The sequence below is a fragment of the Hyposmocoma kahamanoa genome, unplaced genomic scaffold (genome assembly GCF_003589595.1).
Source record: "Hyposmocoma kahamanoa isolate Upper Pololo Valley unplaced genomic scaffold, ASM358959v1 97, whole genome shotgun sequence".
Classification (NCBI taxonomy): domain Eukaryota; kingdom Metazoa; phylum Arthropoda; class Insecta; order Lepidoptera; family Cosmopterigidae; genus Hyposmocoma; species Hyposmocoma kahamanoa.
The window spans coordinates 1836166-1908254 of NW_020655294.1; the positions used below are offsets into that span (position 1 = coordinate 1836166).

A 72089-nucleotide genomic window follows, 5' to 3' on the forward strand; every position below is an offset into this window, starting at 1 on the left:
TTCTAATTTAGTTAGATTGAAATCAATATTTAATTCCTGTTGAATCACTGTATCATTATTATTATAATCAGAAATATCAATAACATCAAATTTTGTAATATTCCCGTCATTATTTCCAAACAAGTTTTGCACGATATCACCAAAACATTTTAAAAAGTCGTCACAATCACTTTTCACACCAATAAAGTTTATAACAATAACACAAATACAAAATAACTGTTTCAAGTACATTTTGTAAACATCACACGTTATCTCTTCTCGTGTGTTAACAGTCAAGTGAGACGTTTTGGTTTACTTAGCTAAGTTAGCTAAGTTCAAGTTTCAACTTAACTCTTATTAACAAGGCTTTAAGATGCAACTTAAGTTATTTACAACGGCGAGAACTTATTTGAGGCTACGAAAATAGCGGCGTTGTTATTTTATTCAAATTTAACATAGTATGTTTCCAATAAAACACACATGTTTCGCAACAAGTTGATTGGGAGTGAATGTTGTTCAGACCAGATACACAACGCGTAAATGGGAGCAAACGTGAAATGGTAATTCAAAGTTTTAACAGAGAAAGTATTTATAAATAAATACAACATTTGTAAATGTATTAATAGAAGTTTAAGGGTCTCTCATGGAAGGGAAAACCTCCACATCATGTCTCCAAAGTTTTTTTAAGGTTCCGTGAGAACGTTGGTATTTAAATATATATATTAATGAAGTTGTAATAAAGGATCACAACACGAGTAAAAATACTAAGTCACTATTGTCGGATTGTTGAGAGAGAGATTGTTTAAGTGAAGTGTATCAGCTCAAAGTTCGCTCTTTGTGCTAAATAATAATTATTCCATAACGTACGTGAGTTTATGTGCAATCTTCAGACATTTATTTCTTAAGTTTCATATTACAATCGATTTAAATGCATTATATCAATGACCAGGCAAGGCATGTTGAGTCTCCTAACATTATTATTATTTTGTAAGTTTATCGGTATCTGATATACGTCGTCGGCCTGGACCGCCCGGACGCGCCCGTCTGTGGCGCGTTTAAAATCATGGGCCATAGCAGACATAGCTAAGGCAGTACTTCACTGAACCAAATCTTTCATAAAGTGCTTTACGTGGCAGTGCCACGTCTAGGCTTGCCAGATGACTGGGAAATCCGGGATTGTTGCAGTCGTGCGAAGGAATGTCGAAATATTGATTGCGAATGACGCAAAATTTTTATAAGTGCTCAATGATTATTAAAAACTCCCAGAAGATGGTAAAAAAACAACGTTACATCGACCGTTAGATTAGATTTTTCTTTATATATGACAGGCAGATGACTCCACCCCACCTGATGTTTATTTATTTATTTATTTAAGATTTACCAACGCTTGAGTTCATTGTTACAATTATAGGAACTTATGCTAGCAAAAAAAAAAATATTACAAACTAAATGCATCAAACAATTACAGGTAAATACCACTTGCAATTTTTACATGATGGACAATGCAATTGACAACTTGAAACTACATCAAGTTAATAACAACAACAGTAAATAAAAAAAATACAAGTAAAGACGCAATGAAACATTGGATTACAACAGGAACATCATAATTGTAGGAAATATTTGTTAAGTAAAAAAGTAACTACGGGGGTAAAAATGTATATTTAATTGTAATTAATTGGGAGTTATTATAATGGAGCGAATCTTGTTAGGTGAGTCATTGTGAATATCTAGTCGGTCACTATATTCATTTACCAATTTGCACAGTCTGGAGATGGGAGAATTTGAACCGAACACTGTTTTTCGAAGCGATGGAGATAGAGGAGTTACTTTATTCCGAGGGTATCTTACTGGGACACGTATGTTAAATTTACTTAGTAATTGAGGGCACTCGATTTTATGGGTAAATATTTTGGACACGAAAGATAAATCAATCGTTATCCTCCTTTCTTCTAGGGAACTCATTCGGAAATGTCTCAATTGCGTCCTATAAGATGGTAGTTTCTTCTTTGAGATCCCATTAGAGAATACTAGATGACGCATGAACCTTTTTTGAATACGCTCGAGTTGCAGAGAATGGGTTGCATAATGAGGTCTCCATACAACTGAACAATACTCCAAAATACTTCGCACTAGGGAATTATACAAAAGTATCTTAGTTTTGTTACTGCGCAAACCTTTAAATGTTTAAATGTTAAATGGAAAGTGGAATCCAAACGTGAAGGTACCTAGTGCAGTGTTGATACAATCGCTGCCCTAGTCACCTCCACCATGCATGATGGCACAAGATGCCTCTTCACGCCTCATTTGAAGAACCCCGTATCCCCATATCGTAAGACGGATGGAATACATGCCCTGGAAGGGAGTTCCATTTGTCGACTGTGCGACAGAGAAAGGTGCCACCAAACCTTTTAGTTCGCGATGGAATACGGCAAGTTGTAAAACGATCAGATAACGAAACAACGATAGATCCTAATCGAGGCTTTAATATAAATACCTATTTATTTTCATATATTTGTGTCGATGTGACCTCCTTACATCGTCATACCACCTTTTTATCGCCTTTTCTCCAGTACCCGGCCACTCGTTTTCAAATTTTGAATCGTTCTTTATTAATTCCTTTGCCTGGCCATTCTGTTTTTGTTTCGCTCCATCGTCTCTCCCTGCCCGATCGCGGCAGCGAACACGAAAACCGTTTACTAGTTACCAAAAATCTCTTGTGCGATAAACATTTTTAATATCACAAATATTAAACTGGATTCATCATCACTATTTCTTTACCCTTTTGAATTTTGAACTTTAAACTCGCTAAGCAAGATGTATGGAGGCTGCGGAAGCTGCGGAGGCTACTACTACACTCCTACCTACATTACAATCCACAGAACATACTAAGCGCTGCCACCAGCGCCAGCAGTTCACGTTTCACTGGCGCCGTTTCATATTTATTCCTACAGCCCGTCTCCCTTACCTTATTAGAATTGTCCCGGAAATGATAAGTCAGTATCTGGCAACCCTACGTCGGATACACTAATATGGCTTGTGAAATATGGATACACTGGTACGCTTTTTCTCTGGCCTCTCGTAATAATTGTTTGGCAATATAAAGTTCACCTTGGTGGCGCTGACTTTGATAGATGGCCGCTCACAATTAGCAAATGACGATCCCCCGACAAGAGCTTCGCGCAGGGCTGGCCAATTAAGGCCATTGATGAAAATTGTTGATCTTCACTATTGTTAACACAAAATCTACTTTTATCAGTCATCACCTTAGAATATATTGTCTATTTTGTAACTGACGTAAGTGGCATTAGGCAATTTGTTCAACGTAACGTATTTTGTTTAGAGCTAATAGCTGGTGACAATCTTGTTCCGTCAATTATAACGATGCCACGCGATGCGTTGCGTCGACGTTGCTACGCCAGAGCGGTGATGCTGCGTTGTACTATATATTAGAACTACATGTCACATGGTGCCGAGTTGTATAAAAACGATGCCAAATAATCTCAGTACAGAGTACTAAAAAAACCGACCTCAAAAGTACATGGAATTACGTCTATTTGCTAAGTTTTATTGAAATATCCCCTAATTCGCTATATACAGGACTTGACACTGGAGATAATAAAAACCGGTTCTCACTACTCAAAGTATATTGAGAGAAAAATTCCTTGAATTGGAGATATAGCAAATCACCCATTAAAGTAATTGCTCCTAAATTAAAGTTAGGCGCTATTTATAAAAATGAATCTTCATGCGAGAACAGCCACCCTTCGCGGTGGATGATTTTCTTCAAAATGAAATGGGACCACTTTGGAAGTGGATACTTTCCAAAGAGGGTCCTTTCCAACAAAAAAAGAATCATGAAGATCGGTTCACAAATACCGGAGTTATCGCGTAACATACATACAAAAAAAAGAACATACAGTCAAATTGAGAACCTCCTCCTTTTTTGAAGTCGGTTAAAAAGAAAGACGGACTCTGCGGGTGCGTTGCGTCGCGTCGTCGCAACGCTATGAGTATATCTCGAGTATGCACGAGAATTCTGCGAAATACACGCGACGTGATATGTGGCTCGTATCTAGTTTGTACGTTACACGATGGACCATAAAGTCCATTACGCTATGTACAATATCGTTTCAAAAATCCGCTTCCATTCCGTTCCGCCGCAATATAAATTGAGCCTTACGATCGATGTCGCAACGCTGACTGGACTCGAACCAGCATCTATTGCCACACCGGGGCACACTCCTACCAACTGAGCTTTACTAACATGCAGGTTTCTTTAAAACTTTTACTGCTATAACGTTAAAAATTTCATGGATTTGGCAAGTTTTATTCATATCGGTTACCGGAAAATGCACGAAACCCGATTCATCCCCTAGTTTGCCACCCTTAGAGGTGGAATATTTTCTTCAAATTTAAATAATACCAATACTGAGGTATCTTCTTTCCATTAAAAAAAGAAATATCGAAATCGGATCACAAAGGCCGGATTAATCGGTGACATACACTACCAACCGAGATTTTTCTTTAAAAGACCAGGTGCCATTTCTAATTTAACATTCTAAAAGCCGAAGGAATGAGATACATAGTTTGATAAATAAATAATTCAAAAACTAAATGTTGGCCACACCTGCATTGGAGAAAAAAGCCATTGGACAAGTTAAGCAACTTAATATCACGAAGTCGGCAGAACGAATTTAATCTCTTCGAATCGTCTTTTGTACAGATGGCGTACCTTTTGTCCACACTATTACGTACGGACTTGCCTATGCAATACAATACAATACAATACAATACATAGGTACTTATTCCAAGTATTGAAGAAGATATTGCGCACTTGACTAATTTGTGTCAACATAATTTATTAACGATAAAAGATGCAGAAAAAAAATTGTTATGGAATGGAAGTATGTGGAATAATAATAATAACGTACACACTCATATCCCCGTACTAGGGAAACCCTATATCGCGGGTGCCTTGGATACCCACATAGACAACCACAAATTACACCCACACTCACGAGAGAAATAAATGTAGCCCAGCAGAGTGATTTTGATTGCCTCTCCCGATCGAAAACTTTTGATATTTCTGATCGGAACAAACTATTGGTTTGCAAACTATTGATTTAACTCACAAATTAGAAGATATAGTAGGAATCAGGTTCATCTTCTCGCTCAAAAACCCATCTGATTCCGATTTCAATCAAAATCACGCCTCAGATCCGGAACTCGGGACCTCTGCGTGGCAACTGGCATAGTAACCGTTCGGCCACTGAAGCAGTTGTGTTGAATGCACAGGAATTTTGACATTTTCCTACTTCTGCTATCAAGCAGTAATGTCAGCATTACTGTGTTCCGGTTTTGAAGTTTGCTGGTGAAATTACAGGCACATGGGACTTGTCAACTTATGTCTCAGGGTGACGGGCGCAGTAGCAATTTCCCTCAGATCTTTGCGATATAAAGCTCTGAGTGGCACATCAACTGTTTGTGGACAGGTTTGTCGCTTACTACCAGGCGCACGACTTTTTCATTCCGTCACGTAATGATAGGAAACAGTCTGAAAGCGTTAAACGGATTAATCCTATGGGTTTCTGTAATCCGTCTTGTAATTGTTAGTGTAAAGTTTTTGTTTTCTTATAGTTTTAAACTTTGGACAACAAGGATCTTATTGAAAGGGCATTGGGCCAGTGTCACCGTAGATACAGAAAACTTAACTCTATACCTCTTAGAATATGAATAATTGTAACTCCAAAGTGTCTAGTCCAGTTTTTTTGCTATACCGGAATTGTCAGCAAAAAGAATATGGTGTTATAACATATTGGGACTCCATTGGGACAAAATTCCACTGGATACGCCCCACAATCCCGATGATAAGCCTCAGTCAAAGTCAAAGTCATTGTCAAGTCGAAACCATTTATTCCATTGGTAAAATTTTTACACTTGAAAACGTCCTTTTTTAAGCTACTGCTCGTTCACTACGCTGACCTCCCTGAGAAGAACGAGCAAGAAACTCTAGGGATTGCTCTTTTCAAATAAACTTAAATGCTATGGAATACACTTTGAATCAAACTTGTGTGGATTCTGGTGCCATGTCGTCTTTCCATACATCTTTATCTAACACATTTAAAATACTTTTAATGTAAGGTTTAAACTTAGGAAATGATAATCTTAATATATACTCCGAAATCTTATTGTAGAAACGTATACAGTTACCCATAAAAGAATCGTTAACTTAGTTAAACGAAATTTGACTGAGACTTAGTTCTAAGGTTAATATTATGGATATCTTCTTTCTTAATTAAATTATGTGTATTTTACGATCATTCAAAATATTTGAGTAAATGTACTGCGTTGCCACAGTCATGATACCAGTCTCCTTAAAGTTTTCTCTAAGAGAAACCCGAGAGCCTAAACGGTGCACAGAACGATTCGCTCGTTTTTGCAACACAAATATAGTTTGTATATCTGCCGCGTTAATCGCATTACCCCACATTAGAATCCCGTAGGACTTATACTATGGAAGTAACAAGTGAAACCTTGTCAACTTATCTCATCTTAAAAAATATATATAAAAAACACACACACAAACACATCGGTATCACATTAATTTCTCATAAAAATTACACAGAATTTGGTCATGATATAAATTCATCTAATAAAAGTTCTCAATAATGTTTACATCAGAAAATAATAAAAACATCAGAAAACTGAGATGACGAGTGATGTCTCCCTTGAAAGCGTCCTGGCACTGTGAATTAGTTCTTTATAAAGATAGTTTAATATAATAATTATAGCGTTAGTTTTAGTAAATAAATTGTCATGACATCCATCCATCTATAGAACCATGGATCGTATAAGCAGTTAACAAACATCCAACTGAATCAAGTAGCAAAACTAAACAGCAACAATTATAATAACCTGAGATGATAATCTCGCAACGTGCAATTAACATGTCATTATGCGAGGCCACGGCAAGCTCACGACCAACGACGCTCGTTTAGTCCACCGGGAAATGATAAACGCGCTCTTCATTTTAATTTTAAACTTTGTGCCTAAGAGTTTGGTTGGTATTAAATGTAACCGAATGTGTCAAGTGAAAAGTCGATGTCTTTATTTGCGAAAAATAATTAGTAATTTTTGACAGCCAAAGCGAACCCGGAACGCTTCAGCGGTATCAGGGACCACTTCAAAAGTTTATACCCTTTCAAACAAAAAATCGGTCCACAATTGGTGGAGAAATCGGTGGGGACACTGCCATGCCTATAAAATTTGAGGACTTTTCTTGATTTCCATGGGATCCTCTCAACAGATTCTGTCTTGGTAACAATGAGACCACCACGAGAGTGCACCCTTTGAAACAAAAAAAAAGAATTTTCAAAATCAGTCCACAATTGACGGAGAAATCGAAAAACATACATACAGCCGAACGTATAACCTCCACCTTTTTTTCAATTCGACTAAAAAATAACCCAATCGGTCTGCTAAATCCCATTTTTGGGTTAATTAAAACTATTCGTGCACCATGTTTCAGGGTACGTAATACGAATTTTGCAGGGAAAGTTTAGCAACCCGTTTATCCCTCTTTTTAGTGGTAGTTTTTAAAATCCGAAACGATAAAGTTATTCACACACAATTCTGGTTTTATGTGGGAATATGATTTTAAGTTGCATATATTTAGAATCAAGCCTTTATTTGTCTATCCCAAAAAATTTGTTATTAACGAGTGTTGGCGACCAGGTGCGACGCAGCCTCCTTCATAATTATTCCTTTTATGAAATACTTTTCGGCTGTCTTTGTTTTACTAAATTTTGTTAGTTGCCTGGCTCAGTTTAGATTCAATATTGTATTCTGTAAACATCTCTAATTAAACGCGTTTTATCTGCCAAGGCATTTCCATCATAGTGCACATATTTATATACGGTCCACTCGCTAATACCGAGGATTGTTGCCAGCTGAATAGGTTGCGGTTACATGTGAACTCTCATTGGGCCAGCGTCTCGCCAGAGAGGAGACTCGTGTCCATCGATGGATGCAGCTATATTCTGGAGGTTCATTGAGTTGCACGTTCTACGTGTGTGGCAGTTAGCCGCCTAGGTGGCAGGGTCCTGATATTAGCATAGTTATAAGGTGTGTCATGTTACTAACTTACTCACTTGTATGGACATTGTTGACTGAGAATAAATGATTTTTTATTATTTAATACACTAAGAAATAAATCTTCGATCCGGCTGGATTCACACCAATGTCTTCCAGCAGTAATAATAATAATTGTATATTTTCTCAACACAAGTAAAATAATGTACACTTATTTTATAATAGACTAACAATTTTTAATGTCGTGTCACTTGTGAGAGACTGGAGGCAGTACTAGGCAAGTAAACCTGTATTACAGCTCACCAGGCCCTCACCCTCTCATAGTAGTCTTAAGTAAAGTCAATAATCTTAAAAGAAAAAACCAATATACTGTTTATTATGCTAAAAGTACGTGTTAATGTGTGTAAGTTGACTGTACGTACGAGTTTTTCTATGTAACAAGCACATAGATCTTCGTTTTTGGTTTTTAACGACTTTTTTGCCGTACCGCCATCAGTGATAAATCTGTGAAAGCTTTTCTTCACTCAGCCAGGTACCTTTACAGCTACCAGGAGCTGACAAGAGACGTCGCTTTAAATATTGTAATTTTTAAGTTTACTGAAGGTCACGATTTTTTACCACCATGATATTCAATTAATTTTTGTGAAATGAATCCATTAGTATGTAAAAATTATTAGGTAATTCCTTCGATCAGGCTGGATTCGAACCAACGTCTTCGAGCAAACCGTGCAAGACGCGTTGCCAACTAAGCCACGGAACGAACTAGCGGACCTTACGAGTTTTTCTATGTAACAAGCACATAGACCTTTGTTTTCGGTTTTTGACGACATTTTTACCGTAGCGCCAAATGATTATTATTTTTTTATTTAATTTCTTGTTATTGTTGATGAGAATGATGGCGGCTGGCATGAAAGTGTTTACATGAGAGGAGGGATTCACCTACTTACCACTGAGGTTCCTCAATTTCAAGTGGAAATAGAGGGAGTATTTCGAGTCCCGCTCCCCTTCAAATTGAAGCAACTATTTTGTAGTCTGGATATTTTCAATAAGGCGACGTAACAAGTCAGCATATAATCCGTTTTCGCTGTGTTTTATTTTCGTTGGAATTACATCTATATGCTAAGTTTTATTGAAACCGGTTAACAGAAAGTGGGTGGAATTCAAAAAATTTAATTTGCCACTCTTAAAGGCGGAATATGTTCTTCAATTTAATGAGACTACTGCTGAGGTACCCCCTTTTGTAACAAAACAGAATCATCGAAATCAATACAGTACATACATACACACTTAAAAAAAATACAGACGAATTGAGAACCTCCTCCTTTTTTTAAGTCGGTTAAGAATCAGAGTAAATGCTTGTATAATGACATTTCCAAAATTGCCTATAAAATAAACCGCCTTTGGTTGGCAGAGCTCAACTGAGCCACTAAAGAACAATGGTACAAGAACCACAATTACCTTGTAATTTAAAAAAAAACGCCAATCCCTTTAGATGTTTTAAACCTGCTTTTACGTTACTTGTGGTTTAAAATTGACTTCCAAATAGAGATGAAAAAATTGCTTATAAATTTTAAACGTTAAACCGTACTTTTTTTAAAACAAATAAAGAAAAATAAAAAAAAATAATGTTGAAACTTACGACATCGCTGAGAAAAAAGCGTTGAAGCTTTTTTAGGACTTTATGTTAAAAAAAGCTTGCACAACATTCTTTTGGCAGTAAAAAGTGAGAGTAGTAAAGGTTAAAGTCAAATAATTATTTATTCCATAGGTAAAAATTTTGCACTTGCAAAGTCATTTTTTAAGCTACTGCTCGTTCATTATATCGCTGGCTTCCATGAGAAGAACGAGCAAGAAACTCTAGGGATTGCTCTTTTCAAATAAACTTAAAAGCTATGGCTATAATACACTTTCAAACATAATTGTGTGGAATCATGTTGTTTTTTCATACATCTTTATCTAACACAATATATACTCTCAATTTTGTAATATGACTTTTCAATTAAAATACTTTTAATGTAAGTTTTAAACTTAGGAAATGATATATCGAGTTCTTAGGTTATCGCGATTGTTACACATAGGAAATGAAGCTATTTTTCCGGATTTAAATCGCGTATATTTGTTTTTTCAAACAAACCGACGTTTCGGGCCCTTTACAGGTCCCATGGTCACGGTTGACTTGAGTCCAAGGAATTTCTTAGGAAATGATAGTCTTAATATATGCTCCGGAATCTTATTGTAAAAAGGTTTTCAGGTTAGTAAGTTTATTTGTGAAACACGAGTTTTAATTCGTTTAGGAAGCATAGATGGCGGGACTTTACACTTGAAATTGTTGTTTACAATTAATATTATAAGCGTGCTTGTGTGTTTATATTAAAAAACAAACTTTTTAAAGTGCTTTTCGTTTAAACGCGCACCTCTACTTCCAAGGTTTAAACTAAACCACAGATTACTACAATCATGTGCAATTGAATATTGTAAAAATATGTCCAGCAATCATCGACTCACGATCGTCACAATAGTCATCTACCCACGTCTGAGAGGCTGTTTTGCCTATTATGCCCCATCCTGGCACAAAGATTCCATGGTACTGGCGTTCCATGGTTTCTATATTGCTTATATAAGTTTTTATATCGAGTCTGCTGAATGAGGACGTGGCAAGAAATAGAGAAAAGTACACAGATCTGACAAATAATAATAGAGTAGCGATAGAGAGAACGTGGAAAGCAAAGTTGGAAGTAGACAGATATGAAAGACATTCTAAAAAGGTTTAAGTGATTAGCGAAAAGAATGGGGGGCTTTTTGTAAAGCATCTGCTTAGTCCAATGGGAATCATAAGTCTGCCGGATGTAATTGAGTTTCATTGGAACACGCTCTCATGACAGCTAGGCAGTGCAATACCGGGATACGGGGATCTCGAAATACCAGAATTTGTAGTCAGGAGCCGTTTAGCGGATGAAATTATTAATACTTTGTCGTTTTGTGCAGTTACTTCCAAAATAATTCTTAAATTTACCATATTATGATATGCTTTCTTTCTTTGAATCTTAACCCCGCGTAAACTTATACTTTGCTGATATGGCCTTTTTTCTTAAACTCCATCCAAGGATCCAGCAAATACTAGGATCCCGTGGGATCAGAAACTTTCAATTCCGCAAATACCGTGACTGAGATTATTCTGCGGAATTGCATTCCCTAATGACGACTGTATAAAGTGTCAAGAGTTATATATTACTTACCATTTTCTCCGAATGGGAAGGTTTCATGTCAGATATCATTTCAACATCACCCATGTGCCTTGTCGTCAATTCGCTTTCGTCAACAAGATCTTTAACGATTTTAGTCGTAACATCTTCAAACACATAATGTATTATCACGTTTTTAGGTACTTCTCCATAATCATTATTCATACGCTCAATTTTAACCCCTCTCTTCCTTCGATCGGGGATGAATTCTTCAAAGTTGATGGTGTATTCTTCAAATTCTTCTGTTGTGTCGGTGGTATCGGTTGTAGAATATAAATTCTCTGTTGTATATTCTCCATCGATTCTGTTTATAATAGTTATATTTAATTCTGATATCGTTGGAATTCTTTTTATGGTTATATTCGCGTTCACGTAAGTATATACATCAGGCCAATATTTCGCTGAATATAGGAACGCTGATATCATGAACAGCATAACGAATAATATTAATAATACCAACAATCTTGTTATTATTTTAAGTAATTCCAAGTTTACTTTCATTTTTATTTTGTTTTTATTTATTATTTGTATTATTTAAAAATCTCCTTAAACAATGAGTGATTTAAGTTTAGTTTTTTTTTAAATTTGAAGTTTAAGTTACTTTCGGTTTATTGTTATTTTTATTTGTTGACTGCCTTGTAGCAAACAATATCAAAGCACTACTGTGGTATCTAACTACCTAAGCACCAAACAAACAAACTCGTCAGGAGGTTTCAATGGGCACATTACTTTCCCATATAAGTAGCACCTACGTGGATTACCCAATGTTATATAAGACAATAGGCAATGATGATTCCATTTATGCTTACATGTAATATTGGTGGACATTATGGATTTCTCATAAATGAAATGAATACGTGGCTTCTTATGGCGATGATATATACATCATTCAGAACCTGTCCACTTGTGCAGCCACTTATCACTGTGACTAGTAATTGGTCGCTAATGATCACAGAACAATAAAAATCGTAGAAGTGCTTACTTGGGTAGCACGTGTGCCAACAGTACACAAAGTTCCACATACTTGAGCTCAATCCGCCCGTCCGTATCCGTCATGTCAACTATCTCACACAAAACCTTGAAAACCGTAAAAAATGCTTTATTTTGTTACTTTAGAGTGTAGAAATGTTAATTTTGTCTAAGGCGATGTGTCATATCATTCTTCAATTTTCAATTTTCTGTTCATCGTAATATTTTTTTATTACAACACACGAAAGTAAACCATATACCGCTGCAATATGGTCGCTTCTTTTTTAAAGAACTAAGTAAATATCTCGTCGTCGTTCAGCTATTAATGACTAGATGGCAGCACATTGATCAAACATTTGAATATAAAATGAAAACGTCGTAACTTGCCATACAAGGTAAAGTAAAAGATAAATATAGTCTGTGCGTGTGTGTGTGTGTGTGTTTTTTTGTATGTATATTACGCGATTACTCCGGCGGCATATATTAATTATATTAGCAAAATAAGTTATTTTTAAGTTATTTATAAGTTTGATGGCAAGAAAATGAAAGCTACAAAGTAGTTGAAGAATTATTTAATAGTGCTTAATTAAATAGATTAAAATAACAACGCAACAGGTACATAACACGCGCTCATTCACGCAACAACAGACAACATAACGCTTAAAACAAACAACAGCTTACAAACAAAATAACAACAATGTTAAAAACAAGATAACAATTAGAATAAGGGTGACAAACAGATTTTGAAGAAATCTTTGAAGGAAGTTTCTATTTTAGAGCACACAAGTTCTTTTGGAAATATAACTTAAATGCCCATATTCAGTCATGAATTACGGTATACCACACACGAAATTTACTTTTGAAATATCACTATTATAAACTAAACGTTCCGTAACGTTCAATTTTCAAAAATGTTGACAGCTTTTTTGTAAGTATCATCGTGTGGCTCACCGTACTAAACAAAAACAGTAAACACATAACCCTTAGGTCTCAGGACAGAAAAGACCGGCTTTGTGATTTACAAAATACAAATTTAGATCTTGTGTGATCCTTTCTTTGTATGGATAATAGTTTCATAAACTGGCACCTTGAAAGGTACAGGTTTTTCGACTGCAACAATCACGTGCTTGTAGACCTTGAAAGGCACATCCTTGAATCTAGGGACATGAACAGTCTTCTCTACAGGGTAAGGTACAGATTTTTCGACAGGAATAGACACTTCTTTTATAATAGGAATTACTACAGCTTTAGGTACTGGAACTTGAATAGGTACGGGATGTGGTACAGGAATCAAAACAGGCTGGTGGACTTTGAACTCGACGTTCTTAGGTATGGGTACGACTATTTCTTTGTAGTGCTTGACTGGTTCCGGACTTTCTTCGTGAATGTGTTGATGGACGGGGTAAGAGTGGACTTTGAGGTCCTGTCCGCCGAAACCATGGCCGGAATCACCGCCAAATCCATGGCCAGAGTCACCAGAATCGAAGCCACTTGAACCTCCGTGGCTGCCGTAGTCAAAACCTCCAGAATAGTCGCTCGCTTGGAACTGTAGAAAGAGAAAAAAAAGTTATATATAAAAAAGGTCATTCTTATGGCTTGTTCTTTACCCTATTTAGGACATGTATTCATACTTTACAGAAATATCGTTGGTCGAAATTTCATAACCTCGAAAGTCATTTTGAGAGCTAACCTAACCGAACCAAATCGTGACTTCGCGATAAACATTCAACATATCCTGAAAGAACAACTGTTTCGTTTTCGGTGTAATGAAAATTCGAAACGTTAAACGTTAACGTGAAACGTTATTTCGGACAACGAAATTTTCGAGTATGTGATTAAGTTACTCTTTATGCGTGGTTAATTGGAAATTGGAATCTCTACAAAAATATCTATTTATAAAGAGCGATTCCAAAAGTTTCTTACTCATTCTTTTCTAGAGAGTGTGCTTCACGTCATTTGTTATCCTATGAAAAAAATCATTATAACTTTTTTATTAAAAAAAAAACGACCCCAAGTTTTATTGAAATCAGTCTGCTGAACGTGGGTGAAATCCAAAAAACCGGATTCATCTCCTAATCTGCCACTCTTAGAGGTGGAATTCTCTAATTTTAATGGGACCACTGCTGAGATTTCCCCTTTCCAACAAAAAAAGAATCATCGAAATTGCTTCACAAATGTTGCGTAACATATGCACAAAAAAAAAATACAGTCGAAATTGAGAACCTCCTCATTTGTAACAATGTACATTTGTAAATTGCAGATTGTAACAATTTTACACTCGAGATGTAATCAGCGAGACGCCTTTCTATTATAAAATACCAAAGGTAGTGTGAACGATAAAGGTGTTATATAAGCCGTCAGAGAACAAAAGATCCACAATTTCCATACGAAATCGATTACAACCTCAGCCAACGCCGTGTAATAGTGGTAAATGAGCATGAACACCATCTAAAAACGCGTTGGAGCATTTATTCCTTTCATCGTCACTTTCGCGGTCGACTTGCAGTCTATTCTGCTTTTCAAATCACCGCGCACCGATGTATAGTCGAGGTGAATATTACTTATAATACTTTTACATAACTTCCGGACCGGTTACATTGTTTGAGGTCAATTTTAACGTTCAGGAATTAGTCACATTGACTGGAGACATCACAGAGCTAAATTCCCGACAGGACCGATTCGGGAATTGTGCTTTTAAATAAGTATAGAAATATGTAAGTAATACTCGACCATATTAAAAGATGCCTGATGCGAATGGAGCTTCATACTTGACATTGGCATTTGATTTATTGGGTATTACTTATTTGATAGTAAAGCTCAAATCACAATGGGGCAGTTTTTCGCCTATAGCATATTCATCTCTATTTTCGCATTATTAAAGACAAATATGTGTTATGCAAATACGGAATCGTGCGTCAACGCGCGCCTTCGCCACCGTTGTCTTTTTGTCGTTGAATAATTTCAGTACAGAGTACTAAAAAACCGACCTCAAAAGTACGTGGAATACATATACATACATATAATTACCAAGATTTTTTGAAATCGGTTACCGGAAAGTGCTCAAACCCGGATTCATCCTCTAGCTCGCCATTATACGGTACTTGAAACAGGAGATAATAAAAATCGGTTCTCACTACTCAAAGTATATTGAGAGAGAAAGCGCCTAGGATTGGAGAGTAGCAAAATCAACCATTAAAATAATTGCTCCTAATAATAAAATTTAGGCGCTATTTATAAAAATGAATCTTCATGCGTGAACAGCCACCCTTCGAAGAGGATGATTTTCTTCAAAATTAAATGGGACCACTATTACCCTCTTTCCACCAAAAAAGAATCATGAAAATCGGTTCACAAATACCGGAGTTATCACGTAACATACATACAAAAAAACATACAGTCGAATTGAGAACCTCCTCCTTTTTTGAAGTCGGTTAAAAACAGTACGCGACGCGACGCTTCGACTCTGCGCCAGTGTGAGTTTAGCATTATTATTACGAACGGAGAACGGAAGTACATAAGTTGTGGTCTGAGTGTTCTGGGTAGCGATCCGAAGTTTCCGTTGTTCCGTTTACCGTTGTAACTGATGTCGCATAACTATCCACTACTTGAGAAGTCTTTTAGACCATAGTTCGCCACACTTAATGTAAAGTTTTTTTAACAGCAACAACGCACATACTCATCATAACCGCGGTCTAGGGAAACCCTGAGTCGCGGATGCCATGGACACACACATAGACAACAACAAATTACACCCAAACTCACGAGAGAAATAAATGTAGGCCATACAAGTATTTCTACTGGCTCGGAATTCGAACCTGGTAGCTGTTCGGCCGCGGAGGCAGTTTTCATCAGGATATTACCCATTGCGACTAAACATTTCAAGTCAAGACTCTCCCTCACTCTAACTATAAAGTCCTACGTCGTCGTCTTTCTCAGCCACGACAAAAATGTCAAATACAAAAGCAAATGCGAAAAGGGACGAAGGAAGGTGTAACTTTAATACCTCAATCAATCTTATTCCGACTTAACTCTCAGAAAATTATTCCAATATTTCTCAGGCTAAGCATTTTAAATCCAACTAAACGTAATTCTAGCAAAAGAAAATCCTTTTTTCAAACAGTCAAGCCAATTTATTAACGGTAGAAAAGAGGTTAGGTAAAAAGAAAGGTCAGTTGAGCGCGAATCGAAGTTACGCTTTGAAGGTTCTTTTACATTAAGACAAGTACGATAACTCTATACAGACGTAGCAGCGAGGCTTATGTGTGTGCACGTTCGCTGCGCGCCGTGTACGGACGCACACTTTCGCATAAACTTGCGGTGCACTCGCGTTGCTTACGAGTCATGCTTGTAGAACTTGTGAAAAAATTCGTCCAGGGAAGTACTGTCACTTTAACTATTTCTGCCGCTAAGAGGTAATGCAATTACTACTGTGTTCCGGTTTTAGAGGGTAAGGATGTTGGTGAAATTACAGGCACATAGGACTTGTTAATTCATATCACAGGGTGATGGGCGCAGTGGCAGTGCCACCAGTGGCACTTCAACGGTTATGGAGAGGCGTGTCGCTTACCAGTAGGCGCACGACTTGCTCGTCCCGTCACTTGATAACATAATAATCTCAGTACAGAGGACTACAAAAACCGACCTCAAAATTCATTCACACCCTAGTTTGCTACCCTTAGAAGTGGACTGTTTTCTTCAAATTTCAATGAGACCACTTCTGTGGTACCCTCTTTCCAACATAAAAAGAATCGTCAAAATCGGTTCACAAATTCCGGAGTTATAGCGTAACATATATATAAAAAACGTATTCCAATTGAGAATCTAAAAAAAAGAGTTTTTTGAAGTCGGCTAAAAAAGCCACGTTGCTACGTTTCTATACACTTGTTTCATTGTACTATGTAAATATACTACGTAAATAGTTTAATTATTACTTTATTAATTTTAAGACCGAAGTAACAATATTGAATAAATTATATGAATAGGTTCTGATTACTATGCAAGTAAAAAGATTTTAATAACATAGGGTAAACTATGTAAAGGTACCGATGCTCTGTTTCTCATTGTAAATAAATTTCCCTTAAGAAGAATGAGCAAGAAACTCGTTGGTCTTTGCAAAAAAACATATAAGCACATTTCTTATTTATAATATTTATTTATAATATCATCGAGACAATCTGACAGAGCTAATCGGGTCACTACTATAGGTTTTTAACAAAAAATAAAACACTCATATAACGCACTGTTAAGAAAGAGAGAGAAACCCTGTATCGCGGATGCCATGGGCATAAACATAGACAACCACAAATTTCACCCAAATTCACGACAGAATCGAACCCGGGACTTCAGCATGGTAACTGTTCGGCCACGGAAACAACCTGTGTTTCTAGATGTAATATGAATTTATGAATAACTAAAGGTTACTTAAGAAACCGGTTGGATTTACTATTTAAATATATTCAGGTGACGAAAGTGAATTTCCGAAGGTCTCTAGAACTTATGGTAAGTCAGGGCTATTTCAGCCCAAAACCGATCTATTTATACAATAATAATGTGCCTGACAACCACACCAACTACCTGGTCTTAAAGGTGGAAATTCCCAACGAAATAAAAATATAAATAAAAAATACATAATTTCGTTGAGAAAGAAGATACCCATAATATTAACCTTTGAACTAAGTCCAAACTCATGGTACCACTAATTCGTTTAACTATTGTAAACGATTATTTTATGGGGAACTGTATACGTTTTTACAATAAGATTCCGGAGCGTATGTTAAAAATACTATTTTCTAAGTTTAAAACTTACATTAAAAGTATTTTTATTGAAAAGTCATATTACAAAATTGTAGACTACGTGTTAGATAAAGATGTATGGAAAGACAACATGAGTCTAGATGCCACACAAATGTATTCTATAGCATTTAAGTTTATTTGAAAAGAGCAATCCCTAGAGTTTCTTTCTCGTTCTTCTAAAGGAAGTCAGCGTAGTGAACGAGCAGTAGCTTAAAAAATGACGTTTTCAAATGTAAATATTTCACCTATGGAATAAATGATTATTTTTGACTTTGACTTTGATCCTGTTATAGTCTCATGTTAGTTATCTATTAAAAAATTAATCTTTTGTCTATTTATCTGTCATGCCCTTCACACACTTTCCGAGGGTTGTGAATCTCAGATGTGCAAGTTTTGTCACGACGTTGTCTTTCACCGAAACTGTCCTATCAAATTTCAAATTAAAGGTGAGAACAGACGAGTGTAGTTTTGTGAGTCACATAATTGAAACGTATTTTATTTAGTTGCTTTTAAGCGTTTGTACGGGGTGTTTGAGTCGTATAGTGTACAATACCATTTATATACAATACACAATAGTGACCGCTTCTCTCACCCCTTCCTCCACCCACAACGGCAATTCAATCGCAATTACGCGCGTGAGTCGGCAGACAACTCATTATGCGTCGTCGTGTGGCATAAACCGGACTTTTATACGAAACCGAATGCAGTATATATTACCCAAATAACGTAACTAACTAAGGAACTGCCTCCGTGGCCGAACGGTTACCAATCCTGGAACTGCTTTTTCGTATTTACGTGTGACAGTGAACGTCAACGAGTCCAATTTTAAAGTCGTTCGATCCAAATGTCGTTAAAGCGTATTTCTGTATATGAATCGAACTTAAATTGAGTCTAAACGACAAGTCATACGTACTCTGCTAATTTTTTGACAGTTCTTTCAATAGATTTTCGACGATTAAATGTCAAATTTCACAATCCAAGATGGCGTTCATTGGTCGTTACGTTTCGATTCTACGCTTATTAACGTTCGTTCAAGTGATACGTGAATAAGCATTTTGGATAGGACTTCGATCGAACGACTACGTAACTTCAAAGATATGAACTTACGTGAATCGCACTACTGGATTGGCACGCAGAGGTCTCGAGTTCGGTTCCCGGGCCGGGCCTACATTTATTTCTCTCATGAGTTTGGATGTAATTTGTGGTTGTCTACGTGTGTGTCCATGGCACCCGTGACACAGGATTTCCCTGAAGCGAGTCTTAAAAAAAAGCAACTCACGACTCACTGCAAACGAAAACTGAGAGTACGTCAAACCATTAGACTACCGCGACTATTTATTATTAGGTATATTACGTAAGTGTATCTAAAGCTGGAATTTAAAAAAACGTCATTTCTGCATTACATACCGAACTCTAAAAAAAAAGAAAAAATACGCCGCCATTTCCGCTTGGTTTTGCAGTTTTATTTTAACTTTCAATGTCTAGGCGTTACTCAACATAGTCGTTATTCAACTGATGTTACCACAGCCCTGTCACTGTGTGTGACATGCTTTATATAACTTGATTGAATTTTGTTTATAAAAGGAATTCAATGTTACTTATTTTGTTCTAGTTACTAATCACAGAACGAAAACGGTAAACGTTATAGACGATATAGCGAGTGGAGAATTTAACACAAGGGGCATGCAGATAAGGTATAATTTACAACGTAAAGGAAAATTCAATGGTCGTTAAATAACAGAAACACACATTGTAAATTCAATCGTATTCCCATACACGTTGTTGTCAATTCTGTACGCACCAAAACGATTACATATTTTAGTCCCTGGTTTGTAATATTTAGTGTGTTATGATATACTTTCACGGGCGATAATATCGGGTTGCTAACAGAATGGAGGCAAGGCATGAAGAGTCGATAATACCTCTGCTCGAATTAAATTTTTTCCCGTACTAATACGGTTAATTTTAACTCGTAAGTCGAAAATACTCGTAAGGCCATTTGATAAATGTGTATAGTATACTAGTTATACGTGTACTATTTAGTTCAGTTGATATAAAAAAAAATCACTGGCATATGTAGCACCTGGGTAATTTTGAGGTAAGTTTTTTGTAGTCAATTTTGGTGACAATTTCTTTTCATTTAAATATTTATAGAATATCATCACGAAGTATTATTTAATATTCGAGTGTGGTTACCTGAAATATTCTTTAATATTTGACGATGATATTTTATATTCGCATAATTAAAAAATAAAAATTGTAACCAAAATTGAGTACAAAAAACTTACCTGAAAATTACTGACCTATTGAATATAGCGGTTTTCTTGTAATATTTCGAAGTAAATTTGTGTTTATTTCTATCGTGAAACATTTTAGATATCGTGTTTTCATTTTTTTTTTATTATACATATCCAAAGTGATTAATTCAACTCTTTCACTAACTAAAGCCATTAAAGGTTGTATAGAATCTAAAGTATTTCTTTTAATAGTACTAGTGTGCTTGTTCAGCGGCTGTATAACCTTTAACGGCTAGCAGAACCTTCGATTTTTAAATTTAATCCCACCCTCACCGTTCCGTCTTCGGTCAACCAGAAAGACCGGAACGATTTTCGGAGTCATTGACTTGCCACCCAAGCCTGACAAGTCCGCTTCTTTTGTTGAAACCCAGGTCATTATTATAATTCTTTTTATTCTGCTAAAATCTAGTTGCAATGGCAGTTGAGTCTTACATACGTTGCTCCGTTCAGAAAGTAAGTAACCAAAGCATGTGTGTGATCGAAACAGGAAACAACGACAATCCCCCAGACCCGAGATAATATAGAAAAATTAGTTTGCTACATTGACCTTGTGACGATGTGACCCGTTTCATCGTCGTCCTACCTTTTTATCACCTCTGGTTCCTGGCCACTTGCTTTTGAAATGTTGTATTGTTCTCAAATTCTTTCATCATTATCACTTTCTGCTAAATGTCTGAAGCGAGCGCTCCTACGCCTCTTCCACTGGATTCTTCAGTTTTCAATAAAATAATGTAACCTATCTATAACATTATTAAAATCAAGTAACCCAACTGCAAGTTCTTTTTACGGTTTAACGTATGGTTTAAGAAGGGAGTGTTTTGATAATGTTGTATCTGTGTTTCATACTGTTATTTCTATTGTTACAGCCTTCTTTTTCGCCTTGTTTACCTTTTCTTCTGCATCATTATACTATAAATGTATGTGGACCGAGTCGTCTATTTTATTAACCCGATCAGAGATCGGACCCGGGAGCTCAGAGGTGATGAAAACCGGTGTGCCAGCCACTCGATCACTGTGGCCGTCAATCGTCGTCGGCATTAATTCTTTCATTCAAAGTGACAAAAATAGAAAAGCATATATTGAGAAGGCTTGGCACACGGAGCGAGTGAATGAATGCAGATTAGCGAAATAAATCGAGAATGATCTTTTAACGTTGGAGTGCGTAGTGAGAAGAATGGTAGAGCTTTAATGAAAATTTAGATGAGTGTGCGTGAAGCAATTGCAGTACATTTACTCAAATACTTTGTATACCCGAAAAGATATACATAATGTCATTAAGAAAAAAGATTATCCATAATATTAACCTTAGAACTATGTCCAAACTCATCACGATTTCTTTTAACTAAAGTTTACGTTTTATGGGAAACGGTATAAGTTTTTACAACAAGATTCAGGAACATATATAAAAAATTATCATTTCCTAAGTTTAAAAAGTATTTTAATTAAAAAGTCATATTACAGAATTGAAGACTACGTGTTAGATAAAGATGTATGGAAAAACGACATGTGTCTAGTTTCTTCTCAGCATAGTGAACGAGCAGTAGCTTAAATGTGACGTTTTCAGGTGTAAATTTATTTTACCTCTGGAATAAATGATTCTTCGACTTTGACTTTGCAAGAGAGGTTTGCCAGGAGGTAGAATCCAAGGACATGACTATAATTATGTCACTTTAAAGCAAAAACAAAGTAATGATAGTAAATGTGCCACACCAATTGCCTGATCTCAAATTAGGGAATTATCTGTACCATGAGTACCAGAGCAATGGAATTCCCTGCAAGGCACTACTCACGTCAAGAAAAGTTCATCTCTCAAATTGATCCTACCGGGAATCGAACCCAGGATCTACGCATCCAGCGCCCACAGCTCAAACCGTTGGGCCACCGAGGTCATCGTCAAATAAGTTGAAAATATACATATTTTTCATTGTTTAGCTGATTATGTAACTTGTAATAAAGAAAGCCTAAACATAGTCCCTCTATCTTTTCTTTTCATTCAATGTAACGTTTTTTTTACTCGGACTTGTTAACTATGACTGGCCGGTGACGGACTGGCGGACGCTGAGTGACAGATGGTTTGTTCGTGTTCTTTTATTTTCATCATTACTAAGACGAGATGGTTAATTTTACTTGATGCCAACCGTTTGACTAAAGTAACCACAGCAGGTAACTTACTCATCTTTTGGTTTTTATAAAGCGTGATGTATCTGTTACATAATAACTATTAAGCAATCTATACCCAAACTCACGAGAGAAATGTAGACCATACAAATATTTCTCTCAGGCCGAGAATCGAACTCTGGACCTCTGCATGCAGATCAGCATGGTAACCGTTCGGCCACGGAGGCAGTTACTGCTACTGTCAAGAGCAGGCATGATGCTTACCATCAGGCAACAACTTCGTTTTCCCGACACCGACATCGCCTTTTCCCCTCAAACACACGTCTTACAGCCAAATCGATAGAACGTAAATTCACGTCTGTCAGACGTCCAAACTTTGTCTTAAAAACGTAGCACTAATCTTGTATCCCTGAAAAGGGCCCCGGCCCACCTGCGTCTACATTAAAATAAAACAAAGAAGGTATTACGACGAATAAAACTTTTGTGAGCTGGTATTCAGAAAAACTGTATGTGGTCGCGACTCCGCCGTCATTGACTAAGGGAACCGCACTTGTTAACGCAAAAACGGCTTGAGCCGGACAAAAGAGACGCTGTTACTTTCCCTCTTATTACTTGGATATAAACCTTTCTGACCGGCTTAATGCTGCTACTAAAAATCAATCTGATCTTGGGTTCAAAACAAGTCGTGATATCATTACGGGTTGACCTACCACCTGTCAAGCAAATGACGTGACTTCGAATCCAGATTACTGAACTCTGAGTTTTTCGGAATTTAAATGCGAAATTTACCATGAACTTTACGATGAAGGAAAACTACACGTCGATTCACAACCCTATAGGAAAACAGTGTGGCGGACGGGACGTGGTTTGATGATGATTATGATCAATACTTTAACCAATGGGCCACATTCTAAAATGTTCACCTCCAACGTTTTATTGCATCGAAAAGATGCAATAAGTTCAATCTTAGCTCATAGTACTTAAGAAGTCGTAACATTTGCTTTCAAGTATTCAATAAGAACACAAAGATTTCTTGGAATACATCAAATATCATAGATATAACATTTCTGTTCGACTTAACAGCTTTAGCTAAAGGTTTAGAGATGAAAATTAACTAGATGTAAACAAAAAAGAACTAATGCTATCGAGCGGTGGTGACAGACCAATGAGAGAACTGTTGCTTCTTAAATATATTTTAATACCTTCCACTAAGGGCGAAGGGAAACATAGTGATGAGACTTACATGTCGAAGAGGGTTCACAACCCTTGCAAAATGTTTCAAATTCCCAAAGAGACCATCGTGACGAACTATAGTCCTTTCCTTAGAGGTATCGTGCCTTATATCCATCGTGCTGATTTACTGCCAAAATCTATTGGATGACATCCTACCATATTTATATTAACGTAGTAAACGGAAGACTGTCGGCCTACCCTGATGAGAAAAAGCCGTAAAGTATATCTACGAATTCAATTAAATTACTAATTACTCTTGACTTGTGAAAGAGTTCTTCTAGGGAACATTGTTATGTTACTTATTTCTGCAGAAATGTGAGCGTCACTGCGTTACAGTTTCGAAGGGTAAGGGTGCTGGATCACAAGCGCAGTGGCCGTGTCTCTCAGATCTTTAGAATGTATACGTAAGTATATTAATTAGATACAGATATTATAGCGCTCAGTGTCAACTTTGTGGTACTGTTACTGACGTCATGTAGCTTATGATCCTCCCTGTAATGCAAAGACGTATCGTCTCTTAATATGGGATTTACGAAACGAGCCTCCTTGCACGATGTACGTCTGGCGTATCCTGGGCAACAATCGGCGGGTACCTTACGCCGATAGACAAATCATTTAATCACGATGGCAAGCATTATAGAGTATGCCATAGATACGGTAAGACTGTTGTTATTTTTGTAGGAATTACATATATTTGCCAAGTTCATCCATCTCCATCGAAACTTGGGAATGGAATTCGTAGACAAGATAGCTGAAAAGTACGCCGAAGCGCACCAACGCAGGCTTTACCATCACGTGAACGTCGAGGCCATTCAGCTCGTTGACCACACAGATATTAAAAAGACGTTTAAAACGGAGAAAACCATTTCAACTAGTGTGGTGTTAGTATATGATTGAACTAAATGGTGCCAGTGACACTAAACAAAAAGAACACATAATAAAAGTGTCTTCGTCTTAATAGATAATGAGAATTTACACTGGATGAATTCTTAGTTTACTTTGTTTATTTGTTAGTTTAAGTGAAATGTAAACTACTTATTAGTCTTGCATTTGACTAGATTATAATGCATTCATAATGTACTTTACTAGTGCTTATAAATAAATAAAAAGACAATTATATATTTGCCAAGTTTAATTGAAATCGGTTAACGGAAAGTGGATGAAACCGAATAATCTGAATTTATCCTCTAATTTGCCAGCGCCAGAGTTAGTTCTTTAAATTTGAAAACAACCTATGTACTCCCTTTCAAACAAAAAAAGAATCATCGAAATATGTTCACAAATATCGGAATAATTGCGTAATATATAAGCAAAAACATAATACGACCGAATTGAGAGCCTCCTCCATTTTTGAAGTAAGTTATCGGTTTTGGCTTTAGGAGGATAACATACAATAAGCGAATTAAACATATAAGCGTAAAAAACCTACTTCTCTTTGCCATAGCCGAGAAAAACACTTCGATAACATCATCCCAACTCTATACTTTATACGAATGTCTTTGGAAAGATATTCTGAAGGATCTTAACTAATCTTGCACTCAACACTTAAAGTTTCCAAGTCTAATGCTCTTAAGACGGAAGTTTTGTGTTCGAGCATTCTTGTTTGAGTTTTGTTATAATATTTATAGTAGACATGGGAGTTGTTCTTGCTCTTCGAATATGTATCTTGCTAACAGGATTTTGAATATTAAATTCCGAAGTATGTTTAATAATTTTCAATGTACTTTTTGATAACAATACACCGCAAATATGTACTAAAGGGGGAAAAAAAATATACCAATCAACATATTATACGTTTAACTTAATAAATGCAGCGACGAACGATTACGACGAACGGAAGGACGATGTGATATCCACCACTAGAAAAATACAAAATGTGTGTTCGAAAGATAAAAATGAGTATGATTAGTTCGTTTTACCAAGAATATGTATTATTTACGCGTGTCTATTCTATTTCCAATGGGTTAAACCATTGACTTACAATTATATGGACGTCGGGTCCGCGCTAAAAAGTGTCCGAACTTATAGGGCGTTAAAATCGTATACAGAGCGTCATTCACGCTTTAGTCTTCGTTTGTTCGACTGACAGCGAAGCAAGCAAAATTAGACAGTACTGCGATGACATTGCAATTTAAATTCAACGTTTTAGCTTTTACATATTCCTTTACATGTCACTACGTTTAAATAGGTTGTCTTGGGACATTTTTTTCGTAGTTTTTGTATTAGACCCGTCGTCCATTTATTTGTAAGTCAATGGTTCGAAAGATAAAAATGAGTATGATTAGTTCGTATTACCAAGAATATGTATTATCTACGTGTGTCTATTCTATTTCCAATGGGTTAAACAGAGTTTTTAGACTTACACTTATGATTGATCATGCATACATGATTTTATCATAATAAATACATGTTACTCTACGAAGATTTTTCAGATGTTGTTGTTTTATTAATTCTTCTTTTTATAATATAGGGGCCACTTTCAAAACCATCCCTTTATGTAAGCAATCCCCTTGGAAAGGTAGGCCTCCCCGTGAATTTTTAATATACTGCCGGAAATCTTTCTTTACGAGAAACATCAAAAAGACCGGTAATAAACATAATGTTCAGCTTTGTACATAATAACCTTTCTGTTAAAGGTTCTTTTGATTTTATTAATGTATTTTAATCGTAATGGCAACACTGTTTATTTACGAGATCACGTGACGGGATGAACAAGTCGCGCGTCTGGTGGGAAGCAACACGTTTGTCTATAGCAGAACAAAGACCTGAGACATAAGTTGGCAAGTCCCATGTGCTTGTAATTTCACCAGCACCCTTATTCTTCAAAACTAAAACGCAGTATTAATCATTACTGCTTGGCGGTAGAAATGGGTACCTAAGGTTTCCAGAATGGAAGTACCTTAAGCCTCGATTAATACCAGAACCGATGTAGCCAAAACTCACATATTCTTCATATGAAACACTACAAAATCTTGATATTAATTGGTCGTACTTTCAATTAAAAAAAAAAACAAATTCTGTATTGTTAATATAATTTAAACTTTGCCTATTATTGCAAGTTACGACATTTTGATATTATACCGAAATTTCAATCAATGTGCTGCCATCTAGCGGTTAATTGCTGAACGACGACGAATTGGAGTTATAAATTTAGTTCTCCGAAAAGGAAGCCACCATATTGCAGAAGTATAAGCTTTATGATAAACAGAAAATTGAAAATTTATTAATATAAGTTGCATTTTTGCACTCCAAAACAGCATAATAACTTTTAACTGCCTCTGTGGCCAAACGGTTACCATGCCGGACTGCCACGCGGAGGTCCCAGGTTCGATTCCCGGGTCGGGAGAAATATTTGTATGGCCTACATTTATTTCTCTCGTGAGTTTGGGTGTAATTTGTGGTTGTCTATGTGTGTGTCCATGGCACCCGCGACACAGGGTTTCCCTAGTGCGGGGCTATGTTGAGTGTGTGCGTTATTATTATTATTATTATTATAATAAGGTATTTTTTTAGACTTTTAGAGAATTTGCACGAAAGAATGGCACAACCATACCGTACAAAGCTAAAATGGCGAACTGAGCTCAAGTAGGCCTTTCGAGACCTATAGCTGGCACGCGTCAAACGCTAACCAACACTTCTATTGTATTTGTTGTTCTGTGGTTTCCACCACAACGCTCTCTTCGTACAATGTTTTGCATTCCGTCTTCAAATGTAATAAATACCATGCAACTTTCACTCTATTTTCATGCTTTTCCTTTCATATCTACAATATAACTAAAACGTCAATGTCTCCCTTTTATGTACGTTTACCAAGAAAAAATGGTTACTAATACTAAGCCTTTGTAACACGAGTTGCTCGCTTTTGCCTACGCGTGTACTGTAGGTAAATGGTTTCTTTGTTAAATTATTACTTGGAAATCATCCTTTATTTTTATTATATAAATCTTTCTTTTTATCGTTCATTGACTTTATTTTTGGGACCTCGTAAGTTTGTAACTTAACCCATCATATAAACGTGATAACAACATCATGCTGTAAGGACTGAAATAAAGTTGTAGTAACCTTGTAAAAGAATTCGTCCAGAGAAATACTGCCACCTTACCTATTTTTAATATGAGCATTATTGATTCCCGCCTTTGAAGGGCAATGTTGCTGGTGAAATTACAGGCACATGGGCATTGTCAACTTAAGTATCAGAGAGACGGGCGCAGTGGCAGTGCCCTTCAGATCTTTGCGATTTAAAGCTCTGAGTAGCACTGCAACTATTCTGGTCAGGCGTGTCGCTTACCATACAGGCACTCGACTTGTTTGTACTTAATATCACTTGAAATCATAAAGAGAAGAAAAAACATTGCTGGCGCAATCACTTTGGACACTGGGGTTTTAAACGAGTCGAAGATAATCTAGAAAACAGTTTTGTAACATAAAAAAACCAATTAAGTCTGGGTCTAGACTTGGTATGAATTCTTAATAACTGTTTTTAACAACAAACGTCCAACAGTACCTACATAAATCTTTGTTCTTTTTTAATTTCAAGTCCTTCCTGGCTCAAATTTTCGCTTCAATAAATCGAAATACGGTATAAATATTGTAAATATGGCTAAGCTCTCGCTCAAGTCTGAAGATACAAAAGTGAAAACAACAATACTGTGTGAATTTTAGCTATCAAGCTATTAACCGGCGCAACTTAATTGAATTTCCTTCTTATATGTATAGGTAGTGTACAATATAATACAAATTCAAGATGATATTAAGATCTTCACTGTCTTTAATAATAATTTTATGACTGAAGCGCGCTCAACATTGTCTAAGTCTTTTACACCTTGAGATATCATGCATTCATGGTGTAGAATTCTCCCCGAATTCAAATTTTACCCAGTACTAACGCGGTTAATTTTACTTGGGCTTTATATCAGAATTAATTTTTTTGCAAACGCAATTGAAGCCATTTCAAAAATGTATAATAGCATAATATACGTGTTCTATTTAGTTAAGTTGCTATAAAAAAAATCATTGGTATATGTAAGGTAAGTTTATGTCTTTTTTTCAATCGTGCAAATTTTCAGGAACCGTGTTTTTACGCCACATAGTAATCAGTGTACATCCTCAATTTTACTATATATTTTTTTTTTAAGTAATTGATTTAACACTTTCAGCAGAGGTTGTACAGACTCTTAATACCGAACTTAAGACCTGTTTATTAATACGGAATAATATGTCTCCTAGTCTCTATTCTCTCTCATTTTCTTCCCTTCGACATTCACTGCTGAACAAGCAACGATATTTTGGACAATCTTAACCGCTTACCGCGACTTTTAAAGGGTTATCGGTCTAGCGGGCCGTTATAAACCACGTCGAACATAGATCTCTCCGATCCGCCAAATGACTTCGAGCTTTCTTATAAGGCCAAAAAGAGAAGGGCTGCCTCTATTCCATACCGGTTGAGTTAATCACGCGATTGTTTTTTTGTAGAGTATGTCGTAAGACATTGTATTAAAGCAGGGTATTCATTAAATAACCTGCTATTTACACGGTGAGGCTCCAAAACCCTCCCTAATCACTGGTTAACAAACAACCGTCTCCGAAACCAAACAATCGCCTTTGTCTTGGATTAATGAGAATCTGCTTCAGAAAACGAATAACACTTTATTATTAAGTAGGTTGTATTGTTTTGGAGAAATTCGGTGATTCTGAAACTTATACGACGTTGCGTTTCACTGAAAACATTTTATTACGAATTGAACTATATTAGGAATTTAAAGTTTGTCACTTATGGAAGACTTCATGACCTTGATGAAATCTAGTAGCTGTGTTATTATAAAGTGCTGGCATTATCCTCACTCTACACCAGGGTTTCATAACCTTTTTGGACCCCTCTCAAAATTTCAAAGAGCCTACGAAGTCTTTCCGGAAAGATGAAGAAGAAGAAAGGGTTACGTTGACGCGCGTCTCGCTTGCTCAAATAATGGACAGCCGTCAAACTGTGTGAAAGTTAAAAAGTCAAACGCACAGTACCTATATAATGTATACCAATTTTTATATTAATGCATAATGCATTAGATAATTTTGCCATGAACCCCGGGCATCCATTACACGGACCCCTGAGGGGTCCGTGCACTCTGCTTTGCAAAAAAAAATACATTACGCCAAGAATCTGCCAGCGCTTGAGTGTGCATATATTTTTTTTATAATAGCGTTTGTTGCGGAGATGGGCGTACCTGTTGATCCCACTGTGGCATCTGTCCCAATGCCTGTTGCCCATATCCCTGTTGCCCCCACGATTGCACGTTCATGTTGTACGGAACCCATTGTTGTTGATTCTGTAGCTGCTGTTGTTGCGATTCTTGTTGCGTTTCTTCTGCTAGTGCTGACGCCATGAGCAGCGCGACTGCTAACTGTAAATAAAAATTAGGGTTAGTTTGAAGTTAAAATGTTTTCGGGCACGTCTCAAGACGGAGCTTTGACTCCATAGAGCGTCTTGTTATACAGATCAGAGTAGAGGGTACTAGACTGCGCGAGAGTGGACCAAATAAAGTCTGCAGTGGACGGTCCTTGAGTGCACGAAAGCCATATATCAGCCCCTAACAAAGATACTCCTCGGACCACAATCGCTCTGTCAAAAGTGCAATATAAAAGAAGTTTAAACTTGGAAAATGTTGGGAACTCAGTATTTCTCTCACAGGAACCAAAAAACATGCCGCTCGTTAAACAGCTAAAGGTTATCTCGGAAGTTATAGTTCCGTCCTATGATGGAAAAGTTTAGCAAACGTCCTCAAACCTTTTTCTATCATTATCACTCCTACGCAGACCGTGTTTGTTTTCCTCTTGAAAGTGGCAGTTAAGCGTGTAACACGGCTGGTTGTTTCTCATATCGGTGTCCACGACGCGTTAGAGAAAACATACGGTTTAGGAACATTTTTCCTTTCTAACTGTTTCTAAACTTTATGCTTTATTCTATAATTGCTCTTTTATGCGCTTCGAAAACAGAAAGATAAAACTATCTCAAATAATCGAAACGGGTTTATCTAAAGATAATTAACTTTAAAGGCCTTAACTAAATGCGTTCGTTTTTTTTTGTTTTTTCTTTAATTATATTATTCAATTTTAATATTCTAATCATATAATGCAATATATGACTTTAAAAATAAATGCAACCATTGTATACTTTGCAATTAACATTTGTACGTCAATTGCAGGCACAACACGCTGAACTACACTCTTGTAGTTCTTGTAGTAATCTTAAATATGTATGTAAACTGTATTTACGCTGTCAGCTTACAAATAAATACTCCTATATCTCTATATTTAAACCTAACCAGAAACTTTAAACCTTTTTATGATTTTTGCCATATAAATTAAAATCTATTGTAAACGAATACTTATTTCAACAACTTTTTTTGTAGTTACTGGACCTCTTTATATCTGGACATGCAAGTTCTATGACCTCGTCGTGGATCTATATAAATAGTTACAATTGTAGTGGCAATTAGAACAGATTACGTATGTTTTATTAACTGACAATATTACCACTCATATTTCGCATGTGACCATTAACCATCACACCAATACTGCCGCTGTTAGTTGAAAGGGTGTATGAAACATTTTTTTCAAAAAATGTATTATGTATACTGTAAAAAAATGACGATCGGTCACCATTTTTATTTTGCTTGAAAGCTACCGCAAGAAAAAAGTAGATATTTTTATTAAATTTGATTTCTTTAAACAAGTTTTGAGTTTTGTCACATGCGCCCTTTCAAGTAACAGCGGCAGAAAATGTTGACTGTCAAATTGAATCTCCCACATAGACAAAGTTCATAGAGTCTCAATATTAAATTTCTCAGCGTATGTTTTCAACCCTTTGTCAATGTAAACCTTTTTACACTTGACCAACGTTGTGCGATACAGTTGACACATGGACACTTGCGGTATTTTATGGCCAATGTTTATGACCAATATTTACCATTAATGGCCAATACACCCCGCTTGTTGGTGCGCTCGTAAAGCACATTTTACAATGCTACGGTCCGATGGTTCTTTGCTCGGAATTTATTATATATCATTCTTTGTCTATCGTACTTTATTTTCAACGGTAATAGGAAAAATTTTCAGTTACTTTAAACTATGAAAGTTTTACTTTCAAAGGTTGTGTAGGTGAATTTTTTTAAATAGATTTAACAACAGGTGATGCTACTTAGGGTAAAAATATTATGATAGTATTGACAGATATTGTTTCGGTTGTATTAATGTCTTTATTGCCGACGTTAAGGAAAAATAGCGTGTCATGTTAGAAAGAATTATTGGACTGAGACGATTGGCTATTAGGTAATCCACCGACAAGAGCCTAACAATTCAATAAGAAGTAGAAATCAACGGTTCGCTATCTGTTCTACAATATGGTGATATGGCACTTCTTCTATCAGGCGCATCATCATAGCATCAAGGGTCCCAGAATACCAAATAATTATACTAACTTAACCAGCGCCTGTCATATATTATTAGCAAAATTGCTTAATCAACTTATCCCAAGAGCTTCAACAATTTTGTTTAGGCGTTTTAGTTTTTGCTTTCTTTGATGCTACTATAGATGCACGTAATTTGATTTTAATTTTTAAATAATAAAAAAATTTAGGCAATATCACATACGCTGATCTGATCTCACAGTAAATAACTAAAGCACTTGTGATATGGAACCACATCACAAACACCCAGATCCGAGACTATATAGGAATGTTAGTTTTCCACATTGTCTCGGCCAGAGATCCAACGTCAGAGATGGCGACACCATGAAAAACAGTGTGCAAGCCACTCGATCACTGAACAAATGCAAATAGTGTAACTGACCCCATTGGTTTTAAATGGCAGGAACTAATTAAGGGTCTATACTACCTCATATGGCTTTGGTTGATTTTGCATAACAGTGAAAGTGTTACAAACACTTTGGAAAGAATATATAGTAAAATTGAGAAGATAGACATTAGTCTAAACTAGTTAGTTAAAGTTATTAGTAATAAACCGTATAGTAATTATACTATACGGTTTAAAAACACGATTTCAAAAATAACACAAACTTACTTCGAAATTTTACAAGAAAACCGCCATATTCAATATGACTTTACACATACCAATGATGTTTTATATGAACTGAACTAAATAGAACATGTATACTATATTATATACAATTTTGAAAGGGCTTTAACTTTGTAAAAAAAATTTCTGAAATAAAGGTAATATCGATTCTTAAAAGCTTCTAACTGTAGCTCGTTAGTTAAAGGACATTCTGTCCAATGTCTAAATGAAATATGAAACTGAAGAACCCAGAAGAAGTCCTCAGTTTGAACCACTCTTAATAACTTAAACCAAAATGAATCTCTGTATTAGAAATTTACTATCGTTAAAAAAACTTCACATTTTCAAAGCACAAAAAGCACGTTAAAAAGCTAATAATTAACACAAAAAAACTCACATATGAATACACAGAGCACATTTTTGGACACCTTGCGTTGCACTAACTGAAATGATTTCATCATAAAAACCGACTCCATTTTATACTAAAGTGACAGGCTATGGACGGTGATGTTCTTTTATTTTTACACACTTCACTTCCTGTTAACTTTGGCCCGTGTTTCCATGCTACTTTAAGGCGGTAACAACTCTTAGTAATCTGGTTTTCTGCTCTACAATCCCACCACTATCTCTTGAACTATCGTTCTAGATTAGTACGAAGTAGAAATAGTTCAATATTTATTTGATAGTGTTATGTCATCGGCGTCCTACAAAATTAGCGTATTACGTTGGATTCTTATTAAAGTACATACTTGTACATTGCTATTTTGATGCGACGGTTATTTTCAATATTGTTAATATAAGCAGTAACGTATTGTGTTTAAAGAACTCCATTAGATTCCGCCTGTTTGTATAGTTGCAACAAAATGATTCACATTACTTTGTTTTTAGTTATATCAACACACAAGAACACAATAAAGATACGAAGAAGAGATGAAAAATAGAGCACAAGGGGATGCCTTAAAGCTGCATAGCGATCTCGTCAGGCACCCTTACAGTGACGGAAACTTTAAAAACGGCCTCAGAAATGTGCTTGTCCATTTTCATAAGAATTAGATCCATATGCCATGATTTATTGAAATCGCTTAACGGGAAATTGTAGAAATTCATTAAACCGGCGTCACCAAAGGTGGAATATTTTCTTAAAATTTTTGAACGGGACCACATCCTACATCCTTTCTAACAAAAAGACTCATCGAAATCGGTTCGCTGATGTCAGAGTAATTCTTTTTTTTTTGAGTCGGTTAAAAATAACAGGCCAATAAATGTGGAAAGTATAACTACTACTATTTACAAAATCAGGCAGTATACATATTTAGAAATTGCCGGCTTATTTCTTTTAGTATAAAATAGACAGACGCTTGGCCACAGTCTTCCCGAGCAATATTTATTCTTTCTATTAAAGAACTTTTGTATGTAGAATAATATACAGGGTGTCCCATGGCAATGCGTCACGGAGGCAAGGTACTTTACATATTGTAGATAACATAATTATATTGCTTCATGGAAACATTATTTTAATTTAAAATACTATGTTACTTAAAAGTATCATAAAAATACAGGACTGTTTTCACATTCATTCAGTTCGATACTCCGGTGAGGTAAGCACCTTTTAAAGATTTTTTATAATGCAAGTGTTAGTTACTTTTAAAAATAATGTAATGTCTCTATGAAACGAAATATCCCTATACAAGGTGTAATCGTTAAGTGTGCCCAGGCAATTATTCCGTAAATATAAGAGATATCAAAACCTTTAAATTGATATCGAACATAAGTTACCTGATGAGTAAAACGACAACACCAATAACTTTTTTAAATAACACTAGAAATATCCAAAATTCTAACGTACAACTCTCCCATATATTTAATATGACATTCGTACATTATACTTACTTAAAAATAAAAATAAATTTGTTTTTATTCAATTAAAAGATAGCTCTATTACTTTAATTATAGAAGTTCCGTTATCTGCAAACTTATTGTTACCTCTTACAGTTGAAGCCTCTCTACAAATGTCATATAGAATGTATGGCGGCGTTTAACATTAAAAAATGTTTCTAGTTTTATTCTTAAAAAGTTATTGACGTCGTTTTTTTCATTAGGTATTGGATATCAGCTTAAAGATTTTTGATATTTCATAATCGTCTGGACACACTTAAGATTACACCCTATATACAATATTTAAAGAACTTTCCCTCCTTGTTTCACAACCGTGAGACAACCTGTATAGTAGTTCCATCGTATCCCAAAACTATAAGTTATAAGGCTACCCGGCGGTGAAGAGAGCAGAATCAACAACTAAAAAAGCAGTTTTTTTTCTCGCTTCGTATGGGGATTTCCAGTACATAATTTATACCACCGACGGTGCTTCTGTTAATCGGCAGGTCTCGCATCCACAACCCTCTTTTATTGTTCGTACGGGGCACATTTCAATAACAAGTGGTATTTAATTAAACTTGTATTAAATTGATATTCAATTATTTTTTGTGAAAGTACTCCACTAGTTTGTTATAGTAAAAAACTAAAACTAAAACACTCGAATCCGGCATGATTCGAACCGAGATCCGACAACAAGCACATAGAAAAATACGTGAGGTTTGGTTCATTCCGAGGCTTAGTTGGCATAGTATATAGTCTGGCACGGTTTGCTAGAAGACAGTTCGAATCCGGCCGGATCGAAGGAATTTTTTCTAAGTTTTGTGCGGTCTTTGTATGAATAATTTATAACAAGTGATATTTGACTTCCACTACTCCGGTAATCATTTTAACATCTCTACGATACTTTTGATTGTTTACTCATCTGTGTCTTTTTATTTTTTTGTTGTAGTATTTGTGTTTTAATAGCTGTAGGTTGAGCTCATTTTGAAAGAGGCAAAGGCAAGCAGTAATGTGAGATATACATAATAGGAAGAGCTAAACTATTATATATTATTATTTCTATATAATGTCATAATCGTGCTCAATGCCACAAATTACTATGTAGAATTTCAAATATTTTCTTGCTTAAGTCTTAATAGTTATTGCGATAACAAGCATACATAATGATTGAATAATTTTATTGCAACCTGTATAATAAAGTTTTGGTCTAGTTTTAGTTATAAAAACGTAACCAAAAAGTGATCTAAATCATGTAGACTGTAACAAACCGTCCCATTCCTGATTGCCGTAACTATGAGGATGAGGGCAGACGAGCGTTTCTTTGTGAGTTGCGTTTTTTGAATCACTTAATATAAGAAGCGTTCGGTTTCATATAAAAGTCGATTTTGTGCCACACGACTATGCAAATTAGTTATCTAACTCAAGCTTGTGTGGGTGTAATTTGTGATTGTCTATGTGTGTGTCCGTGGCAACCGCGATACAGGGTTTCCCTAGTGCGAGGCTATAAGCGCCCAGTTTTTTTTATAATATCAAGTGACGGGACGAACAAGTCGTGCGCCTGATGATAAGCTACACGCCTGTCCAGAACAGTTGCAGTGCCACTCAGAGCTTTAAATCGCATAGACCTGAGGGGCACTGCCACTGCGCCCATCACCCTGAGACATAAATTGACAAGTCCCATGTGCCTGTAATTTCACTAGTTACCGCCCAGTTACCACGCCTTCATGTATGTATGTACATTAATGGCTAATCTGAATTCTATTTACTAGGCAACAACGTTTCAATTTCTCTGAATAATACAACCGCACGATCGACGCTCATAAAAGCTAAATGAATAAAGCGTATTTGAGAGAGCGCGATGAAATTTGTGTCGAATACACGCGCCCTGAGTGTGTGCGTTATTATTATTATCTTTCCATATTGAGTGGATGTACTTAACGTACCCTTCTAATATCACCAAAGCTAGTTGGCGTGCACTACAGCCTCGTCACACGACGTACCTCTCCTTTCTTGAAGGCATCCTGAGTAGCAATCGAAGAATACCTTAAACTGATTCCCAAATCCTTTCGCTACACGGACAAGTATTAAAATGAATGTATGTTTTTTACGTATGCTACGCGATAACGCATTTGTGAACCAGTTTTAAAGACTTTTTTGTTGGAAAAAGGACCTCAGAAGTGTTCCCATTTAAATTTGAAGAACATATTCCACCTCTAAGACTGAATGACTTTTGAGGTCGGTTTTTTAGTACTCTATAGTGAGATTATACTGTAATTACATATCAAATAAAACAATATGATTTTTTATTAATAAATCCATTACATTACATTACATTTAACTGCCTTCGTGGCCGAACGGTTACCATGCCGGACTGCCACGCAGAGGTCCCAGGTTCGATTCCCGGGACGGGAGAAATATTTGTATGGAATACAATTATTTCTCTCGTGAGTTTGGGTGTAATTTGTGGTTGTCTATATGTGTGTTCATGGCACCCGCGACACAGGGTTTCCCTAGTGCGGGGCTATGTTGAGTGTGTGCGTTATTTATTTATTTATTGTATACCACAAACACACTCGAAAGAAGACAAAAATTCAAACGAATAAAAAACGTTCATCTGGCACTACAATCGAATTTCATTCGAACATAAACAACGCGATCCAAAAAACGCGACTCACAGTTTACAAACTGACGCTCGTCTGATTTCACCCTTAGTTAGTTTTAAAAGTTTAGGTGTTAGCAGCAGCTTGTGAATGAGTTCGTTCTACGGTCAGTAATTTGCTTAGTATTTCTGCAATCCGGTTTTGAAGGGTAAGTATGCTGGCGAAATTATAGGCACATGAGACTTCCACGTCTGACGGTGACGGGCGCAGAGGCAGAGCCGCTCAGATCTTTTGTGATTTAAAGCTCTGAGTAGCACGGCTACTGCAACAAGGTGCACGACTTGTTCGTCCCGACGTTTAACATTACAAAAAAGGTAAGTTTGTCAGAGAAACGCATCTTCGGTTTAACTATTTGCATTATGCGATAATAGTCCGTGTCAAACCCGTTTTGTCAATGAGTTACATTCATGAATAAAAAAAGGTAGACAACGACTATTAGTGGAGAATGTGTACTTTTGAAAGCCGAACAAAATTGTACGTCTTAGTCAGTTACAATGTTAGATGCAACATGTGAGAAAAGAGAGGAATATTTAAATCATGATCCGTATTGAAGCCGGAAATGGACGCTTTTGGACTGTGGAAAAGCTGTTTTGAACAAAATTTAGTGTACAGCTTGATGTGCGGTTGTCTGTACAATTTTGATGTAAACTGGGCCTTAGTAGGATATAAAACAAGAAACACTTATCGATTTTAAAAATTTCGTGGTTTATTCATTGAATTATTATTGATTAATGAAAATATTATGGAAGAAATTGCTACTTAGCAATAAGGCCGCCTGTAGTACATTGGCTTACTCTGTGATACTTATATTACTGTTCTGTGTTGCCATTGTAATTTTAATGTGCAATAAAGAATATTTCATTCATTCATTTATACATACATTATTATACACGCACTAATTAGGTGCAGGTTTAATTTTCATATAATTGTCCCGACATTTTGGTTACACGGTCCACGGTCACGGGTTAACGGGTTGACAGGTAAGCAACCTGTAATTAGTGATATCATCATCATCAACCCATTTATAAATCCCACTGTTGAGAACGGGTCTCCTCTCAGGCAAGGGTTTTAGGCCATAGTCCGCCACGCTGGCCAGTCCCATATCTGTCCACATAAGTTTTGTTTTTATTGACCCTCCCTAGTGACCTCTTGGTGTACTTCATCCGGTTCTCTATAAGACTAGTCTAGCCTTAGATGAGCCGCCCCTGGTGCACGTACAGTACCCTCCCGGTTTTCCAGTTAGGTGCCAGAGCTGTAGGGCGCGATTACTTTCTGTCACACTCTGCGCAACCAACGGTTGCCACCGCTGAGCCGTCGACTCTAAGCCGACTACCAAATCCGTCATTCGTGGCGGAGCTGTAAGACACGCTCACTTCCCGACGCCGAATGACCGGCGTCTCTCCAGTTTCCAAATTCCTACGCGACCGGAGGGACCGGAATATGTCTAGCTCATCCTCTACTAGCTCTCCGGGTTAGTGCCGGAGATGCCAAGTAGCAGTGTCCTGCGACTCCTCGCCTCAGGCTCTTAACTAGACCGCCGTTAAGACGCGCTAGATGCGCGCGAGACAAACGCAACACCGGGCCAGTCAAACGTGTTCGTCCCTGCAGCTAACCACAAACCCCAGGGAGTCCATACCCAAGTCCGGGTCCGCCAGAGACGTCCGTGTAGGCGTATAATTGGCAAAGGGCTTGGCCCGGACGCCCACCGTACCCTGATCTTGCCGTCAATCCCGTAGTCTCTCCGAAAAACCCTATCTCTCGGGTCGATAAATAAGGTTTTCCGCCGTACTGGCCTAAAAAAAAACATTCTAAGCATGCAAGAAGCAGTTATACGAGTTGATTTAATTATAATGTATACATACGTTTACATAACGCAAATGGGCGTACAAGTACAAAACAAACATTAAGAAATTCAATTAGATTAATATAATGAAAGTAGATTAGTCCGTTCGTTTCCGACACGCCGACATTACGAAAGCTTTGACGTATTTGTGTCCGTGATATCTACAGGGGCCATCTTGCATCGTATAAGTCAATATATAGTAAGAAATATACAATGTATTTAACGCACTTCAAAAAAGGATTGATGGATGATTCTTGTTGTCGGGGGTACCTCAGTATTGGTCCTATTTAAATTTGAAGAAAATATTCCACTTCTAAGGGTGGCAACTAGGGGATGAAACTGGTTTCGCGCACTTTCCGGTAACTGACTATTAACTTTTTAGTTTCAGTACATACCTATTTATAAGCAAAGTTTAAAGTCGGTTCCTTTTTTTAAATGAAAAATGCTTTATTGGTGGTTCTATCCGACACTTTTTAAAATGGTATTTGGCAGTAATGTTACGATGCGACCACTTTCATCGGCATCCCACCTTTTTGTCACCCTTTTTCTATAGTTCCTAGCCATTTACTTTTGACATTTTGAACCGTTCTTTAATACCTTTTCTTCATCATTCTTACTTTTCTTCTTTCCGTTACCACTCTCCACTAAATTCCCGAGGCGAGCACACGTGCTATCTTTCATCATACTAAATTACAAATACAATGGTTTCTTATATACGTTTAACGATGTAACGAGTTTGTACACATACATCACACACATTTTTCTAGAAAAGTTCATAATGTCGAAGCTATCATAAACAGTTCCTGATACGTCAAGAAATGACAAACCTCCACAAGGACACCAACTGGACTATCCAGGCTACACTATAATCTACAGGACATGCTTGAACGGTGCCAGCAGCACGACAGTTGGTTCAAACGTGCGAACGTCCTCGCCGGTGACATAGATCGATCCTTGGTTTTGAATTGCAGTGGTCTTTCTCGCCAGCTCTTTCTTTTGTCACCGCACAGAATTATCACCGTTGAGAGCGATCTATTTGAATATTATTATTTTTCTACGAAAGTAAAACAGGATGAATTATTAAAAATCTTGGAATAATAGTTGTTGCGGTTTTAAAAACAACCCTGTAATACATATTTATTACCACTGTATGTCGTAGCAGTAGAGCTTACCTTACCCATTTCTGCCGCCAAGCGGTAATGTGGGCATGTGGTCAAATTACAGGCACATGAGACTTATCAACTTTATGTCTCAGAGTGACGGACGCAGGGGCAATGTCACTCAGATCATTGTGTTTTAAAGTTCTGAGTGGCACTGCAACTGTTATAAATAGGCGATAGACTTGTTCGCCCCGTCACTTGATATCATAACATAAATTTTTTTAAATACCCATACTTCTGCTGTAGTGAGAAACACAACAGACGTGTCGTTACTGGTAAAGATAACACCGTGCCCTTAAATCAAATTTAATTTCCCAATCTGAGTTTAAATGCGACAGTAATTGAAACGACTCGCCATCTCCTCTTTATAATCTTGTGTTCATTAGAGCAAAGTATGAGAAATGGGTTTCTGTGAAAAGAGAGCGCATCGTAATCACTAGAGGGCAACAAGAAGCTACTCGTCAATTTGCCGAGCACGTGCCTTCGCGCAACATTTTATTAAACAATTCTTATGTTAATTTTCATGAGTGGTGTAAATCGTAGAGATAGAGTATATTACACTGTTCCTAGTGTAATAAAAGCGTTGTTAACGAGCGAATTAACTATTGTAATATTATTTTAACACTCACCCGTGTTAAAATAATATGCAACATTTATTGTATTGAATATCATGATTAGTGATGGAAAGGAAGTGTCATAACGGAAATAAAAACGGAAACAGATGTCAAAAGTAAATCTTAGCTGAAACGGAAGCGAATGTGGAAACGGAAGTGTAAATATTATAAAGAACTCGCGAACGAAAAGGAGAAGTATAATAATTTAATAATTAGTTTTTAAGTCTCCATGCTACACCCTGACTGAATCATACCATACTTACAAAATTTTATTATACGACCTTTTTTAATGCACATGTGCAATATACTATGCAATAAACTCAACAAAATGGTTTGTAAACTTCCGATTAAAGTTTCGTTATAAATGTTGCGGAAGCAGAAACGGAAACAGATGTGAAAAAGCCTGCGGAACATACGCAGTTGCGGAAGCAGAAGCCGAGGTCTATTGCATCACTAATCATCATATTATAATTATTAATATAAAGATCGAACTCAAACAAAAATTCCTTTGATCTGATATGACACGAACCTGCATCTGTGCCATACCAGGGCGACCGCTTTACCAACTGATCTACGGATGGAGTCACGAGTTTTTCCATACGTTTGTTGTATTTTTTGCCGTAGAGCCATCTGTGAGTTTTCATTTTCTTATGTTAATTTTCATGCGTGTGAATTGTAGTGATTTATTATACTAGTGTAACAAGAGCGCTGTTAACGAGCAAATGTAAATAATATGCACTATTTATTATAACGTTGCATAATAAATAAAATGCAAGTTGCATTTAAATTTAAGTCGATGGACTGTATTTCCAAAAAGAACTTGAGATAATAAAACCTGCCATTACAAGGGTTTTTGAGAATAGAGAAAAAAAAAACAATGTTGCCAGCCCAAAATAAAAATTATAGAATGCCTTATCCTTAATTTGTAAGCTCTACTGTTACATGCTTTTTGTTTAAATTATATGTTTAAATACTTCAACATTAATGAATATTGATAATGAAAATTGTCTTGCTGTGAACATCACGATCTTACAAAGATGTTTGTGTTTTGTGACGTACAATGAAAAATTTATAAGGACGTAATTAAAATAGACACTTCTACAGCCGAAATAACTTTGACTTTTTATCTTATGCGGCATGGAGTTGAATGTAAGTCTAACGTTTAAAGCCCGACAGGCGTTTGACAGTGTTCATAAAACCATATTAATTCACGATTACACATCTTCATATGTATATGCCACATTAAGTAAAGGAAGTGAACGTGAGTAAAGCTTCCTTCCTATTACCACTAAAAGTGTCTAAAAAACTACCTCAGTCACGCCGGGAAGCAACTGAATATACTTTTCATCACACTTGACTCTACTAACTTGACTCTAATGCACTAAATAAAACCCTCGGGCCTTTTACCTTCCCATTACAGCCATAGTCAGTAAGGAGTTTTAATTTTTTTAATTTGTAGCACGACATACTTCCTTATATAGGTCAGGGTCAAGTTCAAGCAAGGACGTTACTTAAGTTCAAAATTAAAACATTCGCTTGAAATGTTATCTAAACAGATATTTAATTGCAATTTAACCATATACTACTTAAATACTTATTATTAAGAATTTCATTTCAATCCAGGGAAGTACTGCTGCTTTACCTATTTCTGCCGCCAAGCAGTAATGTAAGCATTACTGCGTTCCGGTTTGGAAGGGCATGAGTGCTGGTGCAATTACAGGTACATGTGACTTATCAACTTATGTCTCAGAGTGACAGGCGCTGTAACAGTGCCCCTAAGATCTTTGGGATTTAAAGCTTTAAGTGGTACTGCAACTGTTATGGATAGGCGTCTCGCTTATCACCAGGCCCATAACTTCTTCGTCCCGTAACTTGGTATTATAAAGAAAGGGTCGTAGTAATTCCCTACGCGAACTCTTTCACGAGAAGCTCAACTGCTACTGGACTCAGGGTAGATAGGGAAGCTCACTATAATCAAAACTAACGTAGAAAGATATGGAGCTTGCTACTAGACTCAAACCAGTGTCTGTTGAAATTCCATTGCTACCGTTCTGCACCAACAGTAACTGAGCTACACGACCCAGTCAGCAGTACTTACGAATTTCTTTATGTCTTTTTTACAGGTTTTTGTATTATGGGTATAAACGACTTTTTTCGCCGTCAACGCACTTGTGAGAAACTTGTGAAGTTACTGAAACAATGTAAAAAAAAATACGTACAAGGCATTCCTCGTTATTGTTTATTTTAACACAAAGGATGTTTCGTGGAATATTATTTGGAATACAATTCCTAGACCAAAAATATTCCAACAATGTTCAGGACATTGTTGGAATATTTTTGGTTAAATTAAAAAGTGTAAATAGAGCAAAGATAAAAAGGGGCTAACACAATACGGCCGTCACCACGCGGACAACAATTTAACCTTAGACAAGAATTTAAAAAACGAACGAAGCGTTTTTTCTAAAGCTTTCGGAGGCACGGAAGTGGAAAAACCGCACACGTTCCATCGTGATTATGTTATTCACTCTCCAAGTCACGTGCATACTATAACATTTTTTCTTTTTAGTTTAACTTTGTGCTTAGCACAGACCTTCTATGCTCTTCTCCATTACTGGCACTCGGCTGTCTTTAACATACATTCATTAAAATTTTCATAGATTTTTAAAAATTGTTTATAAGGCAACTTGAAAGTACTTACAAAAATACAGAATTTGCGTATTTTTTTCTAATTAATAGATTCAGGCGCTACTTTGCGGAAGTCCAAGTAAATTAAATTGCTAAAAAGGACTACGTCTGGGTGTTTTAGAACAGATGGAAATAATTAGGTACAACAACAGGGGTTGTATAATAAATCTGGGTTCGCGGAGTAGAAAATTAATTTACTTCCATTTTTGTATTTTTTTCTATAAACATAAAATGAAAATGGGACAAATTCACAATAGTTTTGGGGTTTGAATTAGACTGTAGACCATAGTTACCCAAAGTGGCCCCTACATGCCCCCAGGTGGCGCTGAAGAGTGCTAGTGAGAGTGTGGGGGTTTTATACTGTCCAGTAGGGCTAGCACGATAGGGCGCGACTTGCGCAAGAGCGACATCTCTATGCGAGAACAGCAGTATATCGCACTTTATGTCGCTCTCCCGCTAGTCGCGTCATGTCGTGCCAGCCCTACTGGGGGTGCTACCGCATTTGAAAAGAAAACTGAATTATTTATATCAACTACACCACGTATATTCTTTTCCTTGTGATTTTTTGTGTTTAGTTAATATAAAAAATTTGTACATATTTTGAAGTAGTTTTTTGTGATGGAAATTTTTTATCTTGCCTAAGTGGGCGGTGATCCAACAAGTTTGGGAACCTATGCTATAGACAAATCGTGGTAATTTAATTTATTTAATAATTTATTGTATAGCACACAGTGTATCACATTCACATCTAACAAACGAAAAACACAAACCAAAAGTTCTGCATATTCCTTAAAGAGATTTCTTCCCGCAGACCCAAGACAGGACACAAAATCTAAAATAAATAGGTAACTCATGTACCTCTCTCCTTTCAATTACTTAACCGTCACAGTATATTACTCAAAGTGTACCTAATTTATGTTAAGAAAATTAGTAATTAATTAAGAAAACCAGCGACAGACTTATAATATTAATACGGGTTTAGATGAGCTTGGCTTCGAATAATTATTCATGTTTTTGTTAGCACTAGTTAGTCCCTGCGGTTTTGTAAGTAAAATTGCGATGCATCAGTGTGGAATGCGCCTTATTACATAGAGGAGAGCAGGGCTGAAAGTGCCGATTTTGACAAATCCTTAAATAAATCGGTTGTAACCGATGCTACGGTTAGTAGGTCTAATCTATCTTATGTAAAATTTCATCTATATTTTAAATGTGTATGGAGTTTTTCTGCATTTTGAATAGTTTTTATAGAGAATTTATTTTATGAACAACGATGGTAGGGCACTACTGACCCCTCTCTGGGGCAAGTTGTGCCGTAGCTGAGGTCGGTTGTGTCGTTCATCATATTTGGCCTTTAACATGGATCAAAATGTATTTAGAAATAAGAAACTATACAATTTGATAACTTTATATTTATTCCTAATAAATAAAAATAAATATAAAAATAAAAAATTACATTTTTTATAGTTAGGCAGTTTTTAACTAAACATAAGCAAAAAGACAATTGTCCGTGGTATTGCAAACACAAAGTATGTTCTATATTAATAATTTGTACTTAATTTTAATGTAAATGAGATCTGAGTAATTAAAAATTAGCCTTTATAGACCACATCAAACTTATTCAAAAAAAGTCGATTTCAACTGTGGAATGTTCTCGACGCCAAATTTCATCGCACTCTGGTATGTAAGTTGTCTAACTTCTTCTGGTGGAAGACCGAAGTAGATAGAAGAGCTTTTTCGGATATATGGCGTCTCTTGTTCATCATTAAACACCAGTCTTGGTTTATATCCACCCGAAGGAGTAAGTCCACTCTTCATTTTCTTGACATACCGTTGCAGCATTGTGTGACAAATCTTCAATGACCGCGTCAGCAGCCCCTTGTAACAGGTCCTGGGAAGTAGTTCTCCCGCTTTTCGCCTGTATTTTCTTATTCCATCAAACAAAATAATAAAGGTTATTATCGGTTGGTGGGAGTTGGTTGTGCCGCGGCACAATTGACCCCTAATGAAAGGCACTTTTTACCCCGTTTGGACGATATTAACATTTTATCATATGACAAAAAAACAATCTACACAAAGCATTAAAATTGCATAAATTAACATTATTGGACAAATTACAAATGTATTAGTATAACTCCCATATCCGTAGCACCAGAAATGCTAACTTGAGACCAAAAAGTATGAACACAAAAATATTTACTCACGTGGCGCTGGAGGACCCCTACATACCCTAACGTTCCGTGTGTGTCGCTGTTGCAACGAAATTGGCCGAACGTGTATTCGCCAGACCGTCCGATTGCTAGACATTTCAAGACGAAATATGAACATACAGCTATCTCTTTCCGTTTTTGAGATATTTGCATCGGCACAACTTACCCCCGGCACTTTAAGCCCCGCTCTCCCATACATCACGTTTCTTATACTTTTGACTGACGCAATCTTTTTTCGCACAAATAACACATTTGTTTTTCTTGCTCTTTTTTTTAATGCTGACATTCACATGTAGTGCTTGAAATTGTGACAATACCAACATTGTCCTTTTTTGTCTTGCCAGTTTGAGGAGTTTTCTTGGCTTTTTACCGATGATGGAGCGTACGTGGTATTTATTAACTGTATTGCCGTCCACTAACTAAAAACTTTCAGACGTCGAAACCGCTAGATTGGTTTACTTCAGCTACTTTCACAGTCTAATGACATACGGCATTTTGCTTTGGGGTAATGCCGCCGATATCAACAGAATCTTTGTCCTGCAGAAACGTGCAGTTAGGGCAATTTACAATCTGGGCCCCAAAGTATCTTTGAGAGATAAGTTTAAGGAAATTAACATTCTTACACTAGCCTCACAGTACATTTATGAGAATGTAATTTATGTTAAAAGGAATAGTAATTTATTTATGAAAAATAGTGACAGACATAACATTAATACGAGGAATAGAAATAAACTAGCTTTTCTTGATAGTCGTCTTCACGAAGTCAAAAAGTCATTTAAGGGGCAATGTGTACGCTTCTATAACAAGATTCCGGTTGATATACAAAATTTGCCTTTCACGAGGTTTAAAACTATAGTGAAACAATATAATATAATATATTATACAACTTCTGCGTACTTGGATGACAAAAATCCGTGATAGTAACCCGTTTAGTTCATGGAGGTAGTCTCGATCTCTGATGTTTCAAATAAAAAAAAATATTGTAAATGTTATTCACAAAGAGCAACCCCTAGAGTTTCTTGCTCGTTCTTCTCAGGGGAATCTGCCTTACGAATGAGCGGTAGAGTTTAGCCATTGTGACGATTTCAAGTGTAATAATGCTTACCTATGAAATAAAGATTATTTTGAATTTGAATTTGAATTTCAAAAATTACCTTAATATTTTACTTACTTACTTACTTAATAATATAAAAACCGTTAAGTGACAAAATATTTTTTTGATACCATAAAAATCCATAACCCAGTATTAGAAAATTGAAAATGTTTAATGATATTTCGGCTATGGATCGTTAGGGTAAGTTCCGATAAGTCGAACACCTTACCTAATTTTAATTGTTTTTAAAAGAGAATTTTGTGCTCTATCTTTTGCTATTTAATTCAAATATTTGACAATTTGTCACTTAACCGCGTTTAAGTTTAGCGTGCTCGACCCTAAACTATTAAATCTAATCTAAAAATCTAAGAACTGCATCATTCTTCCAAAATCTTGTAGTGCATTTGTCTCTTCTAGTTGACCATCGTACTTCATGTTGGTATCTAATAATATAAACTTTAAAGTTTTGGTTTACTATAGTTCCAGGTTCACTATAGTTATAGGTTCTAGTCCTATCAGATTGAAGGATTCTTTGTGTTTGATAGTTGTATTAATAATAGTATTATATCATCAACCCATTCTTACGTCTCACCTTACCGTGAGCCTTCTTCGACTTGCAGAATTCATTAGGATGTTTTCCTTCACCGAAAAGCTCGTGGTGAATGTCGCACATAAATTCCGAGAAATTTAGTAGTACGGACCCGGATTCGAACCCACGGCCTCTGCTTGGGAGGTGATACGTAAAAATGTTTGTTTACACAGAGCAATACCTAGTTTCGTACTTATTGTCCTCAAGGGAATCTACCTTACGAATGTATCGTAGTATCTTTATCTTTTTTAGCCCCGCACTAGGGAAACCCTGTGTCGTGGACACACAAATAGACAACCACATAGTAGAGCTCCTTGTGAAAGTGATCGTCCAGGGAAGTACGGCCACCTTACCCATTCTGCCGCCAAGCTGTAATGTGAGCATTACTGCGTTCCAGTTTAGAAGGGTAAGGGTGCTGGTGAACTTATGTCTCAGGATGACAGGCGTAGTGGCAGTGCCCAGCAGATCTTTGCGATTTAAAGCTCTGAGTGGCACTGCAACTGTTGTGGACTGGCGTGTAGCTTACCATCAGGCGCAGGACTTGTTCGTCCCGTCACATATTATTATAAAATAAAATTAAAAAAAAAACACAAATTACACCCAAACTCCCGAGAGAAATAAATGAAGGACATACAAATATTTCTCAGTATAACAACCATTCGGACACGAAGACACAGTTAAGCAGTTCTATATTAAGTTTTTTTTTTTATTTAAGTCCTATCTTTCTTTCGTAATAATAAAATTAGTTACGTATGAAGAAAAGATACTATTTTCAACTTTGATTTGAATTAAATAATATTGTAAATGTTCCCACGGAACTTTAAAAGAGCCTCGGTGACTTAACACGGAGTCTTTCTCTTCCATGAGAAACCTTCAAACTTAAAAAGTCATCTATTAGTAAAGTTTGTAATTATTTATAAACACTTTCTCCATTTTCGAAGTATCATTACTTTTTGCTCGCATTTGCGCGTTGTCTGTCTGGTCTAAACTACATTCACTCCCAATTAATTTGTTACGAACCTTTATTTTGTATTATAGAAAGTAAATTATGTATTTAGTATGTGATAAAAATTTTATTATTCGAAATTGTCGTATGTAGTTGAAATGCTCTTTCTTGCTTACGTTGGCTTTCTTGCTTGGTCGTTCACTGTGGGCCTCATAAGAAGGCTCAAGGTCACCTAAAGGGCAATGAAAAGGGTTACGCTACTTTTCTTCACTGTTTTACGGCAAGATCGAATCAGAAATGAGGATAATCGCATCAGAATCAGTTATGAGGGAACCGGAGTAACCAAGACAGCCCAAGGAACTGCAAAACTTAAGCAAAAGTTAGCGGGGCACATTCCTCGCAGAACAGATAGCCGATGGAACCAAGAGTTCTCAAGTGGTGACTGCGTGTCAGAAGACGCAACGTACGCAAACCAGCCACAAGGTGGACTGATGAGCTGATGAAAGTGAAATAAAAATCCACTGGATGCAAGCAGCACAAGACCGGTCATTGCGGCGTTCTTTAGTGAAGGTCTATGTTCGGCAGAGAATTTCTTTCGGCTGAATCAAAGTCAAGTCAAATAATCATTTATTCCATATGTAAAATATTTACACTTGAAAACACTATTTTTTAAGCTACTGCTCGTTCACTACGCTGACCTCCCTGAGAAGAACGAGCAAGAAACTCTAGGGATTGCTCTTTTCAAATAAACTTAAATGCTATGGAATACAGTTTGAATCAAATTTGTGTGGATTCTGGAGCCGTCTGTCGTCTTTCAATACATCTTTGTCTAACATATACTCTTCAATTTTGTAATGTACGTTTTAAACTTAGGCAATGATAATGTTAATATATTCTCCGGAATCTTGTAGTAAAACGTATACAGTTCCCTATAAAATAATCGTTTACCTTAGTTAAACGAAATCGTGGTACCATGAGTTTGGACTTAGTTCTAAGGTTAATATTACGGATATCTTCTTTCTTAATGAAATTATGTATATTTTTATTTTGATTTCATATAGAATAGATGATGATGTGGCAAAAGTTTGAACCGGAATAACTGAATGTCATCCTATATATGTTATTTTCCGCCTTTCGCAATTTGGCAGCAGATGACACAATAGTAGAAATCTTAACGAGTATGATTACAAAGTTTCCGCGAAACATTCACAGAATTATGATTTTAAACGTCTAGCTTTGTTCTATTATGTAAGTTGCATTATTATTGTTACAGTGTGTACTTTATTGTGTATACATTAGAGGTTAAACAAACAAATAACGCTGTAAATATAAACATAATGACAATGATCATCATCGTCTTCAGCCCCTTACACGCCTACTTTTTTAACCGACTTTAAAAAAGGAGGAGGTTCTCAACCCGACTGTAATTTTTTTTTGTATGCATGTTACGCGGTAACTCATTTGTGAACCGATTTTGATGATTCTTTTTGTGTTCCAAAGAGAGTCCCTCAGTATTGGTCCCATTTAAATTTGAAGAAAACCTCTACGGGTGCACATTACAGGATGAATGACTTTTGAGGTCGGTTTTTTAGTACTCTGTACTGTTTTCTGTTGTTGTTTGTTGATGTTTAATCACAAGTGACGGAACGAACCAATCGTGTGCCTGGTGATAAGACGACACGCCTATGGATGATACTTACAGTGCTTTAAATCAAAAAGATATGCACTGCCAGTGCATACGTCAGCTTGGGACATGAGTTAACAAGTCCCATGTGCCTTTAATTTCACCAGCATCTTTACCCTTCAAAACCGAAACGCTGTCACATTACTGCTTGGCGGCAGAAATAGGTAAGGCCACATTACTTCCCTGGACGAACTCTTTCACAGGGAGCTCTACTGCTACTAACACTACTTCTACTACAGTCAGTGTAATCTTCCTTCATAGTTAACGAGAAGAAATTAGCAAGTAAACCTTCATAAATGTGCGACGTAGCTTAGAAATTACAGTCATAGGAACAATGCCACCACGGGGATTCGTACCGTTGACCTCTTAATTGTGAAGCAAGCGTTCTCTAACTAGGCGTCAACCCTCTCCTGATTAATTCGCAATTGTGTTTATTTATTTAATATTTGCATAACACGTGCGCTCGTAGCCCCGCACTAGGGAAACCCTGTGTCGCGGGTGCCAAGGACAACCAGAACCTGGACCCAAGTCTGGTAATTTTAAATTATTTCAGTTGTGTGTGTGTAACCAGCTGAAACAAGATATTTTTAAATTAAAGTACAGTTTGGGAGACTTCCATAGTGTGGCAAGATTTCAATATAGTCAAAGTCAAAGAATCATTCATTCCATAATTAAAATAAATTTACACTTGAAAACGTCACATTTAAGCTATTGCGAGCTACTAACTTCCCTGAGAAGAACGAGCAAGAAACTCTAGGGATTGCTCTTTTCAAATAAACTTAAATGCTATAGAATACATTTTGAATCACATTTGTGTGGAATCTAGACTCATGTTTCCTTCCATACATCTTTATCTAATACGTAGTCTACATTTTGTAATATGACTTTTCAATTAAAATACTTTTAATGTAAGTTTTATACTTAGGAAATAGTAATCTTAATATATGCTACGGAATCTTATTGTAAAAACATATACAGTTCCCCATAAATGGTTTTACCTTAGTTAAACGAAATCGGTGTACCATGAGTTTGGACTTAGTTGTAAGGTTGATAGGTATTATGTATATCTTCTTTCTTAACGAAATTATGTATATTTTTACAAAATATTTGAGTAAATGTACTGTGATGCCACAGTCATGATACCAGTCTCCTTAAACTTTTCTCTGAGAGAAGCCCGAGAACCTACACGGTACACAGAACTAATCGCTCGTTTTTGCAACACAAATAATCTAATCTAATAACCTAGAGGTGTGCAGCCGGTGGGATGAGCAGCGCCGCACTCGTGGCACGACGGGGACAGTTCTCTCCTCGCCACCTTGTATAGGTAGTGACCGAAGCAGCCATGCCCGGTCAGCACCTGCACAGGACCGGCTCACTTACTCTACGAGGACAGGACGGATCGCCCCTATGGTACGAGCTCCATTGGGGGGATCCGCCAAGCCCTCTTTCCACCGGTCCCTCATTCCCCGCCGCGCTGCGCCGCGAGACGGCGCTTCCGCTCGACCTCTTAGGGAGCAGGGCGCTCGCCTCGGTCCCTCATTCCCCGCCGGTACGCTTGGACCTCCGCCAGGACCTCGGCTTCAAGGTCCCACGGCGGAGTACCGGCGAGGACGCATGCGGCAGCGCAGGCCACCGTCATGTACGCCCTGCACATTCGCAGGGCGACCACCCTATGAGGCTTCCTCAGCAGCGATATCGTCGCCGCTGATAAGGCCCCACTCCAAATGGGAGCCCCGTATAAGGCCATACTTCGGGTCACCCCGGCGTATAGCCTTCTGCATGGGGCTCCCGGCCTCCCGAGATTGGGCAGGAGCGGACCCAACGCCGATGCGACGCCCACTATTCGGGGAGCAAGTTGCCGGAAATGCTCCCCGAAGTTCCATCGCCGGTTCAGGACAAGGCCCAGGTATTTCACCTGGGACCTGACCGGGACCTATACTCCCGCGATAGAGACGTGGGCGCCTGCCGGCACCGCCCAACCTCTGCCCCTCCCGCCGAAGACGGCCACATCTATCTTCGGCACGGCGACCTCGAGCCCCAGCAGTTGTATTCAGCGGACCACCATGTCCGCCGCTACCGAGGCTCTCCGGGCCGCCTCCTGGAAGGCGGTCCCACGGACGGCCACCAACGTGTCATCGGCGTACGCGATGACCACCGTCCGGGGGAGCAGCGCGCCCCTCAGCACCCAATCGTACCCCAGGTTCCACTGTAGTGGTCCTAACACGGACCCCTGGGGTACTCCGTACCTCATTGGGCGCTCGGCGTGCCTCCCTTCCCTCGTCTGGAAGAGCACCACCCTGTCCTCCAGGTAGTGCTCCACCAGACGACTGAGGTACCTGGGGATCTCGTGGTACCTCAGCGCCTCCCTGATTGGCGCGGAGCCCTGGCGTAAGCTAGGGCGGCCGGGCGGCGTCGTATGAATGTGCACTGACCTCACGGCGCCGACTCAACCGGTGATAGGGACACCCGGGGGGGTTTTAGTGGGGTAGGCCTTCCAGTCTGGAGAGAGAGTCCCCACATAACCCTGAGTTTCCCTGGGCTCAGGGGTATCTATATAAACTTCCCCCCGTCAAAAAAAAGTGGGGTATGACTAACGCAACATTACCCTACCGGTAAGTAGTTATCGGTATTATGATCTAATCAATGAATCCTCAAAAAACAGTTATTTCACGGTAAATGTAAGTAAACAAAACCAAATATCATTCGATATAATTATCTTCAAACACCACCTTAACTTTTCAAGCCAATTAAATATATATTAGTTACGTAACAACAAGATGTGTCGAACCGTGTATTCCTTTTACCGGAAGACAGTGTTAATAATCTTTTGTTTATCATTTCTGTGAAGTTTCATTGTTCTAATACCATTGTGACTTGTTGGAGTAGAGTTGCGTATGTAATGAATGCGATATCTGTTATTTTTCTAAATAATACTTTTATGATCGTGACGCGGGTAATAAAATATATTTCTTTTTGATTCTTCGACAGTGAACTAGATATAGTATAATAGATAGATAGATAGATAAAATCTTTATTCACCACCATGACAAATACATACACAGACACATGTAATAGACATTAACTTAGACGTAACACTAAAAGATGTAACACTAATAGAGCAAGTAAGTGCCTACCCTCAGCGTGAATCACCGATCATTTACATTACAATCCTTGTACAACCCCAGCATTCGGCTCCGCACGACTGCACACGGCATGTAACGTTATTATCACCTCTAAGAGCGCGTGCTTAGGTTCCTTTTTCCTCGAAGTGAGCGCCTGATTTCATTAGTCAAATTTGATAGGTTACTTAGTATTTACGATTTTGTATGAGAGAGAAGTATCTGTTACGTAGTACCTATTAAGTAATCTATGGTAGGCAACTTCTGCCTGTTCAGCGCGTAAATTCCTACAATTCGTTCGGGGCGTAGGCTTGTTTGTTATATTTATTTATTTATTTTAGGAAGGTTTACAGTTATAAGTTAAAGATGGTGTATAAAACTAAACATTTGGATATCAAAATTACAAACCAATAAGTAACGCTGATCTTACTTAAATTTTCATATATACCTTACATCTATAATATAGAGTATAAAAGAAGTTTGAGCATACATACAATTATTGTTGTCCAAAGTAATTCAGTATACAGTTCGTGTAATGGTCGCAGTGCTTGTCAAACAGATCAAAGTCATAGCACGCATAGTCACGCAAAATATATGTGTTGTGTCGGTAGTTTGTGTGATAAAGTAGAATGCGAAGCAAGGGGCGCCGCCACAAAGCCAGTGTGTTAGTGCCAAGACCAATTTTTGACAGTAATTCCGGGCAGTCGATGTTGCCATTAGCCAGGTTGGATATAAAACAAACGTAATTCACTTCGCGACGCGTCTGAAGAGGTAGAAAGTTATACCGCCTGCATCGGTGCTCATAGCTTAGAGACTGTTGTCTGGCCTTATAACCAAGAAATCGCAGAAATCGTTTTTCACTGTACTGCAGATTCCACACCTGCGATGCGTATTCAAGATGACTTCGTACAAGGGCGCCATATAATACCTCGGTTATTTTTATAGACCTTAAATTATTGGACATACGCATCACGAAACGTAGGGCTCTTGAAGCCTTATTAGCAATATGATCGTGTATTACACCCAAGTCCGTAATATTGCTTACATTAGTCAGATTGTGATTGTGGAGAATATAATTGGATTCTATTTTATTGGTCTTACGTGTGAATGTTATACAAAAGCACTTTGATACATTAAGATCTAACTTATTCTCAATGCAGTATTGTTCAAACCGCAAAAGATCTTGCTGCAGATAACATACATCTGTTGGATTGCCAATTGCCTTGAGTATCTTCATATCATCCGCAAAAAGTAAGCTTTTGGAATATCGTAAACACTAATATCCATTATCAAAATAATGAATAAAAGTGGCCCCAAAGTTGACCCCTGGGGTACACCACAAGGTATTTCCGGCATTCCACTCAGACATATAACCTCGCAAGACAAAAGCCAGGTTACGATTGTCAATGTAGGAGCCAAACCAACGATACAAGTTGTTATTATTACGGTTGTACTACACCATAGATATGTGAAGTTGTACCTACAGATATAATTCATTTGAAAAATCCATGGATCGCGGCAAGAACTGCCAGAGTTCCACACTCGCAGAGGTTTGCACCTGGTTCACAGTATAGTTCCCGCGATTGACGAAGATGGACGCCGAAGTGGATGTTGCTGCTGCGGTTACTTTGTGCTTTGGCGATTGACAATTATGCTCATAGAAAAAAAATATTTGAAAAGAAATGCTAGAACAATCTAAAAATATCAGTTCTAGTTCAGTTGTCCAATCCACGGACATTTTAAGCACGTTCAAATCGTCAACAATAAAAATAGAAACACAACCGTCCGCACTTACTTTCCGCCAACCGAGCCGCACACGAATGTGGATCCTTGTCGCGTTCACGCCAACTGCGCGGGAGAAAATACCGACATTGTTGTCGGGAACAAGCCATGCGAATGGTATCCACACTCATGCTTCGTGGGTAGCGCGCGAGGTGGAGAGGCCAATGATGCGCGGGAAGAGAACTGAAATTTTGCCATACAAATTTCAATACTCGTCTCGCCTCGTCTGGTCTCCTCACGCTCCGGTGGAAACCACCTTAACACTCGTTCGAGTTAGATGTAGTTTTCAAGTGCGTCCGTCTTTCCTGCTGTATTAGTTCCTGGTTTAAGTAGTTTCTGTGAATATCTCTGTGACCCGTTTTTTTACTAATACCCACAATGGTAGTACATCTCGCCGTCGTCCATAAGGGTTATATCCCACTGCTTATCACAAGTCTTTATTAAGGAGTCACAATCCAGCTAGAGCTGTTACCTCAAACGTCTGAGTACAACTCTACTGCCTTTCTATGTTCCCCAATCTCCCAACATTCAAGTCAATCGACTAGCGGATACAGTGGACGATTACAATGGGCGAATTTTTTTTCTTATTTACTTAACTCATCGAAGAAATACGAAACGAAATTTCAAGAAACAGACAAAGCTAAGCTGGCTCATGCCCATTTACAACCAAAGTGTCTCTATCTCCACGCTGATTTATCAATATATCTAAATGCTAATGGTTGGTAAAACACTGTTCTTTTACGCACCGTAATAAGGCCCTTATTGTTGTTAAAGGAAAGTCTTAATATTAGATCGGAAGCCTGTTGTATTCTGGCTTTTGTCTTTTGTTTATCAATACATTTTTAACCGACTTTTAAAAAGGGAGGAGGTTCACAATTCGACTTTATTATATAGATTTTTTTTTTTGTTACGTGATTACTCAGACTTTGATGATTTTTTTTTGTTGGAAAGATTTAAATTTGAACAATATATTCCTTAATATATTCCTTTCACATAAAAATAATTGAATATCAATTCAACAAAAAATTTAAATACAATGAATAGCGACATCTATCATATACCTATATATAATGTTCTATGTGCTTTTATGTTATACTCTGTGAAGTGATTGTAAATGTTTTGTTTCTGTTTGTATTTGTACTGACTAAACGTGTTATTTATCTATCTATTGCCGGGCTTGGTAGCTGTAAAGGTATCTAGCTGGGTGACCAAATATTATAGATTTCTCATAGATGGCGCTTGGCTAAAAAGTCATTGAAAAACCAAATACAAAGATACGACGCAAGCACATATAAAAATTTGTGAGGTCCGCTGGTTCATTCCGTGGCTTAGTTGGTATAGCGTCTGTCAGGGTATGCTAGAAGACGTCGGTTCAAATCCGGCTGGATCGAAGGAATTTTCTCAGAGTGTTCGATCTTTGTATTAATTATTATAACAAAATATATTCTTCCTCTAAGGGTGGCAAACTAGGGGATGAATCCGGTAACCGATTCCAGTAAAACTTGGCAAATAGGTGTAATTCCACGAACTTTTGAAGTCGGTTTTTTTTAAATTAGGTATGTAAAGAGTATACATATAGTTTATAGTGAATGTACAATTCTTAAATAATGACTTTAGAAGAGACTCCCTAAGAGACTCTAGATTTTCTATTAGCCGATAGTTTAGTTGGGATCTAAATCAGTATCAAAATTTATAAAAGTACGCATCGCTACCTTTAAACAATAACGCAGTATCTAATGTAGTACAGAAAAAAATACAAGAAATAAGATACGGTGTTTTAATCGCGAAATGGTGAAATTACAGGCACATGGGACTTGCCAACTTATGTCTCAGGGCGACGGGCGCCGTGGCAGTGCCCCTCAGATTTATGCGATTTAAAGCTCTGAGCGGCACTGCATCTAGTATTAAGGACAGCTCCCATTTCTTTTCTACATAAGTTTTGTTTATAGTGACCCTCCCTATGAACCTCTTGGTTATACGGGAACAGCATTATAATTTGTGCGAGCAAGCCCGCACATTTGCACGGACTGCATCCGGTTCTCAGAAGAGCCGCCCCGGGTGCACGTACGTACCCTTCCTATTTTCCAGATAGGTACCGCAGCTGTAGGCACGCTTACTTTTCAAGTACGACATACAACCTAAGTAGAACGCACTATATGGTACGAGTAGATACTTATTTAAAACTTGTTTACATTATGTAGCATTCCAAAAAATATCTAAGCAACTGTAAAAGTATTTTATTTAGAATAATTAATAGTTAGGCAATTGATAGGTACGCAGGTAAATAAGTAAGGACACGTAATCGACTTGGTCTGTTTGTTTTTGTTAAAAATTGGATTTTTCGAATTGATCTAATATGATGGGCTATTCGATTGCCTTCAATCTGACCTGTCAGCGAACTATAGAGCGACTGCCAAATCAGTAGGGCGCTTTTTCACGCGCACATTTGCCGATGTTAAAGCGTGAAACACACAGAGAGCGGACGCGAGTCGGGCGCGAGCCGGGTGCGAGTCGGGTCAAGACCGCGGCGGGTCTAATTCCGTGTACATTTATATTATTATATATACCTACATAATGCCTATTCACTCTCGCCTTGCAAGTTATAGCGTTCGCGGAACAAGTCTGCAGGCAGGGAATTCCACACCATAGGTGTTCGCCATATAAATGTGGAAGCAAAACGCTGTGTGCGAAACCTGGCCTACAGCTAGTAGAAAGGGGAAAGTGGAATCAAATTATGCAATTCCTTCGCACACTCTCCGTGATATATCCTGTAAAATACCGGTAAGCTGGCAACTCTATGGCGGTGTTCAAGGCTCTGCAGCTTCGCCACTACCAATTCTGAGTTACCCATAAGACTGTTAGCACGCTGGGCGCACGCGCCCGCGTTTGTTGTGTTGTCGTCTATATAAATACAATTAATTGACCCGCTGCTGTCCCGACCCGACCCGCACCCGCCTTCTGTGTATTTAATGCTTTAGACTACCGATGCATCTAATACTCGTTTCTTCAAAAGTAAAATTTTTCGAGAGCAATCGACAGACTGGCGTTTTTTTATGTAACCAAGTGACGGGGTGAACAAGTCGTGCGCCCAGTGGTACGCGACACGCGTGTCCATAACAGTTGCAGTGCCACTCAGAGCTTTAAATCATAAAGATCTGCGGGGCACTGCCACTGCGCGAGTCACACTGAGACGTAAGTTGACAAGTCCCTTGTGCCTGTAATTTCACCAGCACCGTTACCCTTCAAAACCAAAACGCAGCAATGCTGACATTACTGCTTGGCGTCATAAATAGGTAAGGTACTGTAGTACTGTTGGTGCTCCACTGATCTGTCATAAGTATACACAATTTATGGCCGTCAAGCTATTAAGCTAGAGAACAAACGGTCATTTTCGCACGCGAAGAGGTAGTTCGAAGTGACGTCAGTTTAGAAACTTGAGCTCATGCAAGCACACTGAAGAAACTATAATCGCAACATAGATAAAAAAATTTTACACGACACGCCACGTTTAGTGATAAATAACACAAGTTAACCATAGATAAAAGAAAAACTATTCCCAAAAAATCTAAAAAAGTACCTTATGCGGCGTGCCTTATTACAGCGTCAACAGTCGAGTGTTTAACATTGGACTAGTTACACAATAAGTCGTGACTTAGTCGGTTACAGTCGAAATGTTGCAAATTTTGTCAGTATACCTTTTTAAAGTCACAAGGGTCTTTATGTGAGAGCGGTAGTACCTAGTCCAGTAGGAGAAATGCTGACTTTCAATATATCGTCGGGTACAGTGCAATTCCGCGTATGTAGTATTGGTAAAAAGCGCGTATCTGCACCAAGCCAAATTTCACAAGAGAGAGATTTAACGTTATTACTTCTTTAATTTTTGCACAGTAAGCATTATGTTGACTACGGACTGACAACAATAGATTCCTGTAAGTCACGCTAAAGTAGTTACACGTAATTGCTGTAATATAACTATCCCCGACGATAACATGGTGTGCGTGGGAATTGCACGATTTAATTCCGCCTTCCATTTCCATCATCGGGGGACCAGACGCGGGCTGGATTTCCACCCCTATAGGTTGTGCAGAAGACTCGAAGTCGCCGCGAAAGGACGCGAAGTTTCCGACCGCATTGAGCCAGGCAGCGTAACTAGTCATGGCTTAAACATTTACGAGGAGACATGTCACATTGGGGTAAACAGGACAGAAAATAGCAGTACAACATGCGAAAGTAATTCTCGTTTATTCTTAATATGTACAGACTTGCCTTAGAGCCTATTACTAAAAGAGTTAAATCTAGAAATGAGCAGTCAGTCTGTCGATTTCGTAGAGATCTGCCATTATCTCTTCCACCTTGGTACCGATTTTCTTTGCGATCTGGAAAAGGAAAATATTTGTTTTCAAATTTGTAGTTTCGCTTTGCATTGAATTTATACGAAGTTCTTATAGTTACAGCTTCTTGACTAACGGTCGAAACTAGGTCAATAAAGTTTTTTACCGACACTGTGGTGAATGTATAAGAAATGGTATTTGATAATCCTAACCTGAATTGACGATAAGACTTTTTTTCTTATCTTAAAATGTGCAGCGATGTTTATGAACTACTTTTTGAAAGTATACATCGATACCTTCAATGAACACTATGCCAATTTGAGTTTTGGACCAGTTCAGTTATTTTCTTTTTTTTACAAAATTCGTGGAAAATAATATTAGTAAAAACATATGGCTGTTTACAAAAATAACAGAAAATAGCCAAAAAAGAAAGTTGGCGGTGTTTATTGCGTATTAGAGGTATCTTCTTATTTTTATTGTGTCAATAGTTTGGTGTGCATGGAAAGCCCTTCTGTGGCACGCACCGGTAACAGCTACATTTACTTTTTTTAAATAAGGAAAAAACGTAAGCAAAGAAGTAGTGATCGTAAACCTTTTTTTTTTCAGTGATAATTTATAGTAAATAAAAAAATATCATGAGTATTGATGACAAATGACATATAAAAATGATAGGATAATAATTACGTAGTTATTTTATAAAAAGTTTCCGTCTAATGTTTTTAATTTCTGTTTCTTGAAATGTTTCATAGTGCAAGTTTTTTCAGAAATAGGTTATTTATGTTATATAGAATAGTATGTTAAGATAGAAACTCGTCATTCATTCTTGAGTGAATGACGAGTAGAACAAACGCGATATTTACATAAATTTAGTAAATATGTTTGAGAATTTCGTTTCACGGTATTTAATTAATTATTTTGGTTACAAAATGACAGAATGAAATGGTGCCTGATAAAAGACCCTAAATTACCTTGTCTAATGCTAAAAAACACAAAACTCTAGCCAAATTCAACCAAGGCAACCAATGACGCCATAGAAAAAGAACATTTTTTCAATGTCAATTAAATGTCAATAAAATTCAATGTCAATGCTCATTATTCAGGCTAGCTCTGCTCACGGTCTGCTAGCGTAATTGCAATTTAAATAGGCTAATTAAGTTATGTAGAAGTAATACTTACCTGGCCAATTATTATAGTTAGCAAAATACCTGTTGATACATTTTATTTATGTAAAAATAATTAAGTTTCTGTTATTTATTAATACTTGCTGCTACATATTAGGTAATGATAGATGAAAATACACAAAATTGTAAGATTTTATTTTATAGTAATTTAAATATCTTATCCACCATCAATTTCCGATTTTAAACTTGAATTACCTCTTCCTTCAGATGAAAAAATCATTAGGAGTGACACACTTGTACAAATAAATTAATTACTTGGTGTAACTGACTGGTGTCCGCAACTCGACGTCAAAGCGCCTATTTAATTACCGGTAATTTCCATATTGGTTTCAAATCACACCAGTGATGTGAGGCATAAAACCGTAACCGAGTTGCTTTCGCATTTATAATCTTAGTTTGCTTAATTTTGACTATTTGAAGTTTTGTCTTCTGCATTACTAATAAGAGTTTACGTATTTTTTAGGAAGGGACTTATAGGGCGTTAAAATCGTATACAGAGCGTCATTCACGCTTTAGTCTTCGTTTGTTCGACTGATAGCGAAGCAAGCAAAATTAGACAGTACTATGATGACATTACAATTTAAATTCAACGTTTTAGCTTTTTCATATTCCTTTACATGTCACTACGTTTAAATAGGTTGACTTGGGACATTTTTTTCATGGTTTTTGTATTAGATCCGTCGTCCATTTATTTGTAAGTCAATGACGGAAACGGATAAATTTAAACTATAGGTAAATAGCATTTTTTTAAGACAAATTAATCATAAAAATGTTAGGGAATTGTTATATGAAAGTTTATTGACTCAATTAGCATTCGGGAATATTTTAAGGCTTCTTATGTTAGGTTTAGCAGATCATGTTAAAATTGTTATAATAATGAGTTATAATAACGAAGGAAGCGTTAAGTTTACAGCTATAGCTCGTATATGTTTATTAACTTTTTTGAGATAAAAGCTTTAACATGCGGCTTTTAACAAACGAGAGAATAAAAAGCGAATATGAAAGACGCAAAGCGGAAGGAAGGAGAGAGGAGAGCACTGACGTCCTGCTTCTCGCCGCCGGGCATACTGGTGAAGAGCGCCACCAGGTCCCCGTCCAGCACGCCGCGCGCCGGGCCCAGCCCCGCCAGGCGCCGCCCGCTCTTGTACGTCCTGCGGTTGGGCGAGGCGGTTTAGCGACGGCACGAACGAGGCCTACGCCGTAGGACGTAGGTAATGTAACAAGGCGTGCGTGCGAGTGCCCGCGAGGACCTTTGAGAGTCTTTAAGTGCCTTACACTCGCGGGCACTCAAAGGCACACGCTGCTATTCTTTTATTTTGTTTAGGATTAGCAGGCGTTAATGTTTAAATTCGTTTTTAACACACAACGCCATCTGTTGATAACCAAATTTGTCAAAAATCAAAAAAAAAATTTTAGCTCATGATCAATGTTTGAATAATATTACAAGGAAAAAACTGACACGTATTTCATATTAAAGAGAAATTAATTGACAACCACGACCATTTACATAATAAAACCATTTCCAGGCTATCTCTCGATCAGCGCCGTCTAGATGTGAGAGGGGATTTTGACCTTTCTAAAACTTAACAGTCCACTTCATTTATTGGTCCATGCCTTAAGAAAAGGCTTTCATAGACCATATTAAAGGTTACTTCTTTATCTAATAGGTAAGACAATGAGAAGATATATCGGACTGGGACCACCCACCTGTGCGCCCTGGGGTTCAGCCCCGCGACGTGGCAACAGTAGTTGTTCATGACGTTCTGCAACATCAGCAAACGCCGGTACATCTTCTCTGACACCGGCAATACGTAGCCCACGCCGCCGTCCAAAGTCGCTGCAAAATAGACATTTCTTCTTCGTTAGCCGTTCAAATTTAACCACTAAATTTAACCGACTGACGAACGCAAACAAACATGGAGTAGATTCTTGTTCTTTGCTTAACAATGTTGTAGAACATGGAATTTGTCAAGTTGACAGACACAGAAATTAATTAATTTTCAAATTCTTTATTAACGTAAAAATGTTCTACAATACATTACAAACACAGTGAACCATTACATCGTGAGTTAATTCTGTGACTCTAATGAAAAGGGGTACAAGTTAAAAACGCCAACTGTACAAGGAGACGCGAAAAACAGTTAAAGCTTAACATGATATTAAGATTTAAGAGTTTTTCGCGTTTCCTTGTGCGCAGTGGCAGTGTCCCTCGGATCTTTGCGATTAAAAGCTTCAAATGGCACTGCAACTGTTACGGATAGGCGGATAAGTTACCACTATAGTCCGTATTTTTTGGAGACGGAGTAAAATGACAGTTCACTGTGCAAAAGTGTTGCCCGCGGTTTCGGTAAAATATTCTATCGGCTGAATATTGGTCACGCTTATGGAATAAATAGCCGAACTAATTTCATTTGAACCATCCTCGGCCCATTATTCATCCAATTACTGAGCACAAGTTCATTTGAATTGTCAATTTTTGTAAGTTCATACATACACAGTCTGTATTTAGAACTATGTTTATGAAAAATACAAAGGGGAGACATGTTTCAAGGTTTTTCATCTTAATTCAATATAGATAATCAAATTCGGCTATTCTTGTTAAAATGTAGAAAAATTGATCTCGGTACTAGTAGGCTAATTGTCAAAACAAAAATAAAGAAAACAATGACGCAATTAGTAATTCACAATCTATCGATAAAATTATCTACGGCAACTACATAACCATTAAAAATACTACGAAAACTGGCAACCCTGCAGATATAATTTTAGTCCGTCTTCAATAAAGACAGACTATAGATGTACGATAGTAACGAAGATACTACGCGACATCTGTTCTTTTCCGAAAAACCACAATCAGGAGCTATTCATACTTGGCCGATATTCGCAAAAAATGTATAGCTTGATGTGTTGTTGGTTGTACATAAAGTAGACGGAGTGATAGAAATAACCGCATGGTGTACTGACTGAACATGGTGACGTGACGCCTGTGGTTGGTGTTGGGCACGCGCCGGGCGTTGATGCGGAACATGGCGTGCACCTGCTGGCCCAGGTGGTAGTCGCACTTGCGGATCAAACGTTGACCTGTAGTCGACAAAATGATATATACATGTTTCACACTGCTTGATTCTTTTATTATTGATACAAATCGCACTGTTAATGCGATAGTGTATTAACTCAAAAAGTATATTTTCTCGAAATCGATGAAAAACAAATTATTCACTTCCCGTGAAAAATCATTAAAATTTATTACACAAATCTAAACAATTTCGCACTTGCGCAAGTACATTTAAATATAAAAGGGAAAAGTAATTTAATATTTTTGAATAAGGACTATTTCGGCCAGTAATGGCTCACATAAATTGTGTCTCATTTTGAGGTAAGTAGATACCTTTTATTTGTTTTTTACAAAATTCTAACGACGGTTTTATTGACAAGTAGAGAATCAAATTTTACGTTCAATGATGATAGAATCTTGAATTTCACATATTTTGACCTACAATACTATTGTGATAGCAGTGCGAAATGTTGAACAAACTAATATAAAAGAAATAAAATAAAACTGTTTATTGAATAACTTATTGTACAAATGAACAACTAAAAACTAATTATGCGAATAAATGTAAATTTTAATACATTTATACCTGAACGAGAAGAACCCTGTATTTCAGGTAATTTGTACAGATGGATATATGATGATTAAATTGTAAACAAAAAAATTATTAAACAATAAAATGCAAATCATATACCTATACGCTTATATTAGACAACATTTATTTTGGGATAATTAATAAATTCTCTGTATCATCGTAGGACATATTGTGAAGGAATACATGGAGAATTTCCTTAACCTTTTTGTAACAAACATGATATGGCCAATTTGGCGTTTAATTTATTGTACAAAAATGGCCTAAGTCACACAAAAAATCTGGAAATAAACACATGTTTTCATGATATAATTTTGGGGCAGACAATATCTGTCTTTTGTTAGTGTTTTCAATACTATATGGGAGTGCACTGTGCTGTTCGAGAACTGTGGAACTGTGTGTATCGCGCAGTCCTACGATGTTATTACTTTCAAAATGGTGGTCCAAATTGTGTTAAGGCGTCACATTACACGGTGTGGGGTCCGGGCCGGCACAGTACCGTGTAGAGTACAGTATTTTTTTGTTATTTTCCGTTATTTTTTTGAGTGATAAGGTTGTGTGATTAATGCAATTTTCACAACTTGAGCTGGCAGCTATCGCAATAGCTCTTGATGACGAAGTATTGGAAACACGAATTGAAACTAGAAAACGAAGATGATGTGTACATCCTGGCTGGAGAAAACGAGAATCCGAAGAGAATTTGCCACGCTCCACAAAGATTTAATAGGCGTTTTGCGCTTGCGCTGTCCACTACACTATAGTCCGACGTTGACTACCCTCCAGGTGCCCGGCGAAAGCATTCATATTATTATTCCGGGTGCCCGGATCCGACACGGTGTAACATGACTAGCCTTTATTCGGAACAAAACCGACATGATAAGACGCGAGAGTATTTAGTTAGAATAAATACAAGCATCAGAGAGAACAGTTACCTCCGTAGCTCTCCCTGGCCTGCGGTTGATACATGAAGAGAGCGAAGTTGCCATCCGATTCGCTGACGAGGAAGCCCAGCGTGGAGTTGTCCACCATGAACTCCATGGTGTAGATCTGCGTTCAGACGTAGGGTGACGGTCTTTCACATTCCATATAGATTTTAAGACTTTCGTGGTTATTCACTAAATGATTATCACTAGTAACAGGTTTCTTACCACGGTATAACTTCTTTTTATTTTCCCGATATTTCGGAACGCTTGTCGGAGCTTTATGCTATAAGCTGTCATCTGCCGCCGTCCAGTCAACCCGTGACCATGGAGCGTGCAACCGTTCCGAAATATCGGGAAAATAAAAAGAAGTTATACCGTGGTAAGAAACCTGTTACTAGTGATAATCATTTCACATTCCAATTTCACTTTTTGAATATATAATTAACGATGTACGTTTTTTTCGGAAATAAGCTTTATGTGATAAAAGACATTAAAAATTGCCTCTTAATTTTTGAAATTTTACTATATAGGATTTACTCGCTGCAGACTCCGGCCATAAATCATCGGAGCGATATTGCGATATTGCGCTCTCTCTCTAAATTAGTATTGAGCGTAATTTTTTTGACAGAAATTAAAGATACGATAAAGTCTCTCTGTCTAGCTCCAACAAAATTAAACAAATGCATAGCTTTGCGCTTACAGAAAAGACCCTACCCTACTTGTAACGGGAGAGAGAGCGCAATATCACTATCCCACTCTGAAAATTTATTAATTTACGAGTCTGCAGCGAGTAAATAATCTTACTAAAAATTTTTTTACTCGGTTTTAACTCAAATGTAGTACACCATTACGGCTAAGTTTCTAGAAATTAACGACAAAGATCTTATATATTCGCCGCAGATTACGGACTACGGAACTGTACACTTGTCAACATAAATTATACACCACTCGATATTGCACACAGTTCCTTCCATAACACATACTTGTGTGGTGGTTCGTTTTCGTTCCCTAACCCGAAACCCCGCTCAATTTACGACGCATTTCCGATTGCACAACTCGCAGCGCGAGCGCGCACCGCCAAAGGCAAGCCACCGGTAGTTGTTGTAGCAGCAGAGCTCCTTGTGAAGGTGTCATCCAAGGAAGCACTGCCACTTTACCTACTTCTGCCACCCAGCGGTTCTGTGAGCATTACCACGGTCCGGTTTTGAAGGTTTATAGGTGCTGGTTCACCAGCATTACAGGCACATGGGACTTGTCACATTACGTCTCAGGGTGACGGGCGGAGTGGCAATGCCCCTAAGATCTTCACGATTTAAAGCTCTGAGTGGCACTGTTGTTATTATTATTATTATCTATTTTAGAGTCTCGCCTCTCCCAAAGCCTTAAAAGATTAATTTAGATTTTTTTTTAATGAGAGGTATTCCCCGGCAATGGCAGTCAGGGATCAGGAACTCGGATTCAAGAACCGGCGAACTATACCTGCCCCACCAGGACCGCCTTCTGCATTTGTGCTGGAAGCGACACGCTGCAGATTATTATTATTAGGGTGGCTTCATTCGGGGTCTATGCGGCTCCTCATCGCTGCGTACAACTAATCTATTGTGATCTCCACTAATTACAGTTCGAAGCCAAGGCCAACAGCATTAAAGAATGAAGGAAAACTACCTACTATAGTACCTAATAAATAAATCATTCTATACAATAGATGAAATATTAAATAAAAGATAAGTGCAATTTGTCTAGTCTTTGAATACATTAGTTATTATTGATACTCGTAGTAATTGTTATTTTAATTTTTTTAAACAGTAATTTAAGTAATAAGTTGTTGGCATATTATTATATAATGTATAATAAAAGTTAAGAATATTTATAATTTAATAATATTGGTAGTGCTCTCTCAATTTGCAGGGCCCTTACAGGGTGTCACTTGTAAAGGTACAATATTAATTTTATGAGATCTTATGTAAAACCATGTGACAAGCAAATAAAGACATGAATATGAATATGAATATGAAAACTAACACGGTTATCACACATTATAATGTAAAAGTAACGGGACTTACCCCTGAAGAAGACCATCGATTATGGTCGAAACTAGTCGGACCGCTTCCGACTACAATACTACGCGAGTAAGTCCCGTTACTTTTATATTATAAAGAATGAAGAACTTTCTTGGCTCCACAGTGTTTATGTCCTCTGGGTGTGGCCTGTGCCTACCTAGTACGGAACTTCATTAGAGTGGCACTGTTGTGGACTGACGTCACTTGAAATTACAAAAAAAGCTACCTGTGCGGTGCGCAGGTCCCTGGAGACCAGCGACAGCGTGCGGTGCTGAGCCTGGTAGCGCAGCAGCGAAATGGACTTGTACACATCGGCCACCAGCACCAGGTTCTTCACGGCCAGCATGCGGTGCACGTAGATCTGCGTGTCGATGAAGGCCACGCCCACCAGGTCGTTGTCCTTCAGCTGCCAGATATAGATCTGCCAGCCGAGAGATCGTTACGAAATGGTCTATCTCGCTTACCTCAGCTTGAATTCAAATTTTACCCGTACTGAATCGATTGTATTGCGCGGTTCGTGCGACAGGGACACTGGCTTTATTTCACAGTTAATTTTTTTACGAACGATACTAAAGCCATTTAAAAAAATTATGTCGTATACTATACGTGTTCTATTTAGTTGAGTTGACATAAAAAAATCATTGGTATGTGAAGTATCCGTTGAATACAGCTGTTTTCTTGTAAAATTTCAAGGTAAGTTTGTTTTTTTTTCTATCGTAAAAATCTTTGGGAATCGTGTTTTCATACCGTATACTCATCAGTGTATTTATTTTTATCCAAAGTGATAGTTTCAACACTTTCACTGCTGTGCGGAATCAACCAAAGCCTTTTGGAGTTGTATCGATTCCTAAATAAATGTAAGCTTTATAAAGTTCTGAACTAATGTGATTTCAGTGTCATGTCACGACACCATTTATCGTTTAATTTTCAGCTCACTGACAGAGTTGTGAATCTACACAATATAACCTTGTAACTTCGTGAATTAATTTACGTATTTCTTAAACTATTTTTATAAGCCTCGCTTTTAAATGAATAGCTTTTGTTTAAGTAAATACATTGAATTAATGTAAAAATAACACCAAATCAACGTTTATTTGTAAGAAATGAGCGGAAAAACTTTTTATTTACAACAATTCAATATTTTTTTCGACACCGTGCAAAGGTTACTTCATTACACTGCATTTGCTAGGGATCAGGCGTATCGATAAAAAGTTTTCGATAATTTCATTAATAAATGTATAGTGTGTGTATTCATTCTTAAAGTATGAATTTCAAACATATGCAACGAATTGACATGTCCGTGTTATTGCTTTTTTGAAACCTATAAATTGTTGATATGATAATATATTTTTCTAATTTACTAAAGTATCAATTGAAATTGCATTTGAATTATAGTTGTGTTTTATGCTTTAACACTGCACACATCTATATATACATCGTTCAGTACACGTCCGAAAAATAAAATTATAAGAGAGAACTTTTCTTCAAAAATCAAAATTCACTAAAAAACTTTATCGACTTTACCTCATCCCTATGACAAACGTCACATGAAGTGTCACAGGGTTTATCCTAGTTTGAGTTTAGTATAAGTACTTTGATTCACATACGTATTACCTATATCTCTGTAAGGAAACTCTTTCTGGACTAGACTCTAATCACTATACGCACCTTCTGTCCAACAGCAGAAATGAGATATCCCAGCACTTGTGTTAGCGCAGTCACGGGACCCTTCTGCTCCTTGGCGTAGAGCTCCTTGAAGCGGTTTTTCGTCAGAGGTTGCCCTGGCTCAGGGACGACATCGATAATGTCGTAGATTATTATCTGGAATATCGTCGAAATACATCAACATCGGCATTGGCATCTTAACAATCTGGGTAACCATTTACAAAATATCTACAATGAAGTGGACACACACGGATAATATCTACTCGATTATAAAAATCGAACTTTAAGATGTACTTAGTAGGAGGTACAAAGTTACATTTGTTTTTTTTAGGTAGGCAATAAAGTAAGTTTTACTATTATAGTATTGTAATTTTAATTGGAACTACAATTAGGTACTCACTCTTCCTCTAGACGTAATATCTTCACTGTAATTGTAATTTGTGCCTATCGCGATGTATCCTCTCAGACCTGATCTAAAACACAATCATAGAAAGAAACGCTTACTTTGCATTTTTCCACAATTTTTAATCTGTAGGTTCTTAATTAGAAGCCGGTATGTACTATATTTCGTCCAACCATTTATTTAACTTTTGACAGCTCAAATTCTAATCAATTAGTGATGTCCTAGTGCGTTTCCGATTCGATTTTTTATAACAATCGATTTTATTTATAAAGAAGTTTTATCGTGAGTGTGACTGGGCCCAAAAAAGAAGATACTGTCTGATTGGGATCATGATGTTGCGTTTGACAATTTGTGAACTCAAGAATTAATTCAAGTGATGATTCTCGTTCATATGGAGAAGAATCCGACGATTCATTATAATAAACAATAAGAATTTATTATAATTATTAATAATTTATTTCATTTGATTATAATTCATTAGGCAGGTACCAAAATTTAACAACTTGAATAATTTTCGTTACATACTGTTGGCTCGATAAATATCGGAGCTAAAGAGCACGTCGCTTCACTAAAATTAGAAAATAAAAGAGTACAGAATTATTGCATTTATTTGTCTATGGTTGTATGATATGTCAATAATTACGGAACTTCGAAGGAATGCATATGTCAAGAGTTGGACGGAGTATACCGCCCTAATTGTCACAAATTAGCAAAACTACAGCTGTGTCTCAAAGTTATTATTCTTTATTCTTAATTTTGTCTGAGCAAGGTCCATTACTTTGCCTGAATTTGTTATCATTAATGTCTTATACTTGATAACCTGAAATAAACGATAACCAACAAATATTGTTACCTCTGACAAGCATATAAGAGGTGGCGTAAGCAAAATTATTTTTACACAGTGAAAACAAACACGAACCGTCGTCAGTAACATCGCCTCTTAAATATCAGATGAAGTTGTGACCCAGCGTGTATCTGTTCTACAGAACAAACTTTCCCACTTTTTTCCGATTTCACAAGCAATTAGTTACATAAAGGTAATATAAACGTCTACGATAGCAGTCCACGAGTTAAGAGCGAGAATTGTCCCCGGCGGTGACGAAAAGCAGCGGGTCAGACTTACCTGGTCCCCTCGTAGGAGAGCGCGACGTTCTGCAGGCACGTGACGTGCTCCCACTCGTCCAGCTCGATGCGGGTGTTGGGGATGATTTCCCACGACACGGGCGAGAACAGCAGCACCGAGAAGCGCTCCGTCATGGGGTACGGGAACCTGCCACATCGCGGCGAAAATAGGTATGGGTTTTGTAGTATAAGCACTTGGCGTACCACTCTCAAATAATACAGTGTGATACAAATCATACACTTTTCAAGCTACACAAACAAAAATAATTTTAATTACGTCCATAGATAATTCGGTCATTCTCGGGCTTAATGTTGAGTACTTCATGTCCATGACAATTTTTATTATTTGTCAAAAATTCCACAGTTACCTGCATAGTGAAATACGAATGATAAAAAGTGAAATATCGGGAAAATAAACTACTATTGCGGTAAGAAACCTGCGACGAGTGATAACAATATGTAACTGTTTGTGTTCTTATAAATAAATAAATAAATAAATAAACAATTGAATCACTCGTCACGAAACCGACCTGTCGCCCTTGTTCTCCGTGGACTTCTCCTTGTCCTCGCCGTTGAACTTGTAGTAGGTGGTGGTGTGGTGCGCGGCGGAGGCGACCAGGCAGTAGGTCTTGGACTCCATGTGGTAGGTGACGAAGTGCGGGCTCATGCGGATGGGCACCTTGCGCACGGGCCACGGCGCGTCGTACGACAGGTGCGTGGCCAGCGCGCAGATGCGCAGCTCGGACTGCGGGAGAGGGCGGTAAGGCGGTAAGCGGAGGCACGCGGATCACGGACGCATTCGCCGAGAGCGGCCGCGCACCTTGGCGTTGAAGAAGAGGAAGCCCTGCGGGCAGTTGGTGTTGTTGAAGGACGCGAAGGACGCCACGGGCGCCTGGTCGCGCGCCAGCGGGTGCAGGCGCAGCTCGCCGCGCGCGCTCAGCAGCACGAAGTACGGCGTGGGCCCGCACACGAACACGCCGTTGTAGCCGCCCACGTTGCCTGCGCAGTTTGCGTCCCTTCCGTTACTTCCACTTCGACTCGAGTCGGAACAAACGACAGAATGTCGAAACAAAGTGTATTTTTACGAACTACGAACCAGACTTTAAAAACATAAAACACGTGGGTCCTATGTGTGTTACCTGGATTTTGTGAGACTGTAAACTGTCGTCGCAGTCGAGTAATTTAAATATGAAACAATAAATTGTGTGTGTTCATTAAGTGCCCATTGAGAAGTATATTATTATTATATAAAATTATGTTATTTTGTAAAATTTGTTGTTAAACGAATTTAATTCTAATTATTTTAAATTCCAGTTGTTTTATGATTATTAATACAAAGATTGAACTTAAAGAGTTACTTTCAATTCTTTCTAAATATATAAATATATATAATGTGATAAATAATTTATGAGCAGTGTACATTTGGCGCCGTCATATGTTATTTTGAAAACTTATAGCGCCAACGATGCTAGATTTATAGTGATCATATGCTGACCAATCAAAAACGTTACTTACTGACCAATCAGAAGCGAATATCCGTTGCAGAACAAGAAGTAGGGACAAAAGTTAGTAATAGAAGAAGTATAAGTTAAATTACCCAACTGGAACTTTTATTTCTGAAAGGTCTATAGTATTTATACTGAGTCAGAGCCTGAAATGCACAAACTGTAGTCATACATTTTTTTTTTTTAGTTCTCACAGTATTTGTTTGT

General features: G+C 37.4%; 2 protein-coding genes across 4 annotated transcripts in view; both read right to left on the bottom strand.

Moving 5' to 3' along the window:
* Positions 1-12913: 12913 nt before the first annotated feature.
* Positions 12914-30111, bottom strand: LOC113238626. Its single transcript, XM_026475453.1, has 2 exons — positions 29944-30111; positions 12914-13830 (listed from the first exon to the last, which is right to left on the bottom strand). Exons 1-2 carry the CDS (start codon positions 30100-30102, stop codon positions 13318-13320), a joined length of 672 nt encoding a protein of 223 aa, XP_026331238.1. The 5' UTR covers positions 30103-30111; the 3' UTR covers positions 12914-13317.
* A 29164-nt stretch (positions 30112-59275) lies between these two features.
* Positions 59276-72089, bottom strand: part of LOC113238579 (cleavage and polyadenylation specificity factor subunit 1) — a 30066-nt gene continuing 17252 nt past the window's right edge. For 2 of the 3 annotated variants that reach the window (XM_026475401.1, XM_026475403.1), the window contains exons 19-29: positions 71198-71376; positions 70908-71122; positions 70379-70525; positions 69253-69325; positions 68856-69008; positions 67414-67608; positions 65137-65251; positions 63525-63641; positions 62268-62397; positions 61603-61711; positions 59276-59424 (exon numbers count right to left, since the gene is read on the bottom strand). In XM_026475401.1, the coding sequence (XP_026331186.1) occupies positions 59344-59424; positions 61603-61711; positions 62268-62397; positions 63525-63641; positions 65137-65251; positions 67414-67608; positions 68856-69008; positions 69253-69325; positions 70379-70525; positions 70908-71122; positions 71198-71376 (1514 nt within the window). In that variant the 3' untranslated portion in view covers positions 59276-59343. Of the gene's footprint in view, positions 59425-61602; positions 61754-62267; positions 62398-63524; positions 63642-65136; positions 65252-67413; positions 67609-68855; positions 69009-69252; positions 69326-70378; positions 70526-70907; positions 71123-71197; positions 71377-72089 lie in introns of those variants that run through there. The other variant, XM_026475402.1, reaches the window with a different exon arrangement.

Coding starts and splice junctions, on each gene's coding strand:
- LOC113238626 (XM_026475453.1), bottom strand. CDS start 30,102: ATGGCGTCAGCACTAGCAGAAGAAACGCAACAAGAATCGCAACAACAG. Junction 13,831..29,943: donor TGCCACAGTGGGATCAACAG/GTACGCCCATCT, acceptor CTCTTTCTACAG/TTCCAAGCGAGCGACTATTC.